Here is a 69,520-nt window from a genome sequence, read left to right on the forward strand (position 1 = left end):
TGCTCTCTGAGGCCGGGGGTGGGGGGAGTGAGGGGTGGGGGGGAGCGGCAGGTCGGTCTGGGGGCCATTTCACTTCTCAGGAGTGGAGGCCCCCCTGGGAGCCCCAAAGGCCTGCACCACCTCTCCCAGTCTGTCTCCAGCCAGTCACGGGCTGTAGGGGTGTGTGGGGGGGCTGTGGGGGGTCAGGGGGCTGTGGAAGCTGTGGGGGTTATGGGGGCTATGGGACTGTGGGGGTGTGGGGTGAGGGGCTGTGGGGGCTCAGGGGGCTGTGGAAGCTGTTGGGGTTATGGGGGCTATGGGACTGTGGGGGTGTGGGGTGAGGGGCTGTGGGGGCTCAGGGGGCTGTGGGGGTTATGGGGGTTGTAGAAACTTCAGACACTGCCCAAATCGAAGTGACTCCCAGAGCTTCTGGAATGCAGCTGGGCCCAAGGGCCCCTGGACACTGGAACAAGGTGGCCCCCTCACCTGGCCGGGCTGCTTCATGCCTAAGCTCCCACTGGTGGCTCCGGGAGGCTGGGGCTGCTGGGCCAGGGATGTCACCCTTCCCTTCGTGCAGAGTAAACCCCTGCCCTGAAGCAGAACCTGGAGGGAGCATGGGGCCGGCTGGCAATTCTGTTACATCCCTGGCACACAGTAGGTGCTCATGTAAGATCTGAATGAAAAAAGAGGCTCAGAGAGGGACAGGGCTCCCTCCACCCCACACACACACAGCTAAAGGAGGAGAGAAAACCCTCCTTCCACATTAAGACCTTTCCCCAGCCCTTCCAGGGGCTGGGAAGTTCTAACATCTCAGCTGAATTCTGGCTGCTATGGAGGCAGCCCCTTCTCACCCTTGTCTGGAGGGGAATCCACTCCTCCACCTGCTGCCACCTGCAGGCTGCTGTGGTTACTGCAGTGCTTCCCCCAGAGCCCTCAAACTGTGTGACCTTGGGGGGGGGGGGGCGGGGGGGGTAAGTCCCAGCCTTCTCTGGGCCAGTTTCCCCAGGGAGCTGGGTGGGCTGGTCTGCGCCTGGTGGGGTGAAGGGGATGGAGCTTTGCATCGGGGGCTCTGGAGAACACAGCTCCCCTCCCATCAGCTGCGGCAAGCGTGGCTGGGGGGAGGGGCTTGAACTGTGGTCCCCTCATCATCCCCATCATCCCTACAATGTGCCCTCAGATAAACTCACAGAGGAAGCAGAGTGTCAGCCTGCAGACGGCTCCGGCTCCGGGACCAGCCCTCGCGCCCAGCCCCTCACTCAGAGCACATCCCAGAGCGGAATTCTGCAGCCATGGCTGGTCCCTCGGGCAGAGGGGTGCTGGGGGGTGGGGTGGGGTTCAGCTGGGGAAAGGCAACTTCCTGGTGGGTGCTGGGTTTCAGGCAGACCGACCTAACTGCACAGGGCTAAATCTTGGGACTCGCTTTTGAAGTGGGTACTTTCACTTGAAAATAAGGTCTGTTTTATGAAAATTCCCCTCCACAAGTCCTGACGAGCCAGGCAGGGTGGGCCAGGCCTCCTGGCTGGCAGGGTTGGGGGTTGGGGGGCTGCCAAGGCAGGTCCCCCCACACCCGCCCACAGCCCCCACCAGCAGGCTGCGGTCCTCGCCCAGGGAGATGTGAAGCCAGATGACACCCTCTCTTTGCACCTCAGTCTCTTCATCTGCAAAATGGGGGAGCTGACCCAGCTGCTTGCACGGCAGTTGATTGCTGCTAAGTCGCTGCTCTTCCAGCCAGCTCGGGCCCTGAGCGGCTCCCACCCAGCCTGCTTTAGGCTCCACCTCTCTGCCCTCTCCCCAGCCCTGCGAGGGGTGGTTTCTTCCATTCCCTCGTGAAAAATCTGGGGCCACTTGAGAGGGAGAAGGGGTGGTGGTACCTGAAGACCGGACATTCCCCTGGCACCCCAGCCGCACCAGGAGGCCTCAGTGGCTGTAGCTGCCCGGGGTGGGCTCAGTGGCCATTCCCGATGGAGCGGACGCAGGGGGACCAAGGCGCTGGGGGTCTCCTCAGCAGGGTAAGGCTTAGTCCTATTCCTGCCCAGGCCGAGGCCCTGCCCCATTCCTCCTTGGCCACAGTGGGGGGGGGGGGGGGGAGGGGGCGGGTCTCCATCCTCCCTCACCCCCTGCACACAGCCCTAGGAGCCTGGCATCGGATCCTTCAACACGCCTCCGAATTATAACAAATCAGTCACAATTCCATTTTACAGTTAAATAATACAGAAGACAGTTTACTGTACAAGCAACTTGTGCATTAAAAACACACACACCAAGCAAATTATAGTGCAAAGCAGTTTCCACCCCTCCCCGGCTCTGGGCGGTTTGATGGGAGATGTGAGGGTAGCAGGTGCCAACGCCTCAGCATGACAATATGTCACACGTATCCACACCCACCACCAGGCTGCAGCGAGATGGCGTCCGACCTCCGTCTCCTGCGCTTCCTAAGTCAGTGTCTGCGGAGCATCACTTTAAAGCAGCCTCGTCCATAAGGACCCACGTCTACACGCCCAGGCTGTCTGCGCCCGCTGTGGGCCTTAGGACTCAGCATAGCTGCTGTCATGTCACTAAGTCAGGGGGTGGAGGGTGGGCCCATTTATTTCCTGTCCCTGCCTTTACCAGGGCTTGGATGTCAGGGAGGGGGTGTAGGACTACAAAGTGCTGGGCACTGGGAACCCGGGGGCCAGACAGCAACCACAGAGCACGGGAGTGAAGATACGAAGACAATGGATTTGTAGCTGCTTCCTGAGAAGGGGTGGGAGCGCCCCTGGGTGGAGGGAGTCAGCAGGACACCCCCAGCAGTGAATCTGAAGAGATGGAGACTGCTCTTTCCAGTGAGGGCAGGACAGGGGAGCCAGCAGGAGGGGTTTGAGCAATGAGTGAGCTCACCAGGACTTCCTAACCTGCCGGGGGGGTGGGGTGGGGGGTGGGGGCGTGGATGGTGGACAGGCAGGCCTGGTGCTATGACAGACACTTAAGGAGCCTTTCGTAAGGGAGACTTCCCATCCACAGAGGATGTGGCTGAAACAATGGTGGAAAACCACATGCTGCCGACTCCTGAGTTTTCGTGGCCTTTCTAGAACCAAAGAACTCAGGAGCGGGAATCCTTGCAGCCGCACCTGGGGCAAGGCTCGCCTTCCCACCTGCAAACTGAAGGGGCAGCTCCTGGAAGGCGTGGGAGAGGAGGCTGGGGAGCCCTTTCCCCCCTTCTGTCCTGCCTTCACCTGGCCACGGCTCGCCCCCTCACAGCCCCCCTACCAGGATGCAACACCCAGAGCATCCTCTCGGACAACCGCCCGAGAGCCACCGATGTGAGGCCCCAGCATTGCACCGGCCTTTCCCGTGGTCCCCACCAGGGCCCGCCTTTGGGGGTGTTGGTGGGGTGCTGCCAAAGGAATGCGGTGGCCTCCTCAGGAGGTGCTGAGGTTGGCGACCATGGCTTCACCTGTAAGAGGCCATGTTTGAAAAAGTTGGAAGCTCTTCTAAAATCACTTTAAAAACTAGTCTTTGTAAGACGGCTGTGGACCATGGTTGGTTACGTGGAGAGCTGTGTGGCAGAGGCTGGGAGGTGTGGCTGGGCCTTCCCAGGAGGCGGGGTGGGGTGTGCACAGCTGGGCTGGCTGGGCTGAGTGCGACAGGGACGTTGCTCTCTGAACTCACCCCAGTGCTTTCTGTTAGAACTGCTCTGGCCTCTGTGCTCTCTCCAAAATTGCAACTCTGAGACCGGCGTGGGGTGAAGGACCCAGGCCCCCCCCCAGAGAGTGGTGGGTGGGTGCCTTGGGCTGGGAAAGTGCACAGAGGACCTGTCTGCAGGTGCTGCCAGAGGCTGTCTACATTGGGCCTGGGGCTCACAGGCAGCTGGACGGGGACAGGGCTCCTTAGCTGTTAGCTGTGGGGGGACTGGCTAGGGGGTGCTCTCATCCCATTTGTGCCAGTGATTTTTTGGAACTCTGGACGGGCCTTTCCCTAGAACTAGAGAACTCAGACACGGGAGTCCATGCAGCCTGTACCCTCGGGCGAGGGTACAACGAGGGGTACCCCTCTGAGGGTGGGGACCTTCCAGTTCTGCCTCAATTTGTATAAATGCGGAGGAAGGGCTGGGCCCATGAGGTGCAGGATCTTTGAGGAAGGTGGGGGTGGGGAGGCCTGTCCAGGGCCCAGCGGACAAGAGGCCAGACTGTGTGGGCAAACGCTGCCTCCCTCTGGAGCAGAGATGGTCTCTGTCCTCGGAGACCCGGGTCCTGTGACAACACTGGGCACAGCCAGGTCACCAGGGCAGGAGACAGCAGGAGGATGCTTTTCCCACAGGACAGTGGGATGAGATGACTAGGATCTGGGCTCGGGGTCGGGGGCTGGTCCTTACCCCTCTGTACAAAGACACGGCTGGACTGGATGCTCTCGGAGCCACCCACCAGCTCTGGGCCCGGGTCTCATTCCTGCCCGAGCCTCAGAGCTGGGCCAGCCCCTGGCCGGGAAGGTTCCGGGGTCCCTGCCTCCATCGGGAGCGTCCACGTTGCCCCGGGAGGTCAGTAGGGCCTCCACACAGCCTCGTCCATGCGGCCTGGCGTGCTCAAGGCAGTGGGCGAGTTGCTGTGGCTGCCGTCGGCCTCCACGCCGTCGCTCTGGCCGCCCAGGCTGGGGTTCATGAGGTTGCCCGCGGTCACGGAGGCGGCGCTACTGGTGCAGGAGGCCAGCATGCGGGTGGGCGAGCGGTCGCCCCCGCCGCTGCTGCCGGCCACCATGGAGAACTGGTAGGAGCCAGAGGACGCACCGTAGTAGAGGTGGTAAGGGGACGGGTTGGTCTGGAAGGGCCCGCTCTGGTTCTGCGGGGCCCCAGGGTATGGCGGCGGGAGGTAGGTGGGGTGGAAGCGGCTGGTGGCGGGCATGCTGGCCACGCTGAGGCTGCTGATGCTTGTGCCCGAGGGCGTGGCACTGTAGGGGAAGGCCGCCGACATGGTCCCCGGGTAATGCATCCTGGGGTCCGGGAAGCGGCTGTCCGTGAGGGTCTGTAGCGCCGGGAAGGAGCGGTCGAACTGGCGGGGGTCGGAGAAAGGGTTCAGGTCCGAGGTGCCTGGGGGACAGCAAAGAGGACCATCAGTCGCAGCTGGACACCACCCAGCACACTACTTTTTTTTTTTTTTTTAAAAAGATATTTTTAATTGATTTCAGAGAGGAAGGGAGAGGGAGGGAGGGAGGGAGGGAGGGAGGGAGGGAGAGAGAGAGAGAGAGAGAGAGAGAGAGAGAGAGAGAGAGAAACATCAATGATGAGAGAGAACCATGGATCGGCTGCCTCCTGCACATCCCACACTGGGGATGGAGCCTGCAACCCGGGCATGTGCCCCGACCAGGAATCGAACCGTGACCTCCTGGTTCATAGGTTGATGCTCAACCACTGAGCCAGGCAGGTGGGCCCTGGCGGAATTCTTTAAGAATGTCCTTGGTTAAGGGGGTCAAATACAGGCTGACAGAAGGAGACTGGGTTTCAGGTGGTGAGCACACCAGAGTATATGGATGTATGACAAAGCTGTATGCCTGGAATGTATCGATCTTATTAATGAATGTTACCCCAATAAATTTAATTCAAAAAGAAGCTCTGGCTCTGCTCTTACCGCCTTGGCTGCTGGGGGGCGGGGGGAGCCCTCCTGACCTGGTAACGGTCCTGCCTGGGAAGGAGGTGGGCAGGTGGGCAGGTACCCGGGCTGAAGGCGGCCACGGGCGCCTCCTGGGCTGATAGGGAAGGGGGAGGCTCCTCTCTGTCTTCTGGAGTCCTCTTCACAGCCTGGCAGTGCAGAGGCCTGTTGGGGGTGGTGAAGGTGGGCCCCCACCAGGGACAGTACCGGTCTGACCTGGCAGCTTCTGTCTCCCTCTCTCCTGTTAAGAGCTGGCAAGACTGTGGGTGTGGAGAGGGTCTGCAATGGCCCTGTGAGAGGGATTTGGAGCCTGCTTCTTCAGATAGGGAGACTGAGGCGCAGAGGAAGATTAATTTCCTGGATGTTGCAGAAAGGACTCAAACTCCTCAGGGGACCTCTGCTTTCTGCTTTGCTGGGCTGCTGTGCTGCCCGCACCTCTCCTGCCCGGTGGCTTGGTGAGGTTATGTGAGCTTATCCCTGTGTGGTGGGGGTCAGGCCCAGAGGAGATGTGTGCCCTCCCAACCCCCCACCTCACCCTGGGCCTGTGTCTCCAGGGTTGCCTGCATCTCCCTGGCAGCAAAGTGAGATGGCAGCCAGAGGGCCTTGGTGGCCTAGACCCTGCCCTTGCCAAAGAGGCACCAGCATCCAGCCCAGTCCTGCCCCTGCCCCTCCAGTTTGGCCCCGCACTGGACTCCAAGACAAGGGCATCTGAGCCTCTGCCCCCTACATTTGCATTCAAGACCCCCAAACCTCAGCATCCCAAGGGGCTCTGGGATGGAGGCTAACTCCCTTGGCAGGAAAACCGAGACCCAGAGAAGGTGAGGCACTAGCCTAAGGGCCACACAGAGCACCGGACCTGGCACAAAACCCCAGGGTTCCAGTCCTGAGCCCCAATATGGGTCTGAGAGGCAGCTGTCCCGTCTCTGAGGCAGCACAGCACAGCACAAAGGCTAACTGTGTGGCCTCTGCAGCTGGGTATCTAATCGGCTTCTGACACTTACTTGCTGTGTGTCCTTGGGCAAGTCACTTAACCTCTCTGTGTGTCAACCTTCCCACATAAAAAATGGAGACAGTGACAGACCCTAGGAATTAAATTAGTTAATGCATGCACAGTGCTCAGACTGGGCGCAGAGGGGAGGCCTGATGAGGGCTGGCGCCGCTGCAGCGGCTGTGACAGTCTTGTGCTGGGCTTCCGGGACACCCATTCAGGGCTCTGCAGAGGGAGCCCGACCCTGAGCCTTCCGGACATCCTGGCCAAGGGGTGACTCTGGCAGCAGTGGGGAGTGGGTGAGCCCCCAGCAGTGGGGGGTGGGTGAGCCCCCAGCAGTGGGGGGTGGGTGAGTCCCCAGCAGTGGGGAGGGGGGTGGGTGAGTCCCCAGGAGTGGGGAGGGGGGTGGGTGAGTCCCCAGCAGTGGGGAGGGGGGTGGGTGAGCCCCCCGCAGTGGGGAGGCAGGCGAGCCCCCAGCAGTGGGGAGGGGAGGTGGGAGAGCCCCCAGCAGTGGGAGGGGGTGGGTGAGCCCCCAGTAGTGGGGAGGGGGTGGGGGAGCCCCCAGCAGTGGGGAGGTGAGTCCCCAGCAGTGGGGAGGGGGGGAGTCCCCAGCAGCGGTCTTGAGGAAAAGTCTGTCTGGCCCCAACCCCTCTATGCCACCCCACCAAAGAGGATTCAGGGAGACCAGCCTCTGCCCCTGGGCAGCTCCAGGTTGGCACTGCCCCTGTGACTGAGGCGTGACTGAGCACTGACAGCTGCAGGTGCCCTCAGCTCTCCTGCTTCTCAGATCTGCCTGAGGTGCTGTGACCTCAGGTGAGACCTGTAGGTTCTCTGGGCTCTGGGCTCGCGCTGGTCCTCGCTGTGGGTCAGAATGGAATGGTGCTCCCTGCTGAAGGTGGGGGGCTTGGGGGGCAGGGGTCCTCCTGGAATATCTGGCACCCTCCCTACTGGGCTCCTTGGCTGGTTAGTGCTGCCTTGAAACCTAAGGGGCCAGAGGTGCCTGGCTCCCCACTCTAAGGACCCCAGAGGTCTCGTTGGCATTGCCTGGCACCCCAAACACAGCCAAGCACGAGGCTGACCCTTCTGCTCTGAGCCCAGGAAGTGAGTGCTGTCCACTGACAGGAACCCCACTCTCAAAGTGAAAGACCCCAAACAGGAACCCCAGGGTGAGACAGCAGGGCTGCGGCCAGGAAACAGGCTGGGCAAGGTGGACCTGGTCTGGTGTGTGTGGCCCTTGGCGTTCACATGGGCTCCGGGCTCTGAGCAGGGCCTGCCCAGACGGCTCCTGTCCCCTCCTGCCCACGCCCCCCCAGGGTGGTGGGGAAGTGTCTGCCCTTGGGACCCCTGAGGCTCCTGCCCCCCCAGCCCCTCCCAGCCCAGTAGCCCCAGGAAACCGGAGCTGGCTGGCTGTCGAGCAGCCAATCCCAACACTGGAAGGAAATGTTTATTTTCTTCTCCAAATTGCCCCAGCTGCTGTGTGGTGGCTGAATGAGCCCTTTGAGCTGTTAGAAGCCCCCATTGTGGGCGGCCACAGCTGGGGGGGCCTGGGGCTGGGGTATGGAGGGGATGGGGCCTCGGCACTGCTTGCCAGTGACCAAAGCCGGGGGTCAAAGCTATTAACGGCACCAAGAAAAGTGGTGGTGGGGTGTCCTGAGGGGATCCCCAGGATGGAGTGTGAAGGCAGAGGCTGGCCCCACCAGAAGGGGAGGGCCGGTGAGAGGGCCCGAAACCCAGCCCTGCCAACACGCCTCTGAGGCAGGTACCTCCTTCTTCCCATTTTGCAGGTGAGAAAACTGAGCTCAGAGAGGTGAAGTGACTAGCCTAGGAACACACAGCCAGTGCCTGGCAGAGGCAGAGTCCCAAGCCCGGCCCATCTGATTGCAAAGTTCACACTCCTTCCCTGTCCTGGTTGTCAAGAGCCCTTCCGCTCACGCCAAAGGGGCCAGGCCTGGGAGGGGGCGGCCTGGCTGGGTTGAAGGGCCACGTCGGCGGCCTGAGCCCAGTGCTGTGGGTGGTCAGGGAGGGGCGGGGGAGCCCTGCAGCAGAAGGGGAAGGACTGGGTCAGCTGCATCCACACAGGCCCCACCTCTCCTCCCAGCCTCAGTGTGGAGGCAGGAGCTCTACCTGCTGCCTGGCTAGACCCGGCCCTTTGGGGCTGGACAGAGGGTGGGGAGCCTAAGGCACTGATTCCCCAGCCATGTCCACATAGCTGTGGGAGCTGCTGGACAGGAAGGCTCTATTCACCCCCACCTGCTGGATTCCGGGGCCCCCTGGCTGGGCCCTAACACCCCACTGGGCCCCAGCTCTGCCCCTGGCAGGGTAAGGCCTGGAGTGTTAGGCTACTGCACCCCGACAGACGCTGAGGGAGACAGGAGCACAGCCAGCTTCCGGGCAGGGGTGGGCATGAGCCCGAGTGCAGAGCACCTCCCACTGCCTCTTGAGGTCAGGCCTCCGCCCTGCAGCGCCACACCCCACCCTTCCTTCCCGGCCCCAGAGCTGCCGAGTATCTCAAACTCGCTAGCCCAGAGGCTCAGAGCGGCTGGACCTGGGGCCCCTCCCCACCTCACCAAGGCCCAGCTTCTCAGGCCAGACGGGAGGGCCTTCTCTTTATGCTACGGGGCTACGTCAAGTCTGCCACCATCACCGATCTGCCAAGTGGGTTCTAACCAGGCCCCGGAGGACCGAGAAAGAACGACAGCCTCGGTGCACGGCAACGGCCAGCCCTCCTGCCTTCGTTCAGTACCGCTGCTGCGTGCCGCTGTGCACACGGCCTCCCGTGCCCAGCCCACCGCCGACAGGGCCTGGAGAAGAGTGACTGTGCACCATCCAGGCGTTTACTGAGCACCTACTACGTGCCAGGCACTGTCTGCTCGGAAGTCCTGCCTGAGATCTAGCTCTGAGGGTGCCTGCTGCATCCACCAGGCAGTGGGGACAGAGACCCCTTTAGGGGCCTCGGCCCAGAGGCCTGTCTCCTCCTTTCTGTTTGGTGGGGTCCCTGGGCCACGGGACCCTTCCCAGGAGATGCTGTGTATCTCTCCAGGGCTGCAATGTCCCTTACCGTTCACAAACTTTGAGGGCAGTAACAGCGCTTGAACGTCACCCCAGCCTTGGGCAGAGGCACCCCACTCTCCAATGAGAAAGCTGAGCTTGGAGGGAGGTGTCTCCAGCAGGGACACGTGTGCCACAGGCTCCTTGGACAAGTCATACCCCAATTTTAAAGGGTGCACTAGGAGCGTAACCCCACTGCCCCAGAGATTCTGAGCTGATCCTGGGGCCAGGCACCGGCATGGCAGGTGGTGGGAGTCGATAAATGTGGGCTGTGCGAATGCACGCAGGGCCTGGCCAGGCCCGGGCCGGAGCACCACACGGGCAGTGAACGGCCTCCGGACGGGCTTTTGGCCTGGAGCCCCAGGACCACGTCCAGGTCCTGGCCCCCTCCCCCCGCCCGTGCCGTACCTTGGATGGGGGTCTGGGCCTGGCTGTTGAAGTGGCTTGTGGTGCTGAGCGAGCCGCGGGGGCTGGGCATGCTCGGGGTCACCCGCATGCGCACCCGGTCCAGGTCGCCGAAGCGGTCGGGGAACGCCTTGGTCTGGTCCTCCAGCTTCTGCCGGTGCCCTGCAGAGCAAGGGGAGCCCGTCAGCAGCTGGTCCCCGAGAGTCTCGGGGAGACAGAAATGCCTCCTCCGCCGGGATGTTCTCCCCGAGGTCTAAGCTCGGGCTTCTGCACGAGACCCTCAGTCGAGCAACCTCCTCCTCGTGTTCTTCGTGGACTTTCTGCAGAAAACGGCCCTGGGTGCTGCCCCGGGGCGGCCACAAGGGCCTACCTGCCTTCTTGAGCAGGGCTACCCATTGTCATACCTCACCCTCCACAGCACACTGTCTGGCAGGAGGGGAAACTGAGGCCACAGGCATGGGCAAGGGACTCCAGCAGGCTCCCGTGGGGATCAGCAAGAGAACCAGGAGAGCTGCCATCTTCTGCCTCCCAGCGCCCCAGGCCCCACCCCACCCCTGGGATGACTGTCACTCCATCCCGCCCTGAGTCACTCGGGACCCACGGGCCTTCTCCTGTCAGGCCTCAGACAGAAGGAAATGATCGCCAGGACACGGAGCAAAGGCCGTGGGTGCTTCTGACGGGAAGGTGGGGACAGGGGCCAGAGCGCCTGGCCTGGGGCACGGCACCTGGAGGAAGTGCCAGCATTTCCCGTCACCTTCTTCCATGGCCCACACAGGAGGAGCCCAGCCTCTGCTCCCAGGCCCGAGGGTGCCGCAGGCTCAAGGTGGCCATGCCCCTGCCTCGTGCAGCCAGCAGAGCCTCCCTCAGGGTCCTCGGAAGACATGGAGCCAAGCCCCTCCCCAGAAGTCCCCGTGTGGGGTCTTTCCTTCCAGCCTCCGTTTCACACGCCTGGCAACACAGAGCAAGTTTCTTGTGGAACTTTCCTGAACGGGCTCAGCCTGGCCGTGCCACTCTGTAATTTGCCTTTCTAGGAGCGCACCCTGGAGCTCCGCCTCAGTTTTCTGACCTGTGAAATGGGGAGGATAAGCCAGCCCCAAGACAACAGCAGAGCTCCCACAAGGAGCCGAGGAGGACTGCCCCTACGCCAGTGGGTGTCCCTCGCGCCGCTGCTCACATTCACTGGGCACTGAGTTTACTCAGCCCATCTTCTCAGGTGGACGGACACTCAGGTAGTTTCCAAACTTCCTGCATGATCCCCGCACGTGCGATACTCCCAGGCACGACCCTGTTCACACCGTGTCGGGGGTTTGTCCAGGCAGAGGGCTGAGCGTTCCCGGGCTCTGCTGCTCAGCCCGCCAGGAGGCTGGCCATCTGCTCCAGCGACGCCGCGGGAGGGGGGCAGGCAGGCCGGGGCCCTTTCTCCTTCCACAGGCAAGAGCAACTGTGGCTCACGGAGGTCACAGAGGGAGGGAGGGGGACGGAGCCCCCGGATCCCCTGGAAAAGAATGAGGGGAGGAGCCCAGGGAGAGGGCAAGGCCTGCCTGAGTGCTTAGGGCTGCAGTGATGCGCGGAACTTTCTAGACTGACAGGGAGAGAAGAAGAGAGTAGGTGGGAGTTAAAACAGAATCCTCACCGTCCTTCCTGAGGCCTGGAAAATGGCATCTTTGGGGGAAAGTGCCGACCACCGTTGAGAATGAGGGGCGAGAGTCAGAGGCTAGCAAGGGGCCCCACTGCTGGTTTCCAAAACGGGGGTGCAATGGGTTCCGGGACCCCAGGCCCTGAGCTCTCTACACAGCCCTGCCGCACGCTCACAGGGCCTCTGGGAGCCCGCAGAAACGGAGCAGGAGTCCTGGGAGCCACGCTGGGCTCAGCAAGACGCCAAGAGCCAGGGAACCCACTTCCTCCTCCTCCGAGGACCCAGGCCTGGAGCCCAAGGGACACTCGGCAGCTGGAATGAAACCGCTCGGCCCCCAGGCAGGGCCCCGCTGCTGCCTCCTAGGACCCTTGGTAACAACGGGACAGTATGGGTTGGGGGTGAGCTCAGTGGGAGCCAGGGCCCAGAATGCAGATGTCTAGGGGCCTGGCAAGTCAGGTAACCGAGGCACATGGGATGGGTGGGGACGGGGGCAGACCAGAGAGGATGTGCCTTGTAAGGGGGGTAGTCACCATCGAGTACAGCTGGCTGGTGCTCTGATGGTGTGTGTGGGGAGGGGGGGAAGGGGGATATGGGCTCAGTGTTGCCAGAGCTTCTGAAACCGTAAACCTGTTTTTATAGGAGATCTCCCATATTTTATATGTTGGCAATTAATTCAAATACTGAACCAAAAAAGCGCCAAACTGATCACTTTGTAGGATGTGTCCTGCCCAAGGGCTGCCAGCTTGTGCCCTCCAAGTTCAAAACTTCATTATCTGGTTAATAGAGTAGACTCAGACACCAAGAACTGGTTAACGTGGTTTCCAGGCGAGTGCCGAAGGGCCCGGCCTCAGCCCTGGGGGAAAGAGACGCCGAAGATGGCAGCCTCGAAGTGGACAACTGGGGGACGAATGGATTCAGAACCATCTCAAGGCAGGAAGCGGCGGGCGGACCTGGAGGCCGCAGGCTGACCTGACAGCAGTTGGGTGCACAGGATCCGGGTGTCTCAGCCACACGCTTGACGTGAGCCAATGGGGCTACACAGAAGCTGGTGCAAAACATCAGGCCTTGTTATGATCCTCATGGGCGAATGAAGCCCCGCTTCTGAGTCACACTGTGTCCCAGGTGTTTACAGTTACGCTGTGTCCCAGCAGGAGGAGGGCGGGGTTCACAGCAGGCCGGGGTTCGAGGCTGGGCCCTGCTGCTTGCAGCCTGGTGGCCTCACTGAAGTCACACTCCCTTCCCCCACCCAGAGCCGCAGCGTCCCCATCATGACACCCTCCCGAGCTGTGGCGCTGGCCAAACAAGTTCTGTGAACGCTCCCCACCCACACGGGCCCCCGCCATCGCGCCGGAACTTCTACCCCCGCTCGTTCCAAGGGAGGCAGGGCGATCGCCCCCACGTTAGAACAGGACACCAAGGCCGGGTAAGTCGCGTCTCTGTGTCTGGGACACAACGCCAGGACAGCAGAGCCAGCCCTGTCGTCCAGAACCCAAGAACTCCAAGTGCTCTTTCCCTTGACACTTTCCTTTCTGCTCCCATTGTACAGATGGGGTCACTGAGACCTCACGGCGAGACCGGTGCTCAGTGCTTGGTCTGGGATAGAAACCAGGTACTCTGAGTGCATGTTCCCACCATGCGTGTTCTGCCCTCATATCGGGCAGACTTGCTGGAGGAGGGGATGTTAGCAGCACGTTGGGAATGGCTTCCTTGCTGCTGTGGACGGCTGCAGGGAGGGGCCGAGGGAAGCCGCGGCTCCGCATGGCCAGGGTGCCGGAGAGTCTCAGCGCCGCGGGGCCGGGCCTTCATGTTGGGAGCAGAAGGAACGTCCTGTGCCCCAGGGAAGGAGATGGGGCTGCGGAACAGACCTCTTTCATGTGGCTGCCCACAGTGGGAGCGGGTGAGGCTCTCTCGCGGTGCCTCTGTCTCCCCCTGCACAGGCTGCTCATGGAGCCCCTCTGGCTCGGGAAGTCTCTGACTTAAGATTGCAGGGATCAGCCGCTGGCCAGACTGGGACCCCAGAATGGAGAAGGCAGGGTTGCTTGCTCCAGGGCCCACCTACCACCACCTCCTGCTGCTGCCACCGTGCAGGGGTTTCTCGAGTTTTCTCTGCCTCCACAGCTCAGGACAGGCCCGGCCAGGAATGCGTTGGGGCCAGGAGTCCTTTGGGGCTCAGCCCAGGAGCTGCTCCTCCAGGAAGGCCTCCTCCCGGCAGGAGCCCCAGCCCCTCTGCAGGCCGGGAGCAGTGGCCAGCGGTGGACGGGAAGAGCAGTGTGCTTCCTCCATGCCCGTGTCTGAGCAGGTGACACTGCATCGTCCCACCCGGAGGTCTACCACTGCCCCTATTCAAGGTGAGAAACAGCCTGGAGAAGGCCAGTGACGCTTCAGGGCCCATGGACACACCTCCCACCTTCTCTTCCTGAGCCCATCCTGCAGGAAAGGAGCCTGGGCTGTGAAACCAGGGGCTCCAGACACGTTGTTAGGGCGCAGCCCAGGCTCAGGCCAGAGGGGTTCCCGCAGGCCCGGGAGGTTGGGCCTGGGGAGAAGATGACAGTATCAGTGGACTTTCTCAGGAGCTGACAGGCCGGCTCCAGTCCTGGGACTCAGTTTCCACATCTATAAAATGGCCATCTCCTGAGAGTGAGGAGGAGCTGAGGACAGAGCCCAGGACTGAAAAGTAGAGCACTCTGTGGGGAGGACAGGGAGCACTCGGCACCCAGGACTGGCTCAGGCTGCCTGTCGGCCTCCAGAAGCTGGGCTCAAACCCGACAGGCCCTCCAGCGTCACCAAGTCTGTGTGCTGCTATGCGAGACTGCCACAGTCACCCCATTTTGCAGATGGGAAAGTAGAGGCACGTGGTCAAGGTCAAACCTAGAAAGGTCAGCACATTGCATGTAACTTGGCTGCTAAGGTCGTGGCCTCCCGAGACCTCCAAGAGAAGGAGAGGGGGGTTGCCTGGCATTGGGGTGTGACTGGCAAGAGGCCAGCTCAGTGTCCTGTCTCGGTGGCATGGAGGGGGCCAGGAGGCCAACAAAGGCAGAGGGCAGGGAGCAGAGGAGCTGGGCAGGGCCACAGGAACAGGGTCATCTGTGGGGAACAATGTGGGCACCCGGATGAAGCCACTCGGCTGCCTGGCCAGGCTCTGGTGCAGCCACAACCCAGACACAGCAGCCACTGTCTGCCCAGCCGAGGGGTGGGGCACCCAGGCCCTAGGCCCGCTCTGCGGCCTGTCAGGAGATTTACACCCGACTCTTAACAACCGCATGGAATCGCAGGCGGGTGCTGGGCCCCGGGTGGTCTGCCGTGAATCGGCCCCCTGTGAGCAGATGAAAGCCGGTCGGTGGCTGGCGGGGGGCCAGCGGGCAGGGAGGCAAGCTGCTCCTTCCCAGGCCTGCAACTGGGGCTTCCAGCGGCCTGGGCTTGATTAGGGAGCCAGGGAGGTCTAAGGTTAACCCCTTCCCTCCTGCTGGCACACTCCCCTGGGGATCGGGGGGTCTGGGGGCTGGGGCCAGGAGCCGTTGGCTCTCCTCACCTGGGGCATCCCTCCGCCTCCCCACACCTGGAGCTGAGGACAAACCGGCAGCTTTAGCTCTTCCCGCCCATGTCCCCCGGAGCCTCCGGCAGCCACAGTGACTGCTCACCTCCTCCGGGCCCTGCTCAAATATCGCCTCTTCAGGAGGTCGCCCCGTCCCCCACCCTGCCATGTCTCATCCCCACACGCTGCCCGCTCACGCCCGACTTTCTTTTCTTCACAGGACTTCACGTTACCTGAAATTAAATCAGCTAATCATTCGTTTACTTCACTTATTCCATAAGTGTTTATCGAGCACCTACGAAGTGTTCATTTCTGTATTCCAGGGTCTATACCAAGTGCCTGACAAAGCAGAGGAAACACCTCACCCTGTGGAACGTATGCACGAGTGGGGGAGACGAGAAAGCAAGAAAAGAAATGAGTGGACTATACAGCTTCTTAGAAGGTGCTCGAGCTCAAATGGAAGCTGGAGGTATAAGGGGGTTTGGGGGGCTTGCTGCGCCTGTGATTTGAAACAGGGCGATCAGCAAAGGGCTCTCTGCAAAGTTTGCGGAAAGACTTCTGGGAGGGAAGGAGTGAGCCATGAATCTGGGGGTACCCGGGGGGTGTTCCAGGTAGAGGGAATAGCAGTGCAAAGCCCCGAGGCAGGAGACCCACTTCGAAGACCAGCCAGGAGGCCAGCGTGGGGAGAGTGAGGAGGAAGGCGTCTGAGAGGAAGACAGAGGAGTAATGGGCACAGATCAGGTGGGGCCTTGTTGCCATGGTGATAACGGAGCTGTTTACCATCTCTCCCCACCCCTGTGTGTGAGACCCATCTGCTGGGTTCACTGAGGTGTCCTAGCTTCTAGAACAGTGCCTCCTCATGGGAGGTGCCTAGGAAAATATTGGTTGAAATCCTTCCATGTACATTTTTGGGAAGGGCCCACAGGCAAGATGCCAGGGCTGCCCTCTCTTAGCCACGGGCGGGATTAAGAACCTGGGTCCTACCCTTTCAGGTATCAGCACCTGCTAAGCCTGGAAGACGTGGAGCGCGCAGTCCCCAAACTGTGGTCCACGAGAGTCGCCAGGCGCCGTCCTGCCTCCTGCCCAGATCCTGGATCCTGCTCAGCCACCTTCCTTGTAACAAGCCCCCAGCGACTGTGAGGGACACCAGTATCGAGAACCTCAGAAACCAAGGCCACACAGGCAGGAAGCCACCAAGCCAGCCTTCCAGCCCAGCCGGCCACCTGGCTGCAGCTGGGGCACGCTCTGCAGGGCACTGGAGGGGAACGACCTGGCCACAGAACCCACAGCGGCCTCAGAGATCTGCAGGCTCCACTCCTTGGCTCCCTGGACCAGCTCCTACTCCCGTCCCACTCCACCACGGGGGGGGGGGGGGGGGGGGCACAAAGCAGGAGAAAGGCCCAGAAAGAAAATCCCGACATAAACCATGAGGGCTCCTGAACACTTCCTGCAGGAGGGCAGCTGTAAGCTGGATTAATGCCCACAAGAACTCCCCAGAGGAGATGCTAATATCGCCCCCATTTTATAGATGCGCACATGAAGGTGGGAAGGCCCTTCTAAGTGACTTGCTGGCCTGAGCCCCGGGCTGGAGCCCTGGGTGCACCTTGAGCAAGTGGCTTTGCCTCCTGGCCTGTCTCTTCCTGGGGCCATTAAGGCTCCGTTAACCGAGGCTTTGTCCAGGGCCTGGCACTCGGGGGGGGGGGGGGGAGGGCTGGATGACCAGCCGTGGGGAAACTGAGGCCCAGAAGGTCACAGGCAGAAGGCCAAGCTGCAACTGGAACCCAGGGTGCTGGGGAGACCTGACCTGAGGGCTGGGCCAGGGGCAGGGGCAGGGGAGGAGGGCAGCAGGTCCTCGGGATGGAAGACCTGGAGAATGGCCTGCCTGCCCCCATGCCCATGGCTGCTCTTTCCTATAAATGAGCTTTTGCTAAGGTTTTATTTGAACAAGTCACTTTAAAACCACTGATCTGGCCTGTGCCACGGCCCAGAGAGGGGCGCCATCTGCCTCAGGTCACGCAGCAAGCCTGGCCTCTGACTCCAGCTTATCTCCAGGCCTGGCTTTCCCTTCTCTCTGCCTCTTCCTGTGCCACCCACTCCCCCACCAGCTCACTCCAAGAAGGGGCTGTCTCAGGTGTGGGGGACCCCAGGAGAGACGAGCAGGGAGGGGGAGGCCAAGTCTTCACCCTCATCCAGGGGCCTCAGTGGGGGCCGGTGGGCAGCTCTGGGCTGGGCGGGCTGAACATGGAGGGCTCTGAGGGATTCCAGGTGCTGCCCGGCCCCTGGGAACCTTCCCACCAGGCTCCACGCCCTGGCTAACATGCCTCGCCACACTGGGTGCTCAACTGCTTTGTGCCGCATCAGTCACACTGAGCCCAACTGTGGCTCCCGTCCATCCTGATTCTGCCCCTGGAGACTCAGAGTAGAATATCACCTCCTTCGACCGAAACTTAGACCTCTATTACCATGGCCTGGGGTTCCAGCAGCCACCCTAATGGTGGTGGTGATGGGGGCCCAGGGAGACGGCCCAGAGCCAGAGATAACAGAACAGAATCCAGTGACTCACAAGGAGCCTCCCTCTGCTGCTGCCTGTGGGCACGGACCTCCAGGCCTGCAGGGTTGGGGGTATTCTCCCGCTTCCCGGAGGAGGCAGCGGATGCCCAGAGAGGTCTGCAACTTGCCCAAGGTCCCCTAGCCAGGGAAACTGGCTTAGACTCTGCTGTCTGCACAAAGGCCTGTGACACACAGGGCTTGCCCGCCTTTATCACCTGGAGATGCTGGGGAGTCACTGACCCGGCTCACCGCTGACAAAACTGATGCCAAAAAGGAGACATGACTTGCTGGAGCTATGAAGCCCAAGGCCAGGGCACGGACACACCCATGTCCAATCCTAGCAGGACTCTGACCAGACCCAGTGCCTGCTGGGAGCTGCCTGCCTGTGGGCCTGATGACCACGTCTGACAGCTCAGGGGAGGCCGCAGGAGGGAGTCCTGAGAGGCGGGAGAGAACTCTTCCAGGGCCAGCTCTGAGCCTTCCCCGGATGGGCCATGCCCAATTCCCAGGAACGGAGGCGCGGGGCCAGGCCTGGGCGCCCTCCCTGACCACGCCCTGGTAGTCACACTCCCGTTGTGAGCCTTGGGCACGGGGAGACCAGAAGCTTGTCCTCCTGCCAGGATTACTCCCTCCTGAGCTGGGATCAAAGGCTGTCTCTAGGATCCTGGACGCCTCCCCGCCTCCCCGCCTCCCGGAAGCTAAGACAGTGTGAGGCCCCAGCCAGGACCTCCATGTCCCCAGGCCTGAATTCTCTCCTCACTGGGACTGGGTGACCCTTGGCTCTGGTAGCACGAGGATCTCACATGAGACAATAAATGCGAGAGGGTTGTCTAAACTGCAAGGGGCCACAATTACAAAGAAAGACAAGGACAGGGTAGCTCTCAATGCACCAGCGAGCGTGTGCGAGTGAGGGGCAGTCCAGACAAGAGCTCTGCTCAGAGCTCAGGAGCAGCCAGTCCAGAGATGGCCAGCTGGTTCTCTGCTTCATTCGTTCATTCATCCACTCACTCACTCATTCACTCCTTCACCCAGTGAACACGGGCCTCTGGCCCACTCCGTGGCCGCTGCCCCTCCAGTTCCCTAATCTGAATCTGCAAACCCCAGGCCCTTCAGCAGAAGCAATGAAACACAAACTCTCTTTGATGCTAAAATGCATGGACAAGGGCCCCCTACACACAGCAGGTGCTCGTTAAATATCTGCAGAATCAAATTTGCATTCCTGACCTTGACACTGGGCCCAGGGGTCAGCATGCCCGGCCTCTGGGGGACCTGAGTAAGTCACAGACTCAGATTCAAAGAAAGAGTTTCCAAGGAGGGGACCCGGCCTCCTTCAGCCACTGGCGGAGGAAGGTGGGTGGAGCAGAGCACACCGGCCCGGCCTCCAGCCCCATGCAAGTCCATACTCCCCAGAGGCTCCCAACGGCGGTCACCCCATGGGAGAGGGTCCGCTGATCCTGTTATCTCCCTGTCCCAGCCTCCTCACTGGCCTCCCGAAGTCCAGGCCAAGCACAGAGGGTTTGGGGGTGCAGAGCAGAGACCACATCCCCACCCCCTGGAGCGCTCCCAGAACCCAGTGCCATCTGTCTGACCTCGGCTGCTGCCCTTCTCCCTTTGGACCCTCCTTCCCCCACCCAGGGGACTCAGTGGCTCGGACACTTACGTCTGGGCTCCCGGGGTCCATCCACAGTCACCTTGATGGCTCGGTGGTAGGTGGCCACTTGGGTGGGGTTGGTGAACACGGTGATGGTCAGTGTGAAACTCTTCCCTGGGGGGAGTGGGGAAAAGGCAGGAGGTTGGTACCTGGAGCCACTCACAACACGCTGGTCTCCCCAAGAAGCCCCCTAACCTTCCAGAAGGGGCAGGTCACTCTCCTTTGAACCTGGGCAGAAGTCGGGGCTCTGGGTGAAGTTCACTGCTGGGGTTGGCATTCAAGGCTCCAGGAGGTCTGGCACCAACTTTATTTTTCCTCCACCTCCCTGCTCTGCTCAGGCTGCCTGGCTTATCCCTCTGTTTCTTATCCTGTTTGTGTTCCTTCTATGCAGAGACCCCTGTGATTTGGGGGTGGGGAGCAGGATGGAGAGATTATATGTGTGTGTGTGTGTATGTATGAATGTGTGTGTGTATGTATGAATGTGTGTGTACGTATGTATGAATGTGTGTGTGTATGTATGAATGTGTGTGTGTACGTATGTATGAATGTGTGTGTGTGTATGTATGAATGTGTGTGTGTATGTATGTATGAATGTGTGTGTGTATGTATGAATGTGTGTGTACGTATGTATGAATGTGTGTGTGTATGTATGAATGTGTGTGTGTGTATGTATGAATGTGTGTGTGTATGTATGAATGTGTGTGTGTATGTATGTATGAATGTGTGTGTGTGCATGTATGTATGAATGTGTGTGTGTGTGTGTGTGTGTATATTTCCCCCCGAAAGTAATTAATGATTTTTATAGAGAATTATGAGAACATAAAAGATATAGAAAGGAGAAAATGCCCATAAGCCCACTAGCCAGAGATAAACACTGTCACAGGTTGGGTGTCTTCTCCTCCGGTCCCTTTGTGTGGGTTAGCATATTTAAAAAGTTGCAGTGATTCCAGTACATATACATCTATTTTGTCCCCTGCTGTGTTTTCCATCTAACAGCACATCATCAGCACTTTCCCGTGTCATTACAAATTCTTCGGAAACTTCATTTTTAATGGCTGCAAAATATTTCAACTCATAGGAGCCCCATCTTTTATTCATTCATCTCCTCACTCCTCGGCATTACCCTGCTGCCGATTTCTTACGGTGTGCGCGGCTGGGGCTGGACAAGGGCTGATTTGGGAGCTGCAGACATTTCATTTGGAGACACAACTGTTATTTCCAGGGCTCTGTTCTATTTTTAAATAGGCATTTGGCTCCAAAGTCTCCATTCAAAATTCCTGAGAGGGGGAAAAAACTTTTAAAATAATTTATTTTTTTTACCATTTGAAATAAAACGAAAATGACCTTCTGCTTATAAGAGTCTTTGTCTGCATCTCTGCTGACTTCCTCAGCATAGATTCCGATAAGCGGTGCGTGAGGCCATCGGAGCAGGGGGCTGGGACGTACGTAGGGGCCGCGGTCACTCCAGAGATGGGACGGCTCTCCCGAGAGCCGCTGTGACGGGTGTGAGGCCGCGAGTCACCCCGGCGCCATCGGCACCGTCTATTGAGGTGGAAGATCTTTTAAATGCTCCTGACTGAACAAGTCTTTTTTCTAATACTAGCGAGAATGAAGCTTTTTATATGTTTATTATCCGTCCTAACCCAACACAAATGATGGCTTTGTGTTCTTTTATGATTTCGTATTGAGGTTTTAGTGCCTTTAAAACATCAGTCTGTAGTCCTAGCCGGTTTGGCTCAGTGGATAGAGCGGTTGTCTTGGGGACTGAAGGGTCCCGGGTTCGATTCCGGCCAAGGGCACGCACCTTGTTTGCGGGCCCCGGCCCTGGTTGGGGCTCGTGCAGGAGGCAACCACTTGATGAGTTTCTCTCACACAGATGTTTCTCTCTGTCTCTCCCTCTCTCTTCCACTCTCTCCAAAAATCAACGGAAAAATATCCCCGGGTGAGGACGTAACAAACAAAAAGCCATCCCTCCGTAATGAGCTCGTTAACACCCCCCTGTCCTATCTGTGGTGATCAGCTGCCCTGTTCGCTGGCTTGTCCGTTTCCCTCTCTGGTTCTGAGCTGGTCTGCGTTTTCATTTCTTTCTCTGGTCTGTGATGGCTCCTATGCGTTTTATGTTTAGGCAGGTTGCCCTGGGTAACGGGACCGATAAAGGCTTGCCTCTGATGAACTGTGTTCTCTTTACTTCCTACATCTAATTCTTTGATTCTTCGGGGGATGACTGCTCCATAAGGTATAAGGGAAGGATTTTTCCTCAAAGGGCAACCCCCGTTTTCCCAGCACCTCCCTGGAATGCGAGCACCCCCTGCCTGCCTGCTCTCCGTTAACCATCAAAACCTCCACACACATGAGACTGGGAGGATGTGGGGGAGCTTCGCCTCTGTCTGAGCACCCCTATCTCTGGATCCCAGTTACAGGCTTGGAGATGCCCCGGGGGCAGGGTCATTGGCCCGGGGTACCTGTGTCCCCCAGGGCTGCCTGAACGGACCCCTCTGCTGTCCCTGTGCCCCCAACGGCTCTCCAAGGCTGGCGGGCGGGTGGGTTTGATAGCCCACCTCACAGGTGGGGGATGAAAACTCGGAGAGACTGACAGCCTACAGTCCTCTTTGCATGGCCCTGTCTCAGTGCTTCTGAGTGCTTCTAGGCCGATACAGGAGACTCCAGACCAAGGTCACCTGCCAGGCTGCTGGGGCCACACCCAGGGGCCCACGGGCTCTCAGACATCAGGGCTGGGAGGATGGGGCTCAAGTACAAGTGACTGGACCTGGAAAGCACGGGCCCCTCTGGGAGAATGTTCCTGAGCCAGCCGGCTAAAGGCAGCGATGCAAATGCCCCAGTGGTCCCTGCCCCTGGAGTCCCGGGTCAGAGGGACACACACGGCCCCTCACTCTCAGACCACAAGGGCACTTTCCGTGATTCCTGAAAACAGGACGTGCAGGAGGGCTAGGGAAATGGCAGGCAGGTGGGCTCAGGCTCCCTGCCCACTCTTTCCAGGGGACCCCCCTACTGCTCTCCCTCACTCTGAAGTCATTTCCCTCCTGGGCACCCCTGCCCCAACCAGCCAGGCACTCTCTGGGGGCCCCTGGGCCTCTCTGTCTATCACTTCCTTGGTGCACAGGGCACCAAGTGATGAGGATTTTAGGTGGACAGCGGCCAGGGGGCTGCCAGGCAGGTGGGGCCCAAGCCCCTGAAAACCCCCCTTTTATCACCTCACCTCCCTCAGGTCTCCACTGAGAAGTCACATGCTCAGTGAGGCCTGCCCTGCTCATTTTCTCTAAAGCAGGAGTCTTTAACTTGACTTGTGCAGCCTCCTCTAGAACTGAGTGTGCCCGAGAACTGGGAGAGGAAAGAAAAAGACAGGCCACTGTATTGTCCCTAACCTCGAAATGAAATTTAGCATCTCTCTCGAGGCTCAACATAGGCAACAAGCCACAAAGCATCACAGAAGTCCCCGTGACCTTGTCACACAGACGTCACAGGTATTTACATATCACATTACAGACGCTGCAGATTCCTCTAAATAGCTCCTACACTCGTCACAACTTCAAAATCATGGTCGTCATTGCTAGATCTTATTACTTAATATGCTAACAAAGAGGGCACATCTATCACAATTTTAAAAGACAGCTCGCTAACTATGTTTTAACGTAATTGGTTCCCAATGTCATCTTTTATATTTTATTTTGTTCCTTGAAAAACATTAGCCTGAGACTGTCAAAGGGGTCCACAGGGTAAAAAAAGACGAAGAAGCTCAACCAGGAGCATTATAAACCTTCCCTTGCTCCCTGACTGAATTTCCCCCAAATGCTTATTACTTCTCACAATTCATCTACTTAGTTATCTCGTCTCCCAGTATTAGACTGTAAGCTCCCTGGAGACCAGAATTTTTGTGCTTTTCATGGCTGTTTCCCAAGCCCCTAGGACAGCATCTGGCATGTAGGAGGTGCTCAATAAATGTTTGTTAAAGGAATTAAGGGTAGAGATTACTGCTCCCATTTTATAGATGAGAAAACTGAGGCAGAAAGGCAATGAGGAGACCAGGTCACACAGTCTCCAGGCAGAGCCCAGGACGGTTAGAATATGATGGAGCCAGCCCCTCTACACAGACACTAAGGGCCTGCTGTGAGAAGCCCCTCTCCCCATCAGGCAGCAAACCACAGGACACCTGAGGTCACCAGCCCTCCTGGACAGCTTCCTCTCAGTTTCCAGGCCTGGCACTAACCCTCCCAGGCACTCCCAGAGAGGCGGGAGGGGGCAGGGAGAAAGGGAGAGGCTGGGACCTGGGAGCAGGAGTGGGAGGGCGGAGCAGGTAGCAGGTAACAAGAGACAGGGACCCCTTGAACCAGGGGGTGAGGAAAAGCTGACTCCCTGAGTGGCCCTCACCCCTCTCTGTGCCTAGCAGCAAACCCACCCATCATCTCTCTTCTCCTCTTGGAGGAGGAAGCTGAGAAAACCAAGGAAGTGGACAACGTTGTGATGGAACCCCGGGCAAACTTGCAACCAGCCAGGAGTCTAGGAATTGTAAATCGAGGCACTCCAAGGGCTGGCGATTGGAAGGGGAGCAGTCCTCGTCTGGAAATAGCCGTGCCTAGGGGCTCGGAGTGGCCCCAGACATCCCAGAAGCACCTGTGGCCCTGAACCAATCAGCACACACTGCTGGGTCTGGCAGTGTGACCTTGGGCAAGTCCCCGTCCCCGTCCCTCTCAGCCAGGGTCCCTGTGGGAGATGTCCCTACCACAGGGCTCATGGGTAGCGGAAGGGGACCCGTCTCGGGAACCTCTGGGTTTCTCAGAGGCCAAGAAGCCATCTATCTCCTCCCCACCAGTGGTCCCCCTATGCCTGCAGCTCACACCTTTCACCCAAATCTCTCTCCACACACCACGGCCGGGTCTTTTTAACCAGTTAACGACAGTTTGGGAACTAAAGCTCTTTTCACTTCCCGTGGTTGGCAAACTGCGGCTCGCGAGCCACATGTGGCTCTTTGGCTCCTTCAGTGTGGCTCTTCCACAAAATACCATGTGCGGGTGCACACATACAGTGCGACTGAAACTTCATGGCCCATGTGCAGAAGTCGGTATTTTGTGGAAGAGCTAGTATTTCGTGGAAGAGCCACACTGAAGGGGCCATAGAGCCACATGTGGCTCATGAGCCAAGGTTTGCCGAGCCACAGTTTGCCGACCACTGACCTAGGCCCATGGCCGCCTCCTAGAGGGCTTTTTGGGGTTGTGGTGTGTGATTCTCAAGAGGTGGGATTGCTTTGGGGGGAGGGGGGAGATGTCCAGCACTGCACAGGGCTGTGAAATAGTCATACTTTCTGTGCATGAAAAACTTGCTGATAAAGATGACCTGAGCCATGAACTGAACTGAATTTTGCATAAAACAAGGTAAGTTTTTTTGTACACGTTTAACGTCTACTGACTTTCCCAGGAGGAAAGACAGTCTTAAAAAAAAATGTGTTCAGAACTTTACCAAGAATTGTTCACAAGTTCAGAAAACCATGTCAGTGACGGCAGAGGGGGTTCAGACTTTGAGTCATGTACACCTCGCCGCCAGTCACAGGCCACCTACCAGAGGCGGAAGCACCCATCCATCAGACGCTGTGGTCTCGCCCAACATTTACATATTCAAATAGATATTTTATTATAAATCACTTTCCCCATTTTTTATTAGGGCTGCGGGATTCTATAGGCTTTGGAACTGCGTAGGTAGGTGGGCGACATTATCTACACTTCACTGTGAGATGGTAAAGGGCGTTACCCATTATTGAAGGGGGCGCTGCGTCTGGGAGGGTGTGGACCTGGGCCTTAATCACAGCAAGAGACACCGATGGCTCGGTTTCCTTCCCTTCCTGCTCCTGCTTCACACCTTCAGTCTAAGCACGAGAGCTCTATGCTGCCGGTGTGTGCATGTCTTTCCTGGAAAGGTATCTATCTTCCTGGAATTAAGACAGAGTCAAGGAATGAAAGGCAAGGAAACAAGCAGAAGTTTCCATCTGGCTCCTTGGCCCTGGCAGAGGCCGGAGAGCCAGGGAAAGGCTCCGGGTCCCCAAACCTGGACCCACTCCTGAAATGGCCCAAACTGTCCGTGTCAATCACTGACTTGTTCTCTCCGAGGGAATTTCCCACTGGGCAGGATGGGCAGAGCCGACGCGAGAGGCTGCTCGCCACAGGAGCCCTTCGCCCTCCTTCCTCAGCCACCCGCCTCCACTTCTCCCACTCAACAATTCACACCTTCTGGGTTTCCCCCACCCCCGCCCAAACCGCACCAGAATCAGAGAATCAGTGACTGTCACCACTCAAAGGGACTTCAAAGATCTCTTCTAGTCCCAGGCATTTGAAGTAACAAAATCTCTATCATGTATCCAGCTCGCAACAGTTGCCAACGGGGACACTTGTACCAAGTTCCTTAGCCCTGACAAAATCCCATGGGGTAGGTACCAGTATGATGCCCATTTTACAGATGCGGAAACTGAGGCACAGAGAGATTAAGCCATTTGCTCAATGTCATCCAGCAAGTCACCGGTGGAGCTGGGGCTTAATGTTTTAGAGCCCAGGCGGTTGAATACCATGAGCCTCGCAGGCCTAGAAGTCCTGTGGACTTCTACAGGCATCAGAACCTCAACTGAGGCCTTTTCCTGCTTCCCAGGACCACCGAGACTGGGGAGAGGAGCGCAGCCTCCTGCACCTATTTTCGGGAGCCACAATCCAGCCTCCGCTGTGCCTGCTCTAAGAGTGGGCTGCCCAGCAGGCCCTGTGGGTGGGCACAGGTCTGTGGGCATAAATGCCACAAGGAAATCATTTTCTTTTCTTTTTTAATATATTTTTTTATTGATTTCAGAGAGGAAGGGAGAGGGAGAGAGAGACAGAAACATCAATGATGAGAGAGAACCATTGATCGGCTGCCTCCTGCACGCCCCACACTGGGGATCGAGCCTGCAACCTGGGCATGTGCCCCTGGCCGGAATCGAACCTGGGACCCTTCAGTCCACAGGCAGATGCTCTATCCACTGAGCCAAACCAGCGAGGGCAGTGGTCGGCAAACTGCGGCTTGCGAGCCACATGCGGCTCTTTGGCCCCTTGAGTGTGGCTCTTCCTAAGCCTTAGGAGTACCCTAATTAAGTTAATAACAATGTACCTACCTATATAGTTTAAGTTTAAAAAATATGGCTCTCAAAAGAAATTTCAATCATTGTACTGTTGATATTTGGCTCTGTTGACTAATGAGTTTGCCGACCACTGAGCTAGGGCAAGGAAATAATTTTCAGCAGCAGAGTGGCCAGGCAAGGTCTCGGGTAACTCAGAGAATCATCATCTCTTCTCTTTCTATATTGCACCTCCTAGAAGAGGGGGTGCGATGCCATGTTCCTGGTGCCGTGCTGGGCCCCAGGGACTAAGCTTCCCTTCTGCCTGCCCCCTCGGGGATGCAGCTCTAGCGGGCTCCCTCTCTATCACCGCCACCTGGGCTGACAGACGGGGCCACCGCCCCACAGCCGAGCTGCATGTGAGCAAGCCTCCGCCAGGCAGTGGCAGCTAGCGACTCTCCACTCTGGGCGGGGGCTGGGATTAAGTTGCAAAGGGCTTGAGATATTGGGGATGACAAAAGGGGCTTGGAGACTAATTAGGAGCAGCAATGAAAGCTTAATTCATAAAAGCAAACATTTTCCATCCATCAACCTGCAACCAGTTAAGGGCAACGTTTGAAAGAAATCTGTGCATGGGGAAGGGAGCCAACAGGAACAGGAAATGTTTGAAAGAATGTAAACTATTTCGGTTTCATGAAAAGTAACAAGTAAACAGTTATTACATGCAAATAATGCCCTGGTTTTAATTAATGCTGAAAAGTCAAAATATGTTTGACATTTGTATGTATACACTGAACGGCTGAAGAGGAAAAAATGGTGCCCAGATGCCCACTTCCGAGCAGGGCTGGCGGCTCAGAGGGAGCTAAAACCTTGCAAAGGTCTTGCTTATTGGTGATGAAAAGTACAATTCTGCCTCGGCCTCTGTGGAGGCTGGGGCCAGGGGGAACCTAGCTTACTTTCTTAACGAAGCTGGAGGGGCAGGCCAGGTGCTCAGGGAAGGGCACTCCCCAATTTTCAGCAGGCTGGTCTTAAAGGGCCAGCGAGCCCTCAAGTCTCCATTCCTCCCCCCCCCCCCCCCCGCCCCACCCCCTCCCCGGCAGGGTTTCTAGGACTTCTGCATCCAGAAGTGGTGATGGGTTTCAGGTCCTCCTACTCAACAGCCCCTGGTGGCAGCCGCAGCTGTGCCTGATCCTGCCTTCCTTCATACTGCCCCGGGGTAGGTCAGGCAGGTAGGCTGGCACATCGGCCTTGACTCTGGGGCGGGAGATGGCAGCCTTTGAGCTGCGCTTTCCAGTATTCAGCATCCTGTACTGCATTTGTTTCTTTTCTAAACCACGTTAAGGCTCAAAGGGCTGGGGAAATTGTGGCTTTGGGAGACCACAGCTGCGGAGAGGCAGCCCCAAAGTGTGGGGGAGATTCTGCCCCAGTGGGGAGAGTGGCTGGGGTGCCGGGTCCCCGAAGACCAAGGATCTGTCCTCTAAACCGCCTGCCGAAAAGACTTAGAAGGCCCTTTTTTGAGCCTGTTCCTCTTCCCCCAGCAGCTTTTGTGAGATCAGTGCACTTAATCAGGAAAGGGGAGGCATGGCGGGCTCCAGGAGTTAGGAAGCCCCAGAGACTGGGGGGGAAATGGCAGCTTTTCCCCCTCACATCTTCAGGGGGGTCTGTAACACCCTAAGGGGTTGCAAACTGCTGTTTTAGACCGAACTGGGCATGGACCTGTTTCTGGGGCTCCCACAGGAACCCCTCATTCTCAGCTTCCTTCCCCCCAATCTTTGCTATGGCCAGTGCTGGGCTGGCGCAGTCTCCCTCCCACTCACCTCGCCCACTGCGGCCCACGAAGCGAAGGTCGTTGAACCTGGCCACCTGGTTCTTCATGACGGCAGAGGCATTGCGCAGTTCGGCAGAGTAGTTCTCATCGTTGCCCGCCATCACCGTCACCACCGTGCCATCTGGCACATCCCCCAGTGCCACCACCTGAGGGCATGGGGCAGGGGGACAGCTTAGAAAGGTAGCGGGAGGCCAGGGAAAGGGGGGGAGGGGCTGGGGCAGGCAGCTCCCCTAGGTCCCAGGCGCACTGCGGATTTCTCAAATGCGGAGTGGAGAGGAGGCTTACGAACAATAGAGACCTCTCCCTCCCCCTCCCCCCAAAACAAAAAGATCTCCACCTTCCGAACCAAAATCCTAGATAAACTGGTGAAGCCATGCCCGGGAAAGCATCCCTTCCATCCACTAAACCTAGGGGAGAGCTGGGCACCAGCTCAGTCACTGCGACGTAGGACGCAGCTTCCTTCTTCCTTTTGCTTGTGAGCAAAAGAGGAATCAACACTGCCTCTAGCAACCCAGTCTCTAACGCTAAAAAAACAGTATCAACAACAATAATTAGGAGACTCAAATAATGCAAGAGCCGTTTGGGGGTATGATGCTTGGCCTGAAATGTGGCCTCAGCCCAGTGTGTCGGCCTCTGCGTAGCCTGAATTCGTTATGCAGGGAAAATGCAAAACAAGCTGTCCTTTTGAGAGGGTCTGTCCAGAAAACCCCTTTAAAGCGCCAGAGGGGCTTTTGATAGCAGGAGGATGCACCTGCTGGGAATTGCGGGGTGGGGGTGGAGGCGCCCCCTAAAATGTCTCCCCCAAGCCTCACCCCTCGGAGCTCGGAGAGGCAGATGCCTTTTGAAAAGGAATCAGGCTGCAGACACAGTCACAGCCATATATTTGAACGTGGCCACCGCGTGCAGGGACGAGGGATCCAGATGGTAAAAATTTCAAGGAGAAAATGTTTGGGGTCTGATTAAAAAGGCCAGATTTCCTGTCAACATCCTGTCTTCTTTTAATTTCAAAGATTCCTTTTAAGCTCCAAGTGACAGTAAAACCTCCGATCTGAGGATTAAAGTCACAGGGGCCTCCGCCTGCCGGTCCCCAGGAGATTCTCCCCACTGGTGTTTTAAGATGTCACCCGGGAGACCTCAAAGGGCCACTCATTCCTTTTTTTTTCCCCCTTCCAATTTGGAGTCGTCTTAATGGGAGCAAGGCCGGCCTCCGCTGCCAGAAGCCGCCGCCAGCAGCCACCTCGGGCACCGCCACCCCCAGCCGCCGGCCCTCCCTGCCCTGCCCGTTCTCACGGCAGCTGCGAGAGGTTTAGGGGAAAACCAAGTCGTTTTCGTTTCATCTCGCTGCCCCCTTAAAAAAAATGAAAATGAAACAGTCGCCTACTCCCTGGCAAAGAGAAGCTCCTCTGCATGACTGGGGGCTGCCAGGGGCGGGAGCACCCCCAATCTCTGCCTAACATTTGGGATCCCCGCAGCAACCGGTTAGGGACAGTGTCTCTGGTCCCGGCCCAGAGCCGCGCGGTGTAAGGTTTCTGAAGCGGGAGGTTGAGGGTGTGAGCAGGAAGTGTTGCTGAAGCTGTGCAGGAGGAGGGGTGCCGGCAGGGCAGGGCAGGCCTATCCACCCTCCGCACCCCACCTCCGTGTCCTCGCCCGGGGCCCCGGGATCCGCTTCTCCCCTCCCCGCAGGGCTGTGTCCGAAGGATCCGGGTTGGAGGGGAGCCCCTCCGGCCCGCTTCCATATCAACGTTTCTCCCCAGGGCTCCCCGAAGATGGAGGGGGCATGCCTCCCTACAAGTCACCAGTGCGGGGTGCACCCCAAAGGAAACGCCTGCGTCTCCGGGTGGAGCGCGCCCTGAGACCGACCGGGGCTGGTGGCCCAGGTGCCTGGCTCTGGCTTCGGGGTGGCGGGCACGTCCCCTTCCCTCCGTTCCCCGGCCCTGGCTCCGGCAGCGCGGACGCCCGGCGCCCCAGGGACCATGTCCTCCCTCCCCGGGCCCCGAGCTCACCTTAAAGGCGACCGGCAGCGTCTTGTTGCAGCGCCAGTGCGATGGCAGCACCGAGCAGAGGAAGTTGGGGCTGTCGGTGCGCACGAGCTCGCCCGCGTGGTCCGCCAGCACGTCCACCATCGAGCGCACCTCGGGCCGGGCGCGCCCGCCGGGCCCCACGGCCGCCTGCACGCTCAGCGCGCCGCTGTTCTCGCCCATCTTGCCGCCGCCGCCGCCGCCGCAGGGGAAGGCCGTGGAGGGAGGTGTGAAGCGGCGGCTGGTGCTCGGGTCTACAGGAATACGCATAACAGCGGCCGTCAGGGCGCCGGCCGGGCGGCGGCGGCGGCGCGGCTCCCCCGGGGCAGCCGGCGCGGGCGCCTCCTCCGCCGCCGCTGCCGCTAGAAGCGGGAAAGCAGAAGCGCCCGACCCGGGCCTCGGGGCCCAGGGGGCGGCGCCCGGGGACGCCCCGCCGGGCCCGCCCGCAGCGAAGCCTCGCAGCCCCGACGGCCGTGCAGCCAGCCCGCTAGTCCCGCATCCTGGGCGCGCGGCCCCGGTGCGGCCGCCCCGCGCGCCGGTCCCGGCAGCTTCGGCCGCGGTGGGGCCCGCGCGCCCGGTGCCGCCGCCGCCGCCTTCCGCCCCCGCAGCCCGCTCGCGGCCGCAGCCCCACAACAAATCCTCGAGAATCAAGTGGCGGTGCCGCGGCCGCCCGCGCGCGGGGTTAGTACCCGGGGCCCGTGGGGCGGGGCCGGCCGGAGCGACGCGTCGCGCAGCCAATCGCAGCCCCCATCGCGGGCACCTCGGCGCTGGCGGGGGGAGGACGGACCGCCGAAGGCCGCCCCACCCGGAGGGGCGGAAGGCCCCGCCCCGAGGAGGACGCGCGGGGCCGGCTGCCCCCACGCGATAGCCCGCGGCTCCTCGAGGGTTCCGGGGAACTGGGCCGCGGCTAGAAATGAGTTTAAAACACCCGATTCCTACCGAAGGCTCATTTGCCACTGTCTCCAGGGCGCGCCTCCCTTTCTCTCCCCCTGCCCCGCTGCTTGCCTGCGGCCGGGCCTCCCCCACTCCAGCTGCTTTTGGCCTGTGCAGCCTGCACCCCAGTGGGGAGCCGCGGGGGCCCCAAGGCGGGTGACATCGCTCGGGGAGCTGCCCCCCCAAAAGGCTTCTCACCGCCCCGCCCCGCCTGCAAATTATTTTGACCCAAGAGCTTCCACAGCACAAGAGAGTAAGTGCGCACCAGCGGCCTCTGCAGCTCCCAGCCCCGTGCGGCTGTGATCCGGGCCGTGGAGGCCCCGGTGTCAACCCGGGGACAGAGGGAAGGGTGCCCCCACGGGCCCGCATCCGGCTCGGGGGCGACTAACCCTGTTCCTCAACGCTCTCCTGCCACAAAACTGCGAAGACCGCGCAGGCCTCGCTGAGTCCTTCGTTGTGGAGGTCAGCGGCTTGTTGAGAAACAGGATGAGCCTGGAAAATGCGAGTGCTTTTCCCTGATCTCCCTCCCCTACCACCTCACCCCCCCCCCCCCTAACATCAGCCCCCATGTTTGTAACCACGGTCCTGCATCGTGGGAAAGGACGCTAGTTTGTAGTCAGAAGAAAACGAGTGCGGAGAACGGGAATGGCTGCAAAGTTAAGGGCCCAGGCTTCCAACGGAGGGAGTTTCCTTCCTCCACGTGGATGCAAACTGGCTCCCGCGGGTCCAAGCCCACGTCTCCCCGGGCGGTGCGCTCCGGCCGCCGCGCCGCAGGAGCGCAGGCGGCTCTGGCGAGGCGCGGTCTGCGAGCCGGCCCTGGCGAGTCGCTCCCACTCCCCGGCGCGGCCCAACCATTCCCGGGGCTTCACGTCAAACAATCCCTTCCTCTCCTGCCCCCCGAGCCAGGCCAGCGGGCCTGGGGACCGGCTACAGAGGAGAGGGGAGCAGGAAAAGATCAAGACCCATTCACTCTGGGTGATGGCCCAGAGGCGCTCCCTGGAGTGCGGGGAACGCACTGGTGCCGGCTGACCCCTCCGTTTTGGAGGCTGGGACGAGTATTCGTTGCTCCCAGCCCTCGACAGGCGCAAAACGACGAATTTCCAAGCCCCAGGCGCAAAGCAGCGTCGACTCCGATGGTGACCGCAAGATCCCGCCCTGGGTCTGACCCTGGCCCAGCGGTGGCCATTGCGTCGTAGACAAACGAAATCAAGCCCAGTGTGCACGGCTGAGCAAACGGAATCCGGGCCGGCCTCGACCCCCCGGAGCGCTGGTCCCCGCCCCGCTCGGAGCCTCCGGTCAGGTCCTCCGGCCGTTTGGAAAGCGGGGACTAGAGGGCCCTTGTCTGGACTTTCCAAAGAGCCTTCGCCGAGGCCCGCGCGCTCTCGGGAGCGCTGGCACTAGCAGCGGGACCAGAAGAAAGCGGGGGACCTGGGCCTGGGTGCGTCCGACCTCTCCTCTCGGTGCCGCCCAACGAAAGGCCCACTGCGCCGTAGCCAGGTAGGGCCCGGGCCAGGTGGGCGGCCGGCGCGGGCTGCCCTGGAGCGGCCATGGGGCCAGGACCCCTTCACGCGAAGTCTGTAAGTTCAATTTGTCTAATGGTTTCGGTGTGCGCCCGTGCCCTCAGTCGCCCCTCCGCCTGATTTCTCCCTCTCATCCGACGGGTGGTTTACAAATGGGTTTCCTGAGAATGGGGCTCCTGTAGGCCTCGGCACCTGGCACAGGACCCGCATCAGCACCAGCCCCCGGGACGGCGCTCGCTGAAGGTGCGCGCGGGAACCGGGGGACCCCAGTTGTTGGCGCTCGGGTCCCCAGCCGGAGGTCGCCGGAGCCCGCCGGAGCCGGCGGAGCTGGAGCAGTTCCGGGAGCCACCGCTAGTTGGCGCCTGCACTCTGCCAGCCGCGGCGCTGCCCCGCAGGCCTGCGCACACATGTGCGCCAGCTGCGGTCCCGGTGTCCAGGCGCCGGGGGTCTTCTCCTAAGAGCTGCCCTTTCTGGACAGACGTCTCGTCCGACTCCTCACCGTCTGTGCGGCCACGTCTCGAACAAACCAAAGGCTTTGAGCCTTACCGAAGGCTGCCCTCCCCGCCCCCATGGACATAACACTTTGGCACTCGCGCATCCTGCGTTCGCATCTCAGAATCCGAGGGTCCCTGCACCCTCGATCAGCAGAACATTCTTCCCTTTCCTGTCCTGTTCCGGGGGAGGGCGAGGGTGAGTAGGGCGCACAGAACAGACCAATTTCGACCTACTTCTTTCCCATCCTGGACCAACACACCTAGCGTTCTCTCTCTCCTCATGACTTCCTCTCCCCTCTCCCGCCTCCTTCCCTCTCTCCCGTCTCCTTCCCTTTCTCCCTCCTCTCTTCCTCTCTCTTTCCCTTGGGAAGGTAGTTGGACAGTTCCCACTCCCCTACCTGGGACACGTGGATACTCTCTCCCTTTTCCATCTTGTAGGGACAGCCTTCTCTTCTCTCCCTTCTCCTCTAGACTGATGGGCAAACACCCTGCTTTCTCCCAAATGGCTCTCACCTAAGAAGGCCCTAAGTTGTCCGCAGCAGGGCGAGGAAGACAGGAAGTCTGGTCCTACCTTGGTCGAGAGCTGGGTAAACAGGGACCCAGCCAGGGGCCTGCAGAGCCCTGGTTCTGGGGGCCCCTCCTTCCCCCAGTATCCTTCTCCCCTGGGAGAGGCTGCGTGGGTGAGAAGGACCCTGTGTCAGGAAGCCCTCCTCCTGCCCCCAGAGACGCGGGGTCTCGGGGTCTCGGGGTGCGCTCTGCATGCTGTCCGGGTGCTTCCTAGTTCCTGGGGAGTCCTGGTGCTTGGAGAGGGTGAAGGAACCCCCATATGTGCCAGACAATGAACATATTTGGAAACCCTTCTAAGAGGTCCCATGGTTGTGGAGGGAGCTGGGGTCTGCAGTTTCACTGCCTGAGTTTGACTTCTACCACCACCTACTCTGGTCTAGAAAATTGCTGAAACCCCCCTGAGCCTCATCCGTGTTCTCTGAAAATGGGGATAATAATACTGGCCTCCTCGTGTGTCAGGTGCTTAGCACAGACCTGGGACATAGGGGGTGCTCCATCCATGCGAACCGTCTGTCGTTGTTATACTGTTAAAATAAGACCGAATCACTCCTTGTCAGGGGCCTTGGGCAAGTCCCCTCCCCGCTCTGGGCCTCACTCTTCCCAGTGTGAAATATCCAGTTCTCATGTTCAAAGCCTGCCAGGTCCTGGAGCCTAGTCCCTGGCCATCCTGCCCCCTGGGTTCGCCTAGGGGCTGCCTGGGGAGGTGAAGACTGTGGCCTGGCTCCAGACAGGGGCAGCAGCAGGAGGGCTTCCAGCACCCATCACAGGAATGCCTGTGGCTATTGACAATCCACCTTCCCTGGGCTCAGACCCTCACTCTAGAAACCCACTGGTCCCCACCCATCCCCCCTCCCCCCACAGGCAGACATTTTTCTAAGTAGGAACTGGCCTCAGCTGACACTGTCAGCCTCCTCCCCCTCCAACCCTTCCCAGGAGGCATCTATTCCCTTTATCCGGAGTCTCACAGGAGCCCCAGTCCAGTGACCAGTGCAGACTGTCTCCTCGAAGCTAGCGATTTCTCCCACTCTGGCCTCCACACCTCAGCTCCGGAGAAATACGTATCACCGAGCCACCCACCTGCCTGGTGCCCTAGAACTCCAGGTGCGGCGTTGCTGTCCCTCACGGAGCCTGTGTCCTCTCTGCGAATGGAGGCTGCTCTACTAGCTCCATGTTACAAATCCGAGGGATTCAAGGCCCCATCTAGGAGGGGAGAGGCATGGAGTTTCACTGGATCTAAAATTCCATCAATTGTTCCATGTGAAAGATAAAGAAAGGCAACGCTGCTAATTAAACCAGCCACTCGCCGGCTCCTGGTTTCAGAGATATATTCATACATATATGAGTATACATGTATGTTACATATAATAGGGATTATATGTAACATGATACATAAAATGTATATCAAGTTAGAAAGGGTCATAAAAACCCGTATTATGTTTGAAGGGTGTTGCCTCCGGGTTGGGGGCCCTCACCCCAGAGAATCCAGCTCCGAGCCATCCCTCCCGGCAGCCTCTGGAAGGCCCAGAATCTTCAGGCAGACAAGTGCGCTTCTCAAATTACAGAGTGTTTTTTTTTTTTTGGTTTGTTTTTTTGGAAAGGGCCAGACTCTGAGGGGAGGAGGGGGAGCTGGGGAGAGCACTGTGGTTAGGATACAGCTACTGGCTCCGCCATTGATGGGCTGTGCAACTTTCGCATCGCCCTGGCTGGTATAATGGGAAGAACAGTGACAACCAGGTTCGCTGAGGTGTCACCGTGTCCAGGCACTGCCTGGGCTTTAAGTCCCATCCTCACAGCAACTGGATGTGGGAGGTGTCAGACCCATTTCAATGAAGAGGAGCATGGCTCAGGGTTTTCTGGGCTGAGAACCCGACAGGCTAAAAGCCCCATCTGGCTCACAGTTTGGGCAGCTGCGGCACCACCTGGCTATGCACATCCTCCTCCTTGATCAAGGAAGTAGTGGGAAGAGCCAGGTATACAGATGTTGAAAGTGCTCAGTACATGGGGTGGGGGGACTAGAGGCAATGCAATAGGCTGGGCAGCTGCAGATTTGGAAATGAGCTGACCCTTCACACCGGGGTGGGAGGCAGGGAGGGTGCTGCGGGGGTCCTCGCGGGGCCCTCCCACCGGCTGCTCTCCTTCAGCCTGGGGACCGCCTGCAGAGGGAGACCCAGTCACAGGCCCACTTTACAGATGGGAACATGGGAAGAAGCGAGATGGAGACTGAGGTTGGGCAAGGCCAGGGGGCCGCATGGCGTGGCCCAAAGAGGGCTTTCCGACCTTTGCCGGCCCGGACTCCTGCCCACCAGCGAGAGAAAGGGCTCCTCACATCCCCTCTAGTGGAGGAAAGACAGAAGGACTTCCAGGTTCAAAATGCCTCCAAACCTTAACCAGGTGGCAAGAATAGGAGCCAGTCAGAAGCCAATTTTTGGAAGAGGACTGGAACCACAGGAGTAGGATCCTGAACTCTCTCAGTGTTTTTCTAACAACAGTTAAGCTCTGACGGCAGGCCAGGCCTCACCCCACACTTTCTACTTATTTATGCCTCAGAGTAATCTTAGCATAAGATTAAAAAAAACCCTGAAGACAGAGAGGTTGAGTCATTTGGTCAAGGACACACAGCTGGGAAAGTGCGGAGCTGGGATTCCAACCGGGCAGCCTGGCCCCAGAGCCCACGTGCCTGACCACCACGTTCTGTTCTCATGGACGAGAATCAGATGCTTGGAGTTGCAGTCATGGAACAGAATTGGAATCCTGGCAGGAGAACTGTGGGCAAGATGCAGAATTGTATAATGTCAGACTCAACAGGGCTCTGAGATATCACTTCCCAATCTCCTGCTTATCCACTGGCGGAGCGGAGGCCCAGGGAGGGGAAGGGTCGCACTCCAGGTCGCAGCCTAGGCCAGGGGCAGCGTCTGGAACCCCCTCCTGCCACCTCCTGCCACCTCCCTGATGCCTCCATCTCCAGGGAAGGCCCTCCTCACCCCCCTGCCCACCCAGCGGCTACGGGGCTCAGCCAGTCCCATTAGGGGTTTTCCACCTCCCCAAAAGGCCCTAATGACTGTCAGTCCTTGTGAAGCCTTAATTAATCTCAGAGGCCGGTGGCTCGGAGGAGACCGGGGGCTCGGGCCTTGCGCAGATGAAGATTACGGCCCCATTTCATGTGGTGGCGGAGGAACGCCTCAGACATTCCTGCCAGCAATAAAAGCCACATGGCTTTCCAGCGTCGCCCTTGGAAAAGAAAAAAAGTGCAGCCCGCTGCGGAAAGAAATCAACTCTGTGCTGTATGCATGGCAGGAGATAAAAACGGGCATAACGAGGCGGGGAACAGTTGGGCTTTTATGCTGCCTCCCATGGCCAGGGCGAGTGGCAGGGCCCGGCAGCCGCGGCCCAGCTGCGGCCCTGGGGAGGGGGCCCTCGGCGCAGGGATGGAAGTCACAGTGCGAGGGCCTCAGCCCCTTCCCGGGAGCTGGGCTGGAGCCGCCCCAGATGTCCCACCGGCAGGACCAGCTCCTGGTCACACAGGGCCCTGCTCTCAGAAGGGTGCCATGCTTGGCCGAATGCTCTGCTATCACTGCCTTGAATTTCTTAAGACTTTTTGAACAAGGGGCCTGCGGTTTCATTTTGCACTGGGTCCCTCAAATGATGTAACCGGTTACCCCATCAACCAATTGCCACATGTCTCCCGGCCCCTGCCACCTGCCCAGGCCTGGGGGGCAGTGTTTCTGAGCACCTGCTTTGCTTACGTGGTCTGAGATGACCTTCAAACAACCTTGTGAACTGAGCAGCTGTGGAAACTGAGGCTCAGAGAGGCCTCCAGGTGGCAAGAAAGCCCAGATTTGGAGCCAGGAGTAAGTGTCTTACCCACGCCACATTCTGCAATATCCCATCTTTGCCGTTTCCCGGGGGAGGGGGTGATGTATGTGTCAGGCTTTTTTTTTATTCCCAAACTAGAGGCCCAGTGCACAAAATTTGTGCATGGGTAGGGTCCCTAGGCCTGGCCAGAGATCAGGGCCAATCTGTCAGGTGACCAACAGGGTGATTGGGGGCCCCCATTCACAACTGCCTTGGACTGGTGCCACCTGCTCACCAGCCCCGCCCCACCACCAGTTGCCATCTGTGGGGGACCGGTGGGGCGATTGGGGCCCCCGCTCACACCCACCTTGGCCTGGTGTTGCCCGCTCACCTGCTCCACCATCCCACCATGGTCCAGTTCTCATCCGGGCCCATCGGGGCCGGCAGCACCTCCACTGCTGCTTGCTGCCAGCACCACATCACTGACGCCCACCATGTTCCACACCACCCCCTGGTGGTCAGCAACATCTAACTCCCGGTCAGTGGAACTCCCACCCGTGGGGACAATTTGCCTTTTATTATATAGGATGACAGAAGGGATAGCTGAGGCCAAGGAAGCAAAGGTGCTCACGGTCACACACGGTCAATGCCGAATGGGGCACCCGGCACCAGGATGTGCGGCAGTGAACCTGGGCCTGGGCCTGGGCCTGGGCCAGGCTCCATAGGGCCGGGGAGGCGTGTCCCAGTTTTACAGTTGTTTGTTCCACTTATGCATCTATTAGCTCTCCCTATGTGGCCCAGTGCTTCCGTCAGGCCTGGGACGTAGCAGGAGCCCTGGCCCCGGCAGCTCTCCGCTCTACACATCTGCAAGTCCTTCTCTGTGACTTCCCCTGCTCTCTCATGCTCAGTTTCCCCTCCCACTCTCCTTGGTTGTGGAAGCAGTTGATTGGGGCTGAATGGAGCCTAAGGACCGTCATGACCTGTAAGCTGTGCTGGGCTCATGGGCCTAGCTGCTGGGTGACCCTGGGAAAATCCCCTCCCTCTCTGGGCCTCAGACAGCCCAGCAGGGAGATAAGTGCATTGGACACACTTGCTCCCCCGGGTCTAGAATTCCATGCTCATCCAGGACAGGTCTGGGAGAACGGAGGCCCAGGAAAGGTTAGGGACTTGCTCAGGGTCGCACAAGATGCTCACTGGCGGTTGGACCAACTCTGAGGGACTGCCTGCAGGCCCAGCTCTTCTCTGCAAAAGCCTTGGTCTAGTCCCCCTCCCTCATGCCCAGCCCACCCTAAGCGCCCAAGCCTGGAATCCATGGCTAAGGGTCCTTGGTAGGAACTAAAGGCTCACTTTAGAAAGAATGTGCCTGAGGATAGCAATGTCTTTTTCCCCTCATTCGCATTCAGGCCTCTCCAAGCCTCAGCTTCCTGTGTCACTGTTTCCATAATAAAGGGCCCTTTCCCACTGGTTATAATTCGGCTAGAAAATGGGGAGGAAGGATCAGACGCTAAGCTCTGGGGAGCAGGTGAGGGAGGGAGTGCCGGGAAGCCAGGGTGGGAAGGCTCCACGGGAGCCCTGGCACGCAGGGTGTGCACACGCTCACACACACACACACACACACACACACACACACACCTCTTCTCCTGGGCACACCCACAGCACACATGATCATGGGCATACCCTCTCACACACACTCACCGGCGACTCACACTTCTATGTGGACAAGCCCTCATGGAGGCCAGCACTGTTACGATGCAGCCACACCTGTAAACACATGTAAGTGTACATGTGGACAAAGACACTCGTAAGGAGACATGCACAGGCCCAGTAGGGTAGACGCAGACGCAGGCACAGGTAGGCCTTCATTTAAGGCTGCATCGACGCACACACGGCAGACACACACACACACACACACACACACACACACACACAGGCAGAGACACACACACAGGCAGAGGCACACGTCAAGGTCGTGTAGACAGACCAGCCTGTGGATGGATCCACACGCAGACTCCGAGGCAGGTGCGGAATCAGGGCTGAGAGCGTGGCTCTGTGATCGGGTCAGCCCTGGGCGGAGTGGAACCCTGGCCATGCAAGTTTCTGCGTCTCCTTAATTCAGGGGCATCGACTTTCAGGCAGTTTGTCGGCCTCAGGTTTGCAGACACTCCCCCAGCACCTGCCTTTTAACCTTTCCCTCCCCTCCTCCTCCCCAGATGTCTAGGAGGCTAGGAGAGCCTGCCCGCCTGGTCCAGAGAATGGTGGCTGTTACGAGAGGGTTGCACGTAGGGTTCCCTGAGAAGCGGGTGTGAAGGGGCTGCTGCCACGCAGTGGGCGCTTTGAAACAATAGTCGTCACAGTTCAACAACCCCTCTGTTAGGGCCCAGGTGACACCTCCAGGGACCTCAGCATGGGGAATAGTATTGAAACCATGTCACATGATGAACTGGTAAAGCAACTGGGGACTTGGTCCTGGAGAAGAGCAGGCCTGGAGGCTGAGAGCTCCGCTTTCAGGTCCATGAAGAGCTCCTGGGTGGCAGGGGACCACATGGGTGCTGGGATGGAACCAGGGCCTGTGGGTATTGGGCAACATACGAGGAAAAGAAGCATTGACAGCCAACCAGAGAGAGGATGAGACACACCCCTCCAGAGGCAGAGAGCTTCCCGTCATGGGAGATATTCAAGTTGAGGCCAGGATATTGTAGGGGGAGTTCAAAGTGTTGGAGGGGGCAGGAGGCTGGACCAGACACTGGCGTCCAGCGCAGGGTTGGCTCATAGCAAACATTTATTGATCAAATGAGACCGTGAAACCAAAGCTCCATTTCTAACCTGATAATCTGCAACTCAGTGCATAGCAGCTCTGAGTTCCCACCCTGGAGTCTTTACCTTCTGGCTGTGTGACCTTGAGCCTCCTCAAGCCTCAGTTTGTTTGTTTTTTCATCTGTAAAATGGGGAGAATTAACCATCTTTCATGCTCTTCTACCCCCGCCCGCCCCATAAAGCTTCTTCAGTCGCTTAACAGCTCACATCCCCATTGCTGCCTTTTGGTGCAGCCACCATGTCCGCTCTTATAAGTAGCAAATGACACTGAAAGCAAAAAGCACCCACACATGCAAGAGAATGGTAACACCAAGGCCAGGGGAGTGGCTCCCCTCTCCCACCATCGCAGGGGGAAGGCGAAGAGGGAATGTGACTTGGGAGGGGAGACTGGTGGGAGTCCTAAGGTCCTATCAGAGGGGCTTTTAAAAAATACATTTTTTATTGACGTCAGAGAGGAAGGTCGAGGGAAAGAGAGATATAGAAACATCAGTGATAAGAGAGAATCATTGATCGGCTGCCTCCTGCACGCCCCACACTGGGAATCGAATCATGACCTCCTGGTTCATAGGTTGACGCTCAACCACTGAGCCATGCCAGCCGGGCTGGATGGGTTTGGTAAAGCTAAGTGGTGGGTAGGTGAATATGTTTTATCATTTTTCTATGAACAATCTTTATATTTATGGTGACCATATTTTACAATAAAATATCTAAAAAGGAAAGCAAAAGATAAAACATAGAGAAAGCTCCCTTCCCCCAAACCTCTGAAAAAAGAATGGACAAAAACGCTGACATTTGCATAGTCACAGCAGTGCCCGAGGTGCAGCCACGCTGTGAGTGTTTATTCTTGGCCAAGTCACTGTTTCAACCAGGTGGTCCTGTCCACCAGGCCACTCTCCCCCGAATCATCTGGTGGCCCTTGAAGCCATCCTCATTATGGCAACCGCCCCCCGTGGGGCGTTTCTGGGTACCCAGCCCCTGCTGAGCACACTCCCTACGACAAGGGTGGGCAACCCCTGGCACGTGTGCCAAACATGGCACGCCAGTAACTTTTGCTGGCACGCGAAACCCTCTCTTATAATTTTCCATTTACAATGTTTTTCTTAATATCGACTTTTTTATTTTTCAGAGAAATTCAGTGTAGGTGCATCTTAGATAAATAAATAATTTTACATAACATGTATACATTAAAAAATAAATGTATTTTTCATCATCATATACTGTGTTTTTGTCGCTTGAATGAATTTTATTATTTCTTCAAGGTTCTTCACATACGTACACCTTAAGAGATATCAAGTAGGCGTAACATGTTCTCAAAAAATTAGGGTTGGCACGCAGAAGAATTTTGACTCAGAGATTTTGCTGGTTTTGGCACGCACTCACAAAAAGGTTGCCCACCCCTGCCCTATGACCTCTTAAATCTTACCAAAGCCTTTCAGGTATATCACTGGACTAATTTATAGGTGAGGAACTGAAGTTCATCCAGTAAGTCTCCTGAACCCAGCCAGGAAGGAGCAGAGCTGGGATTTGAACCAAGATCTATTGATGCTGAAATTGTGCCCTGCTGTCCGCGTAGCAGGGCCAGCCCCTCAATGATAATAGCTAATGCTATATCTACACTTCACATGTATTAATTCATTTAATCCTCGCAGCCGCCTTATGTGTAAGGCACTCTTATTATCGCTCCCATTATAACACTAGGAAAACTGAGGCACAGAGAGGTTAGTACAGGGGTGGGCAAACTTTTTGACTCGAGGGCCACAATGGGTTCTTAAACTGGACCGGAGGGCCGGAACAAAAGCATGGATGGAGTGTTTGTGTGAACTAATATAAATTCAAAGTAAACATCATTACATAAAAGGGTATGGTCTTTTTTTTTTTTTTTTTTAGTTTTATTCATTTCAAACGGGCCGTAGTTTGCCCACGGCTGGGTTAGTATCTTGTCCCAGTTTACACAGCAGGTGAATGTCAGAGCTGAGCTTTGAACCTAGGCAGCCTGTGCTGCCTGGCCTGGCCCATGGGGAGCACAGACACCCTGGAAACAAGACACAGCTGTTACCCAGAGTCCACAGATGACCCCCAGCAAGGGTGGGTGGCGGGGGTGGAGGCATGCAGCTGGGGAGATCTGCTCCCAGAGTGACGCCAGCCCTATGCCATGAGCTGTGTCCCCTCCGTGCTGACTAGGCCTGTGGCCCATGGGGAGGTGCTGAGGATGTGGGCAGAGCCGAATAGACACTAGAGCAGGCTCATAAATCGCGCCTGGCATGTCTAGGCCACAGGCGCAGACACTGGGCTCTCTTTGTCATTTGCTGTTGGCATGACTCTGTCACTGGCAGGAATGTGACGTTCCTCGTGTGTGCATCTCTGGCTGAGCTGGCTTCTGGGAGGGGGTCATAGGATGTGCTCAGACCTGGGGTAGGGGGCGCTGGGCCCTCTGACTGCCCCTTTTCTGATCCTCAGTCAAATCAGGGGACCTTGAGAGTCTCAGGGTCTTTAGCTCACAGGGGCCTGGCCCCCCTCAGGGGCACAGGGGGAAATGTTCCAGTCCTGTCCCCTGGGAACCCTGCACTTGATGGGGGAGGAGCTGGGACGGGCCGGAAAAGGAGAAATGAGACACACATGGAGCAGGAGGCACCAGACTCATTCAGTCAGCAAGCACTCATTGCGCACCTACTGTGCGCCAGGGGTTCTTTCAGGTGCTGGAGTGACAGCAGTGGACAAGGCAGCCAGGGCGCCCCCTGGAGCCTGGATTCCAGCAGAGAAGGCAGGAGATAGAGAAGGAGGCAGATAAGTAAGCACACCAAAACTCGACAGCGTCTCCTGATGGCGAAGAAAACAGACTGAGCACAGGGATAGTGAGGGGCTGGGTGGGCGGCTGTGGCGAGCGGGTGGTCACTAATACTTTAGACAAGGTGGCCAGTGAAGGTCTCTCAGAGGAGCTGACATCGAAGCTGAGACCTGAAGGTTGAGGAGGACGTGGGTAGAGGAAGGGAGAGGCATCTGCCGGGGGGTGGGATAGTCCACTGCTTGGCTTCTCCCATAGGCTTTCTGCCCCCTCCTCTCCACCGGGCACACCCACCATGTCTAAAGCTTTCTTCTCCCTTTTATCTCTTTTGCTTCTCCCACAATAGCCCCAGATGGGGTGAATTTTTAAAAAATCCTCAGCCGAGCCCTGGCTGGTTTGGCTCAGTGAATAGAGCGTCGGCCTGCGGACTGAAAGGTCCCAGATCGGTTCCAGTCAAGGGCATGTACCTTGGTTTTGGGCACATCCCCAGTGGGGGATGTGCAGGAGGCAGCTGATTGATGTTTCTCTCTCATCAATGTTTCTGGCTCTCTATCCCTCTCCCTTCCTCTCTGTAAAAAATCAATAAAATATATTTAAAAAAAAATCCTCAGCCGAGGATATGTTATATTGATTTTTAGAGAGGGGTGGGGGAGAGAAACATTGATGTGAGAGAGAAATATCGATCAGTTGCCTCCTGTATATGCCCTGACTGGGGATTGAACCTGCCACCTAGGTAAGTGCTCTGATGGGGAATCTGACGGCCACCTTTCAGTGCGCGGGCAATGCTCCAACCAACCGAGCCACCGGCCAGGGCCAAATGGGGTGCATTTAAGTAGCCCGCTGGCTGCTGAGGAAACTGAGGCAGAGACGGGTGGGGCTCACAGAGCATCACTCAGTGTCTGGATGCCCGGTCCCCACCATGGCCTGTAGCTGCTCTGGTCACCCCCTCATCTAGCATGTTCTTTACCCACAAGCCCAGGCAAGCTGCGGCCAGAACGGAGTCAGGCTGTGGGCACCGCTCCCCAAGGGTCACGGGGCTGGCACGGTGGGCTGCTGGGCAGGGCCGGGACGGGCTGGGCGGGGGTCCGGAGCGGAAGGCGCCCGCGCTGATTGGAACAAGGTGGCGGCCCTGGGAGCCCAGCCGGGCTTCATTGATCTTGCCCGGTGTTCCAGCCACCAGGCGGGGCCAGTGCCGGGCAGGCTGCCGGCTTTCCCAGGTGTGGGGACACCCCGGGGGAACGGCTTTTCATGTGGTTCTGGGGTAGGTCTGCCACCCAGCACGTGGGGGAGGCCAGGGCGTTGGGGGGCATGCTGCAGGAGGGGGGTCTGGAGACCCGGAATCCCACAGCCAGCCAGCGTCAGGCTCCTGGAGACACGGTCATGGACTCTGGGCTCCGAGAATGTTCGGCTCTTGGTCGTCAGAGCTCACGTTTATCCGAGTGCCCACTGTGTGCCAGGCACAGCTCTGAGCGCTTTCTGGGGCTTAACTCCTCATCCTCACTCCACCCTAGGAGGTGGTTCCTATGATCATCCCCGCTTACAGGCGGGGAAACTGAGGCTCAGCCGGGTAAGCAACCTGCCTAGGGTCACCCAGATAGGAGGTTTTGTCTGGAATGTGAGATCCCTAGCTCAGAGGGTCTGAGAGTGTGGGAAGTGCAGTGGCCAGGGCTGGGAGGACCGTGAAGATCCTTGAGTCCAACTCGCTCATGCTGGAGAAACAGGTTGCGGGGTGGTGGGGGGCATGGCTTCTCAGGTCACAGGTGACCAGTAGCCAAGGGAAGTCCAATGTCAGGACCCAGGACTCCTCCGTGTCATCTCGGGAGCTTGGCTGGTCCCTGAAGGCACTGGCCCCCCTGACCCTCAGCCAAGACCTAGTCTCCTATGGTTACCAGCCTTCCTGGTTGGTAGCCAGCAGTTTCCTGCTAGCACACCAACGTTCTCTTAAACCCCCAACCCTAATCCCTCATGCCGCAGGGAAACCCTCTCCCTTCTCCTCTCGGACTCAGAGGAATTTGGCCTTTGAGATGAACACTCTTGGAGTGGGTGTCGGCTTAGCAGAACGGGATGGTGCTGAGGGCAGGGGTTGAGGCCGTTGAAGGCCAGGAGTGGGGAGGGGCACCCCCGATTCTTCTGTCCAATCAGCCCTGAGGGGCTCTGCATGACCAGCCCCTTCCATCTCTCCGTCCTCATCTCCTTCCATTCTCCCCTTCCCTCATCCTGCTCTGGCCACACTGGCCTCCTCTCTGGTTCTCGACACACCAGTCCCACCCCCACCGCAGGGCCTTTGCACATCCTGCCCTTCTTCTTTTAATATTTTTATTGATTTCAGAGAGGGAAGGAGAGGGAGAGAGAGATAGAAACATCAATGATGGAAAGGAATCCTCGATCAGCTGCCTCCTGCACGCCCCACACTGGGATCAAGCCCCAACCTGGGCATGTGCCCTGACCGGGAATGGAACCGTGACCTCCTGGTTCATAGGTTGACACTCAACCACTGAGCCACGTTGGCCGGGCTGCCCTTGTTATTCTGTCTGCATGGCTCCGCTGTCCACCTCATTCAGGTCCCTGTACCCCCGTGCGATGCCTTCTGGGAGCTTCTGCGGTAGGCAGAATAAGGGCCCCAAAGATATCCACAACCCAACCCCTGAAACCTGTGAATAGGCCACCTGACAAAGCAAGGGGACTTTGCAGGTGTGATGAAGGCTCAGGACTTTGAGATGGGAGGGTGGCTCTGGGTTATCTGGGTGGTCCTAGCATATTGTGAGGGCTCTTACAAGTGGGAGAGGAGGCAGACAGAGGGAGACGTGATCGGAAAACTGATCGGAGAAGCAGAGAGATGAGGACTTGACCCAGTGTTGCTGGCTGTGAAGGCAGAGGAAAGTGGGCAGCCTTCCGAAGCTGGACAAGGTGAGGAAACGGATTCTCCCAGAACCTCCAGAACACAGACAGCCCTGCCAACACCTTCATCTTAGCCCAGAGAGATTCACTCGGAGCTTCTGGACCCCCCAAGCTGTGAGATAATAACTGAGTTGTATTAAGCATGGCGACTTGTGATAGCAGCAATCGGAAACAAATGCCCTCTCCCTTGGTTTCCGTTTCTTCAGCACATTTGTGACCGCCTGATAGTCATACCTTTACTTAGGAATTGTCGTCTCTTTCCCCCGTAAGAGGGCAGGGTTTTTGTTTTGTCATTTGGTATTTCATCCCCAGTTAGAGTTGCCAGATTTATTAAATCAAAATACAGAACACCCAGTTAAATTTGAATTTCAGATAGCCAGCAAACGCTTTTTCGTTTTTTGTATCACATTGTCCCAAATGCTGCAATTATTCATCATTTGTCTGAAATTCAAGCATTTTGAGTGTCTTGTATTTTGTCTGGAAACTCTATCCCCGGTGCCTAAAAAAGTGCTTGGGTTCACTCTAGGATCTCAATAAATATATCTGTTGAAATAAATAAATGAACGAATGAACACTAATTTCTAGTTTAAAAATACGTTTGGCTTTCAGGATGCCTGCAGGTATACGTGTAGATGATAGCAAATAACAAAAGCAAACACCTTCATAGCCCTTAGTACACACTAGACACTGTTCTGTGTGCGTTACAATTATTTACTCGCTCAGGTCTTGCAGGAACCCAGTGAGGTCATTAGCCCATTTTCCAGAAGAGGAAACTGAGGCCCAGGAGGTTGGGTGACTTGCTCAGTCACACAGCCAGTAAGTGACAGAGCCAGGCAGTTCAAGACCCTTGAAGAACCTGACTCACAGGACATTCTAGCTTTGTCTCTGGACACACTCCCCTCCACACGGCAGATTCTTCCAAGGCCCATGGCGCCTCTGCACGGGGTGCCCTCCCTGTCCTCTGGCTGCAGAACTCTCGCTCGCACACCAAGCCCTGTCCTTGTGTCCCTTTGGTGTGAGACCATCTCTGACCCTCCCAGGAGGATTTGGCCCCCCTCTCCTACCACCCCCACGGCTCCTGGTTGGAATGCATTTTAAGGACTTGCTGTTGCGTCCTTTTCTCCCCCAGACGGTGACCGCACTCTGGACAGACATGGGTCACTTTCAGGTCTTTGGTCATAGACCAGGGGTGGGCAAACTTTTTGACTCGAGGGCCACAATGGGTTCTTAAACTGGACCGGAGGGCCGGAACAAAAGCATGGATGGAGTGTTTGTGTGAATTAATATAAATTCAAAGTAAACATCATTACATAAAAGGGTACGGTCTTTTTTTTTTTTTTAGTTTTATTCATTTCAAACGGGCCGGATCCGGCCCGCGGGCCATAGTTTGCCCATGGCTGCCATAGAACGTAGGACCGAGCCTGGCTCTAGGGGGGTTTCCAGGAACCTTCGAGGATGAACAAATGAGTGAGTGAGTGAGTGAGTGAATGGACATCTTTCCCACTCTGGGCCTCAGTTTTAGCGTCTATGAAAGGGGAAGAACAATCTCTAACAAACCCCCCTCGCCCCCCATCTCTTAAAACAAAACACATTGTTTTCTGATTATAAGAATAATACACATTCATTAAAGAAAACATTGGAAAATAATAAAATTATGAAGAAGAAAATTAAAACCACCCCTCGTCCTGCCACCCAGAACAGTTGTTAACATTTTGGTTTTGAGACCTCTGGTATCCGTACTCTACGTATAGATTTAATTTCTTCTCTCCCTTCCTCCCTCCCTCCCTCCCTTCCTTCTTCCCTCCCTTCCTTCCTCCCTTCCTTCTTTTATGATGTTGGGATCATATGGGATATGCTGTTTTGAACCTGCTTTTGAAATGCAACATATACTGTGCATCTCCCCATGTCGCGAATCCCATTCCTGATGGCAGGGGACGTGCCTGAGCTGATGGGGCGCGATGGGGATAGAAGTGGGGAGACCCCCCCACCACACCGGCGGGACCATTGTGGGGTCCCCTCGTGGTGGGGTCTCTAGAGTGTTTCTGGACTTCAGTCATGGAGACACTGCCGGGAGCACCCTGGCGCGGATGTCTCAGCCACGTCCCTGGTTCCTCCCGTGGGACAAGTTCCAGGGGAGCCCAGTGTGGGCCTCGTCGGGCTCCGCAGCCCCACTCCCACCAGCAGCCTTCGGCCTCCTGGGCTTGGCAGGAAACCGCGGAAATTATTTGGCCTCCTTTGAAGAAAAGCCCCATTTACACCCAAGGCCTCCCTGGGTCCATCTTGGCTGAAAATATCCATTTATTCAGCCATTTGTTCACATTATGGGCTCAGGCTCATGGTTTCCGTCTCAGACACTCGGTTCCAGCCTCAGAGAGGACCACAGACTGAGGGCGCTCGCGACCTCAGGCCTGTGTAGTCATCACACTTGTTCATAATTCATTGAAGGCTCCTCGTCCCCGGCCCTGTGCCTCCCGGTGTGTCCCCGCAGTCACCCTCAGAAGTAGGCTGCCTCATCCTACGGGTGGGGGCGCCGAGGGTCTGAGAACTAAGTGGCTTAGCTGGGGTCCCGGAGCAGGGAAGCAGGGCCCGGGGCCCACCCCAGGCTGGGCTGACTGCGAGTGCGGCTGCCTCTCCCGCCTCCCAGGGCTGCACCTGCTCAGACCACTGACTCTGCTCATGTAGGTTACTGAGCTGCGGGCCTTGTAATCTGGGGGGGCAGCGACCCTGCCCCATTACACCTGCTGCCTGCTACCCACGGGGGACACAGCTCCAGCCTCACCGGGAAGCAAGGACCGAGCTTTGTCCCAAAAGCTGTCCCCTGTCCTAACTCCACAGGTGTCCTGGGAGGTCACTGTGCCTCATCTTCTCCATCTGTAAAGTGGGAGCTCAGGGACTCAGGTGGCCGCCTCTTGGGCTTGCGGCGGCTTGAGCAGAGCCGTGGTGATACTGAGTCAAAGGGAGAAGAACTCTGTCAGACGGGCCACCTCCCCACGGGCAGCCAAGCCTGAACTTTGGGGGGCTGGAGTGGGCAAGTGTCAGTCCCAGGCTAGGCTGGGAGGACCAGATGGAGCCTGCCCCCCTCCCTCCAGCCTCCCCAGATGGGCAGCTATTTTTTAACCGGCCCCACAGGAAGAAGAGGCCAGAAATGAGTTCAAGGGGTTAACCCAGGCCCCTGGGGAGCCTTCCTATTTGCATCCTCTTTCCCCGACCAGCCAGGGCGCCGTGTGGCCTTCGCCTGGAGCCCCTCGGAGCCTTCCAGAGCTCCCAGAACATCCGCCTGTTGGAGCTGGAAGGTCCTGTTGGCCCAAGTGTGATGGGTGAGGACACAGAAGCCCAGAGAGGGCTGGCCAGGCCGCCTTCCCCACTGCCGTCTCTGCTGTGCACTCCCACAGGGCCAGGTCACATCCTTCCCCACCTTCCTGGGGTGACCCTGCCCCTCCCAGCCTCAGTTTCCCCACCTGAGGCCTCTCCCAGACAGGAAACCTCCACTGTCCCGTCAGTCCCGGGTCTCCTCCAGCAGCGTCAGCCCAGTGGACAGGGGCCCGTGGACAGTGTCTGGGGGTCCCCAGAAGAGGAGGGACTTCATAAGCAGAGAAGCGGGGACCAGCCTGGGCAGGGAAAGCAGCTTCAGCCTGGGCCTCCCTCAGGCCACACCACCAGGTGTCCCTTGGTCCCCACAGGCAGGGGTTCCTGAAAACTGGGTTGTCTGTCACCCTGGGTGCGGCCTCTGATGTGTGTTATCCTGTGTGTGTGGGGGTGTGCTCCCATGCGGGGTGGGGTGGGTGAGCATGGGGGGGTGGCGGGCACAAGGTGAGGGTGGGACCAGACTTTGGTTGCTAAGCTGGTGACAGATGCCCCACCACGCCCATGGTTCCTACCCAGAACCTCTCTGCTGGTGCTGGTCGTGCCTGGAGGTGGGATGCATAGCGGGGAGGGGCATATGCAAGTGACAGGCTTGTGTGCGAGAGGGGTGCGTGCAGGGGAGGGGTGCATGTTGGGAGGGCACAGAGCCCACATGCTGTGAGGGCCTCTAGGAAGCTGGAACCCCAGTGAATGCTTGAGGGGAACTGACTGCTTCCTTCTATTTATTGTCTATGTAAAACAATGCTGTCATAAATAACATTATTGAAACACACACATACGCATGCCCGTGCGATACAAGTAATATGAGCACAGTGAAAAAAAACTTGGAAAATACAGAAAAACACTTAAAAAATGTCGAAGCCTGAAATCTTAGAGCCAGAGTGAGTATCTTTGAAGGGGTTGGGGGTGTTCAGGGTCTTAGTAGAATCATACTTATTCTCACATACTAAGCATTTCACATGGGCTGCCGGCGGAGCTGAGCACTTTAAATATTGCCCTACCTACTTCTCCCCATTGTACAGATGAATAAACTGAGTGAAAGGGAGGGGAAAGATATCCCTCGGGCAGTAAGTGGCAGAGCCAAGATTTGAAATCAGGTCTGGCTAATTGGAAGGTAAGCTAGCTGTTCTCAGGGCCCAGGCCTTGGATCTCTGGGCAAACGGTGTCCACTTATTCTTCCTCCTGCAGTATTTACCAAGCCCTCCTGTGAGTCAGATCTGGCTCAGCCCTGGGTACTCAGCCGTGAACAAGACAGACACAGCCCCACTCAGCCCCCAAATGGCCCAGACCTAGCCCCACCCTTGACCACAGCTTGATTCCAAATTCAGGTTGTGGCTGATTGAGCTATGATCCTACCTCCCCCCTTGAGCAGAGACCTCTATGAGCTTTTCATGGGCCACGATGGGTCTAAAAGCCAAGGTCAGGTGATCCACCTCACCAGGTCCATGGTACACCCGGACAGGGAGACCATCCACCACCCCCTCAGGCCCATTACTCTGGGCCAAGACTCCTGGGCCCGACCAGGGCGGGCGTGGACGCTCAGCTCCCCTCTCACATTTGGCCAAATGCACCTCTGCCTGGGCTGCCCGGGGGAGCGTGAGCTGGTGCACACCCTGAGCAGCCCCAGGCAGCATTGCTGCGCTCAGGGCAGCCACTGGGGGGCTTCCCTGGCCCCAAGTCCTCAAACTGGGCCTCCTCTTCCTGACAAAGGCCCAGAGGCCCCAGGACACCGGGGAACAGAGACTCCTTCACTCGCTTGGCACAAAGCAGCACGGAGGGTCTGGTCTGGACTCCCCACCCGCACCACGTCTTTGGGGACGTGCATGTTCTCCCCAAACCTCAGTCAAGACCAGCCACCTAGCTGGCGGCACCCAGTGCAAAATGGAAATACGGGGCCTCTGATCGGAAAGGAGGAAAAAAGCCTTTTGCGCCCCCCGCTGTCCCCAGGCCTGCCTTGTGTTCTGTACGCCGCTCTTCCTTGGACCTGGGATCTTGTGGGGTGAGTGCAGACCCTCACAGACACCGGGTCCCCGCCCCAAAATATGGCAGGTGGGGCACAAGCCCCTGTCTTCCCCAACCCGCATTCACGCCCAGGCCCTGCCCATGGGGAGGGGGGGTCACTCCTGCATCAGACATCACTTCCAAAACACCAATCCAGCGATAAAATGATTAAGAATTTCAAGATGGCAACTGAAGAGCTTTGAGCCCAAGTGTGGGGCCCCCTTCTGAGCGTGGAGCCATGTGACACCCCCTGGGTTGCAGCCTGTGGACCTGGTCCTCCTGGGGGAGGGACCCGGCTCAGACAGGAGGGCCGGCCACCGGCTCGCAGCCTGCAGGGTGTGTGGTGTGTGCTCAGGCACGTGTTCAGGGCTGTGCCCATGGGGTCCCTGCGGCAGGGTGAGCAGAGCCTGGGTTTGAACCCCAGCTCCTCCGCTTACGAGCCCTGTGAACTCCGGCTCCTGGCTTTGCTTCTCTGGGCGTCCCTTTCCTCTCCTGCACCATGGGGACAAAAATACTGACCACCCGTTGTGAGAAGCAGCAGTGATGCGCATAAAGTGGCCGCCTTGATGCTGGCCCTCGGTCAGGTGACTCCAGGCAGAGGAATGCCCTCCCCCAGGCAAGCATGGGGGCCGGCGAACAGGGGCAGAGGCCTGTCTGTGTGCACGTCCCTGGTCACATGCGGGGGACCTGAGAGGGGACTTCCAAGGGACTTCAGCAGAACGCCCATGGCAGTAGGCCCTGGGCATGATACTGAACCAGACAGAACCTGCACTAGGTGGGAGGGACCCCCGGGAGACCTGGGGGAACCAGGGAGAGGGGCCCAGGGGGTAGGGCCCCCACCAAGGTGCTGCTGTGAGAAGGACAATGAGAAAGAAGCCCTTTGCTGTGGGCCTGGGCAGCCACGGGAGTTTTGCCTGACTCCTTGGGGTGCCCTCCAAGCTCAGCCCTGACCATGTCCCCTCTTAGTGCCTCAGTTTCCCAAACTATGCTCTGGTGAAGGAGAGGACCGCCAGATATCAAGGGCCTGCTGAGGGACCATGCATGCGGTGTGCAGATCTCCCCTCTCCTGCTCCTCACATGATTACTGGCCCTCCTTCCCCATGAGAAACCTGATTCTGATTGGCCATGCTCCTGGAAGCGCCACCTTCTTCCCAGGAAGGAGGCCAGTGGGAGCCAAGGGGTGGCTCCTTGATCCAGGAACACCTGGATGAACTCATGAACGCGATCAGCTACTGTGCTGGGAGAGGCACACAGGCCCCGGATGCAGGCCACACAGGTTGTTTAGCTTCTCTGGACTTCAGTTTCCTCACCTATAAAAGGGGCTTAATCGTAGCAATCGGTCTTACAGGGCTGCGAAGAGGAAACGATCAAAGAGGCGTGAAGCGCTTAGCCTGAGCCTGCCATTGGTAAGAGCTATGCAAGTGTTGACTGCTGATATGACTATTTAAGAGTTGAGTTGTCACAATTTCTACTTCCTGGACAATTATGCATTTACTAATTCCAATTTTGTGCTTTCCCTTTTGGTATGGAGGACCAGAATATTTCCCTTTCAAGTCTCAGACGGCTTCTTAGGTCCTTGGAAAGGTAATTCTCTGCCGCCACAGAGCCTGTAGCCACGCTGGATTTCATAGCTTGCCTTTGAGCAGCTTTTCCCAAAGTGGGCTCCCCGAGGCACCCCAGCGCAGGGGGAGAAGCCTACGTTCATTAGCATATCAGAGGCTCTGAAAAGTTCTGCAGCAAAACACCCTGTTGAACACTGCTCGATACAGCCATTCCCAAGCTTGTTGGCCACTGAGCTTCTGCTTAACACCTGATAACATCTGCTGAACACACGGTGGGAGATGCCCCCCTCACTTCCTTGTTTCTAGGAAATGGCAGAGAGGAGCGAGAGCTGCGAGTCCCTCCCTTCGCAGAGATAAGAGGTTCCCTTCCACAGAAACCGTCTCCAGTAACACCGCGCTCCCAGGGCTCAGCCGGGCCCGCACTCCCACCGTCACGGTCTGATCCGGTCCCCACAGCAGCCTGGGGCGGTCACCGGCGTCGACAGCCCCATCTTACAGATGAGGAAACTGAGGTTCACGGAGGTTAAGTGGCCGCACAGCCAGTAAGTGGCAGATCCGGGAGACAAACCCACAGCTTCTGACTCTAAACGCCACCTTCCTTCTGCTGTGCATTAATAGGAAAAATAAAAATAGACCCCGTTCTGCCAGGGTCAGCCCTCCCTGGCGATATGCTTTAAAAAGACTAAAGCTATTTTCTCCCCCATAACATCGACTGTGTTCAATGTTCAGTAGCTTTCTTCTGGTTGCTAAAAGCATCCATTCTTGTTGTGTGTGAGACTTTGCAAGCACTTCGAATTGGCAAATGAGAAACTCCATCATCTCACCCCAAGAGGTCACCTGGGTTAACAGCTGGACAAGGGACTCTTTCCAGCTCCAACACGGTAGCTGCTAGCCACCCGTGGCTATTTCGATTAAACGAATTAAAATGAAACGACTGAGAATGCAGTCCTGGGCTGGCACATTCCAAGGACTGGGTATTCACATACTGCAAGGGGCTACGGCAGCGGTTCTCAACCTGTGGGCCGCGACCCCTTTGGGGGTCAAACGACCCTTTCACAGGGGTCGCCTAAGACCATCGGAAAACACATATTGAATATATAATTACCTATTGTTTTTGTGATTAATCACTATGCTTTAATTATGTTCAATTTGTAACAATGAAAATACATCCTGCACATCAGATATTTACATGGCGATTCATAACAGTAGCAACATGACAGTTATGAAGTAGCCACGAAAATAATTTTATGGTTGGGGGTCACCACAACATGAGGAACTGTATGAAAGGGTCGCGGCATTAGGAAGGTTGAGAACCACTGGGCTACAGTATTGGGCGGTGTGGACATAAAACGTTTCCATCCTCACCGAAGGCGCGATGGCACCGTGCTGCTCTGCTGGCCCACGTGCACAGTGATTATTAATAGTCTTGATGAGGTTAGTGGATGCATCATACGTTTCTGCATGGCCCCACCCACGGAGGGAAGAGAGCCGCCACAGGCGAAGGCCGGGCGCTCGGAAAACTGGTCTGGAAGGAAATATGCCCAATGCTAGCGGTTTTCCCTGGGTGTCGAGATAACAGACTTTCATTTTAAATTGCCCAGGCCCTTCCGGCGAGCTGCAGCCTAGACGCAGGTGTGGGGGATGTTGTGGATTCATGTTTCCCTCAATGTTCTTGCTTTTCTAAAACCTTCAAGGCGTGATTTCGCCCAAGGCTTAAGTCATTATTGTTTAACTGTGGACTCATGAAGAATGGGAGCCTGCCCGAGTCAGATGCATAAAGACCAACGCAGGGAAGGCAGGCAGGGGTTTGCTTCCAGGCCCAGGGCCCCTCCAGCCCACGGCTGGCGGAGGCAGGGCCCTTTGTGGGCATACAGGCCGTGCAATCACACGGGGTCCCTGGCTGAGAAGAGCCCCAGGCTCCATTTAGTGTTCTGCTGAAACCATCCTGAAATTCTCCGTTTTTGAACCAGGGGCCCTGCGTTTGCCTTCTGCACTGTGCCCTGCAGATTGTATTGTGGGCCCCGGTCCTGGGGTTGTCCTCAGGGGAGGTCTCAGTCTGACTGCTCGAACCGCTGCCCTTGTCCGCGTCAGACCACAGACGGTGCTCGTCGGTGCCGCACTCCACACGCCTGAGAACTAGTGTCCTTCGGCTGCTCGGATGTGTGTCTAGACTAGAGGGTGATAAAAATAGGGCTTGCGACCGGTGCAGGAGGGCCCCTGTGGTCTGTGTTCACACACACACACACACACACACACACACGCACACGCATTCGAGGTGCAGGTCTACACTGGCCTATTTCAGAGAGCAGCACGGTGCATTATGGGATTCTCTGCTCCACATCACTGCCCAGCTCAGATCCTGCCTGGACCTCCACTGCTTTGAAGGCCATGCCCAACCTCCAGGCCTGGCCCACCTCCCCTCCTCCCCAACCTCTTCCATACCTCTGCCATGCCATTCACTCTATCTGAGTCACCAATGTTTCTTCCTTCTCAGAGATTCCTATTCTAGACCTATATCAGAGTCCACCCTTTCTGGGAAGCCTTCTGGAGGTATTTGAGAAGGGCCTGATGGTGCTTTGGTGGCACACAGGAGGAGATGAATCACCTTGCCTGGAGGAATCAGGGAGGGCTCCATGGAGGTGGTGAGCCTGGGCCTTAAGAAAGAAGAGATGTCTGCCAGGTAGAAGGGAGAGTTTTGTTGGGTGGCTTGGAAGTCAGACAGACCCTGGTATGAATCTGGGCTTTGCCTGTTATTAGTTGCATGAGTTACTTCCCTTTGCCGAGCCTCAGTTTACCCATCTATGAAATGGGGATATTAACAATAACACCTACGGCATGGATTATTGTAGAGATTTAGTGAAAAGAGATACGCTTGCAGAGGAACCACCAGTGCCTGGTTAAGTCATCAACAAGTGCGGTCCCCTTCTCCCTCCCTCATCGCCTTTTCTCCTCTTAAACGTTAGTTTCTCCGCATTACTCTGAGCCTATTTGCTAATTCATCTCTGCAGGGGAGGCATCTGTAGAAGTCCCGGAAGCTGAGATTCCACATCGATAGAAAGGGCACAAGCCAGAGGTGTGCTGGCCTCTCTCCCTGGGGTACTGTCCTGAGACAAACTCTCCACTGTCACTAGAACGTCAGCTCCCGGAGGAGAGCCCTTGATCGGTTTTGTTTGCTCTCGGATCCCCTGTGGAGAGCTGTGTGGCATGCAGTCGATGCTCAGTAAATGTCTATTGAGAGACCAGCAGCACCAACTGGCCGGTATCACATCCTAAGCCCTGAGTACTGGGAATGTGAGAACCCAGGGAGGCCAGCCCTTTCCAGGGAGTCTGTCTCCAGACTGGGGGCACACTGCAAGCCACGGGCATTTCCTGAGCACCTGCTGTATGCACGGCAGACCCTTGCTCCACAGCCCGATAGGGCAGGGCCGGGAGTGAGAAGCAGACACAGCGACTTGGGAAGAGGAAGGGGGGGGGGGTGGCCAGCTGGGCCCTGGATCGGCAGGAACAGGCCCAGCTGCAGTCCCGAGGGGAGGCCTGGCTCACCTGCTCCTGGGAGGGTGGGGCTGCGTCTTCCTCTTTCTTTCTTTGAAAAATACAACAGTTTCCCCTAAATCTACAAGCCGTACACGTTCAGTGTTTAGAGGTTTGGAAAACACACCATCACCGAAAGAATTAGAAATGAGGCGCAGTGCACCGTGTCGCATTAACTATGATATTTTTGTGTTTTCCTTCCCGCCTGTGTTCTAAGGCGGCCTGTTCTCTTCCCCTTGGGAAGGGGTATGGCTGCTTGTAGAGGAGGACCAGGCTCTCCCCTGGGCCTCCTGCCACCCCTAGGATGGGGCTCCCTACTCCACCCATTCTGGGCTTGACACGTCTTCCTAAGACATGAGGCGCGCAGAGCTGTGGGGGGCGTGTCAGCAGGTCTAGCCTCCGGTCCCACTTCCTCCATCGGGGAGAGCAGGTCTAGCCTCCCCCCCTGCTTTCCCATGGGGCGGCGGCAGAACGTGGGTTCACTGAGGGAGGCTGAGGGCAAACTCTCAGGGAGCGCTGGCCCTCAGCCACCGGGCACCAGGCAAGTTGAGTGTGGGGCATGGCCCTCTTTCACCCTTTTCATCTCACCCTCGTGTCTGTTCGCGCGCCCTTTGATTCCAGCCACCTTTCCTTCCTTAACAAAGGTGAGCAGACCAGGTGGACTCAGAGTCAAGTACGCATGAGAGAGGCCCTGCATGTTGAAAACAAGCCCAGATGGGCAACGCTTCAGTTCAGAGGGGCCGGGTGCTCACGGTGGTGTTTTAGTCCCCATGTCACAGTGGAGGATGTTTGGAGGGGGGGTCGGCTTTGGCCACCTCTGCAAATCCTACGTTATGGCACCCCCCCCTTTCCGCCCACACGTAAGTCTGAACCTTTTGCCAAAAACATTTTTCCCAGACGCAAGAGAAAACCCCAAAGAGGAACCTAAACCTTCGTGCTGCTGCTCCGATTGGACGATTGGACGTGAGAGCTCAGGCTCTCACCAGCAAGCGTTTCAAAGAACCGGCCAGACGGCGAAGGGGGAAGTGAAGGGAGAAGCTGGAAGCCTCTGCGGCTGCTCAGTCGTTGGTTCATTCATTTATTCGTCCATTCATCCTCCCTCCCTCCATCCTGCTACCTGGGGCTGCCCTCCTGACAAGGGGGAGGTGAGGGGTGTCTGAGGGTGGGATGGGTGCTCCGAGGCCTGGAGGGGAGAAGGAGAAGGACCCAGGAAGCTTCCCAGCGGGGCTGGGCCTTGAGAGGAGAGGGCCCGGTTTCTCACCTTCCCCATTCTGCTCAGAGTCCCAGAGCCTCTTTTGCCCAGGAAGAGGCCGAACATTAAATAGTAATTATTAAGTAGTGAATATAGCATTTCTGGAGGGCTTGCCTCTGCCCCAGGCCTGGTAGAAGCACATAATGTACATTATTGCATTAAATCCACCCAACAAGCCTTGAGGAGGATACTGTTTGTTCTCCCCATTGAACAGATGAGAAAACTGAGCCCAGAGAAGGGAAGCACTCCGTCGAAGGCCACACAGTGAGAAAGCAGTGGGGCCTGGGTCTCCTACAGGCATTTCATGTTGCCTCTTCCCCAAAGAGCACCCTCTTCTTCACCCCCATCTCTGGAAGCCATTGACAAGGGGCCTGGCAGTCCCTCTACAGTCTCCCCTGTGCCCACTGGGGGGGGGGGGGTGGTCCGTATTGGAGAGGGAGCAGGGGGGTGAGCCAAGGGCACATCTGCCAAGTGCAAGCGATCAAACTGGAGGCTTGCTGAGGGGCTAGCCGTACTGCCTGAGCGCGCACTGCCTACCAGGTGCCATCGCAGGGCGCCCGGCCGGTCACATTCACCCTGTGCAACCCCCTTGAGGTCAGTGCCCCCGGCCTCATCTCACAGAGGAGGAAACAGACTCAAAGAGGGGAATGAGCAGGTCGGGCCACCCAGGTATGAACAGCTTAAGTCTGGTCCGACTCCACAACCATGTGCCAAGCAGAGGGTGGAGCCCAGGGAGCTGAGAAAAGTCTGCTTTCCTGCTGCTGAACGCGACCCCTGGCTGGAACTCCGAACCTCTCCTGAATTTGCTCACGGTTCTTGATTCCTGTGATTCTCAAGGTCTGACTCCCACTCCCAGTCCCAGTTCCTGAGCCCTGCTCTTCCCCGGCTCCCCCCACCCCCCTTATGCCAGGTGCTTCCTCCAGGAGGTGCTATTTCAATGCCGGTGATGGAGGCCTGGCTTCCAAATCCACGGAGGGCTACAGCCGGCCCTCCCTCCCCTGTGTACTCAGCACTAAGGTGGGAACGGCTGGCGAGTCCCAGGCTTGGAGCCAGGGCTCCCTGTGGCCGCAGGTGGGCCTGGGAAGGCTCCTGCCGAAGGGGGCGGAGCTCAGGCGTGGAGACTGGGTGAGACCCCACCACTCTGAGGGTGGACTTGAGGAAGGGTCTGGAGTGAGAGCTGGTGTTGCAGCTGCCCCACGGAGCCCCAGCCTCAGCTACTCCGTGATGGAGGCGTCTGGTCGGGCTGGAGTCAGGGCCCGGTGCTATCTCCTGCCTCTCAGAGCCTCTGGAAGATCAGGGTTTCAGGCCCAGTTGCTCAGGGGCATCCATCTCGGCCCCCCTCCCCTCTGTCAGCGCCCCACCCGCTCAGGTAACTGAGCAAGCCTCCGCTTTGATGCGGCCACCTCAAGGCCGCACCGTCAATGGGCCCTCTATGTGCCCAGTGGGGCCGCTGGCCGTCGTGGGCGCGGTGAGCCTGGACACACAGTCCCACTGTGTGGGGCCCGCTCCTGCCCGCCCCGACCCTGTGGCTGGTGGGGGGCTCCCAGGAATGCCCTTCCAGCCTGGGGGGCACTTTGGACAGGCAGGGTGGTCCGGGGAGCCGGATGTGTGCAGGGCGGCCTCAGGAGCTGCCATCAAAGGGTCGGGGCAGAGGTGGCGCCAGGCGAGCGCCATGGTGGTCGCGGGATGGCTGGCGGACGGTCCATTCATCTCCCAGGGTTGGTGGGGGATGGGGAGGCCGCCATGGACACGCTCCTCAGGGCGACCCACCATGTTGGGGTGCCCGGGACTCGAGACTTTCCGCGTTAGAACCGGGAGAGTCCCTTGCTGTTGGCCGCTGCCCAGAGTCCAGGAAGGGATGCAGTGACTGATCCCTCTGGTCTGGACAGCTTCCTTCCTGTCCAGTGACCCCTGAGTCAGACCATCCAGCGAGGCCTGCGGGGCCTGCGGGGCCATGCTGTGCACCCCGGCCTCCACGCAGGCCTGCCTCACCCCTCAGAGGCCGTTCTCCATTTCTCCCAGGCGCCTTCCGGGGAGGAGCTGCCGGCCACTACCCACCAGCTGCTCAGAGAGCCTTGGCCCGACAGTAGAGCCATCCCCCAGCCTCTGCCATGCCCTCAGCCAGCCCAGGGGGCACCCAGAGTCTTTACTGCCTCCACGCCTCCGCCCAGGCCATTCCTCTGCCTGGGACAGCCTCCTCCTCCACCACCCTCCCCAACTGTCACCTCCTACCCTGCAAGGCTCAACCGAGTGTCACTACTCCAGGAAAATTATTCTCTGCTCCAAGGTGGGTTCTTACCTCTCTTTGGTCTCCAGCCCCACCCCCCTGTCCCCCAACATGTATTACACCCCAGTACAGTTTCCAGTTTACCCATCTCTTTCCATGAGCCCATGAGCTCTTCGAGGGCAGAGCCTGGCCCAGTCCACCTCCCTAGTACCTGAGCCCCCAGCACAAGGCCAGGCTCGGAGTAACAGAAACATTGACTGAGCGCTTACTCTGTGCCCGGCAGCTTACCCATTTCATTCTCCAGGGCTCCATGAGGTTCGTAGAATCATCACCCCCATTGCACAGATGGACAAACAGAGGCCCACGGAGGTGAAGTGACTTGCCACAGGCTACACAGCGAGTGAAAGGCGGAGTCCAGATTTGAACCAGGAGAGTCTGATTCTAGAGCCCAAGCTTGAATCTCGCCACTGTACTCCTTCATAAGCTTTTGCGGAATTAATGAATAAATGAAAAGCTTGGCCTCTCCAGGGTCTTCTAAATCCCGCCCGTGGCAGTTGAGGGCCATTGTCTCTGGTTCTCTGTCCTGGGGAGAGCACTTTTGCCTCTGGGGGTGCGCTAAGGGGTGCTGTCAGGGGGCCCTGCGGTGAGGGGCCGTCCCAGGGGACGCAGAGCAGAGCCTCATGGGCCTTCAGGATGAAGGTGCTGGCCCTCACCAGCTGTGGACGGGCCCTCAGGCATCCTAAGGCCGTTGCCGACATTTGTCAGATGGGAAACCAGGGCCCGAAGAGAGGAGGGGACTTGCCCATAGGTAGTCACAGTGTGGCCGAGCCACAGCCATTAGGTCTCAGCTCCCCCGTTTGTCAAAGAGAAGAATAGGTCCCCCTTGTCCCGCCTGGGAGAGTCCCGGGAGCAGAGATGGGAGGAGGATGAAGTGTTGAGGCCCAGCGGCTCCCCAGGCACCCTGCTCTCCCAGGCCTTCCATCTCAGGTCTGGAATGCTGCCATCAGTCTGCCCACTCGTGGGGTTCAGCACTGCTCTCTGCCCTCCTCCTCACCCTCTTCTCCACAGAAGCTGAGGGGAGCTCTGGTTCTTGACTCAAAATGAATGCTCCCTGCTCTCCCGAGTTAGACAAACTGGGGAGGGGGGGTGGGGGGTAGGGGCAGTTATTGGCTGTTACTCACAAGGACTCAGACTCGTCAGGGGACCAGGGGTCTGCCTCACTGCTTCCTAGAGACCCCTTGTCACTAGCTGGGTGTGAAGGCGGGGGGAAGGGTAAGACGCTAGAGCATCACCCCGCAGTGCAAACGAAAGAGCAGTCACCTCCCTGTGGTCTGTGGGGACACAGGGAGCAGGAGCTTGGTGATGGTGCTGGCGACCAGGCTGGTGGGGGTTGGGGGGGGGTGGGTTTGAAGACAGTGAAGGCCATACAGGGCTGGGCATTAAATCCAACTCACTGCTCCCTTTTACCTATGAAGGAAAGGCAGCCCAGAGAGGTCAAGTGACTCAGACGGAGTCACACAGCACCTGGGTGGCAGAGGCAGGCAGGTACAGGGCTCCTAGTCAGTGGTACCCAAACCTGCCCAGACTGTGCATCAGACTCAGCTTGGGGGGGTGGGGTGACTTTCAAAACCACCCATGCCCAGGCGCCAACTCAAGAGATTCTGATTTCACAGCCATAGGTGGGAGTTGGGAGTCCAGGAGGCTAAAAGCTCTCTGGGTGACGTCCCAGACCCAGTGGCTGCATCACCGCCCACTGAGGGCCTGGGGTTTCTGCTCCGTCAGAATTCAGGGGGTCTGGGAACTTGGGCAGGAAACACACAGACTTCTTTCCTTTCACTGGCCTCTCACTGACATGTAGCATCTTTTTCCACAGGGTCTTTGTCACCGTGGAAAGCACAGATATTCTCATCTCATTAGGGTTGTCACAGAGGATCTCCAACTACTGTTCACGCTCCTCACTCGTCACCGCCATGTCGCGGCCGTCCCTGGAGCTCCGTGAGCTCTGCTCCCCGTGTTACTAACGGGTCACATGGCCACGATCTCACAAGCTTGCTTTTTTATAGTCTGCTAGCGCCCTTTCCAAAGGGTTGGTTTCCTCTGTAATCCTGCGGATGTTGTTTTATGCATCTAAACATACCATTCTGAGGAGTCCGGAGACTGCCTGAGGCTCCGGAAAGGTCCGTGGGCCAGCACAGGTTAAGGACTCTGCGTGGGGCGGTGTGAAGCCGAGCTCCGTGGGACCCAGAGCTCAGAGCTCCGTGGGAACCGATGGGCAGCTGCAGCCCCGGGAGCCGGGAGCCGGGAGACAGATCCCTGACCTGAGCTGTGAGCGGAACCTGGAGAGCAGACGTGGGCAGGACAGAACCTCTCCGTGAATTGCAGAGAAAGCCTGAGACCCCAGGCCCAGGCCTAGAAAACACATCAGGGTCCCTGTGGCCAGGGACTAGCCTGCTCTGCCAGGGGCCTCCTGCCCCGGCACACACTGGGCCGCCATCCGCCAGCCCCCCCTCCCTCTCCCTGCGAGTCGCCATCTCCCATCGCCTGGGCTACGCGGCGTCAGGACCCATCCTAGGTGGGTCAGCCCTTTCATCCCGTCTCCCAATGTTCCTTTGTTTTAGACTCTACATTTCTTCATCTTGCTCATGGAGGGGGAAATAAACACAGATTATAAAGACCCAGCAAATGGTTTTTATAAACTCTTATTTTCTTGCCACAGAACTGCCTTTAATTAGCTCCGAGGACTACAAAGGGAACAGCGTTATAATAGGAGCAGCTTAAAGGAAAGAGCCCAGGGCTCTTGGCTCCTGGACGGGCTGCTGCTGTCAGCAGCCACCAGCAGGTTTGGTGGGAGGCCCCCGCTGCCGGGACGGCAGGCCCCTCTGCCCCCCACTCAGCCCCCGTCCGCAGCCACACAGCCTGCCTCAGCTTCTCTCCAGGGAGGAGGGACAGGGCCTACCATCAGCCAAGCCCTCTGGACAATAAGCACCCGGATGTGCCTCGGTCCCTGCCCAGAGCCAAGCCACCCAGGTCCGGTTGCTAGCAGCGGGCAGAAGGGCAGACAAACAGTCAGACTGACTTCACCATCTCAGCCGGGTAACAGCAACACAGCCCCCCAAACCCTGGGCTTCTAGAGCCTCCTCAGCCCCTTTGTTTGGGAGGGGAGCTGGTCTCCATGTCCAGCCCAGAGGCACTGCCTTCAGACACAGTCCATTCCTAGCCTCAGACCTTCAGCATGTCACAGCCAGAGGGGCCTCTGTTTTTGGCATAGAGAGGTTAAGTAACTTGACTAAGGACACTCAGCAAGACAGCAACTGAGTGGGGACCCAAGCTCAGGGACTCTTGACCCCCAGTCTCAGGTGCCTCAAGCCCATCTGGGCTCCTGCTCGGGAAGGGGTGGGGGGAAGGCAGTAGGGGGCTATCTGAGGTCACAGCACATCAACCCCACAGACCAGAACGAGTCAGAGAAAGGCTCCCCCTGAGTTCCAGCCTCAACCAGAGGTTCTAATTGGGGGCCCCGGGCCCCTATCCTAGTTGAAGGACTCAACCCAGACATTTGGGTCTCTTTGGGAATGAATGGAGGTATAAGCTGCCCAGAAACACTTTCTCGTCCTCTGTAACCAGGTTTGCACACCTTCCCGAGGCCGGCTCCCCCCTCGCGAGGCCGTCTCAGTGCCATCCAGGGCGACACGGTTCTCAGTGAAAGCCTACAGCCTCCCTCTCCTCCCGCTGCTCCCTCACCCCAGGACCGTCCGGAGGAGGGTCTCAGGAGGGTCTCACGCAGGGGCAGCCTGGCTCCTGCCTGCCCCACGGCTCCTGCCTGCCCCACGGCTCTCAGAAGCTGGCCCGCGTCCGTGGCTGCCTGAGTCCGGGTGGGGGATCCAAGCTCTCCGGAGGGCCAGAGGCTGGGGCTGCAGGACCCGGGAGCCCCGTGAGGGAGGCAGGAAGCCACGGGTCACAGGGACACCCCCCAAATCCTCGACCCCAGAACCCTCCCAGACCTGCCCTTTGAAGTCTTGAGGTCTTGTGGTATCCCTGGCCCCCACCACCAACTGTCCCCACCGGCTGAGGGTAAAAGTCTACTTCGCTCCAGGAGACCACCCACCCCCCTTCCCACCTGGGGTTTAGGTAGCGGATTTAGGAGGGCAGGCTGTGCCCTTGAAGGCAGCCAGGATCGTCGGTGGAGGGAGGTGATCCGGGGCCTGGCCACGGCTCCCCACCCGCAAGGACCGGCCCCGCGCCCGGGGCAATATTACTCACCGCGGATGAAGGTCGGCGTGTAGGTCGGGAAGGAATCGAAGATGCTGTTTGATGCCATGCCCCGCGCTGAGGAAGGCGAGAACTCGGCCCTTCAGGGGGGTGGGTTGGGATTGATTTGGTTGGCTGTTGTTTTATTTTTTCCTAGCTACTTTTGAAAATAAAGGGGGTGGTGGTGGTGTTGCTTTTAGGGTTTTTTTGTTTTGTTTTGTTTTGTCTGTCCCCCCCCACCACCCCCCCCCCTCCTGTTACAAAAAAGAGAAAAGGAAAGGACGCGAGAGCGTGTGTGAGCGAGAGAGGAAAAAAATCCCCAAGGAAAGTAAGTTTCTGTTTGTACCCAAGAATTTGGATTCTCGGTCCCACAGGAATGTCTAGCCACAAATTTTCAACAGAAGCGTACGCAGAGTGTATCATTAGATGGCGGGAAGGGGCCTCGGGCAGCCAGGGCGGAAGAGCTCGCGGGGCAGCGACAGCAAAGCACACCAGCACCAACGCCTCGGGGAATGAATGAATGAGGCTCGGCCCCCTGACAGAGCCCAGGCTCCAGTGGGTGCGAGGGTGGCCCGGGGGTGGGAGGACCGGGAGCCAACCAGCTCCTGCGCAGGGCCCCGCAGGCAGCCGAGGGCCTGGCCTTGTGGTTCTGTGGTTGAGGGACCAGGCCTTCACAGTGTCAACCCAACCTCAGCTCACAGGATGCAAGAAGCCAGCTCGCGGCCTTGGCCCATTGGCTGGGCGGTGGTCACCTGGGCCGTGATGTCACGGCCTCTTAGAGGAGCTTGTGGCTGCCTTTCTCTCCTTTGGAGGGGGGGGGGGGGGGGAAAGAAAGAAAGAAAGGGAAAAAGAGAGAGAAAAGTGATGGCTTTTATTTGTGGGGCTGGCCTCAGCACGCGGCCCAGAAACAGAACTGAGAGCAGTTGGCGCGGGGGCGGCGGGGCGGTGGTTTGGATCCTGTGGGAGACTCCTTTTGAATGAAGGCCAGCGATGGCCTGGGCGGGCGAGGAGCCCCGCAGGGCCCTCACCGGGCACCGGGAGCCTGGACCCATGTGGGGGGGGGTGCAGAGGGCTTCCCTCCCTGCCGCCCCTCCTGGCTGCCGCCGACACCACCACTGACCACCACCGCTATTGCCAGAGAGGCGTCCACATGTGTGGCTGGGTGGCACTTCAGGGGGGTTTACGGGAGTTGGGATTAAGTACAAATGGGAAACACATGAGCGGCATCTCCAGCACTCACGCCTCCCGGGCCTGCCCGCCGAGAGGGCTTCCTTGTGAAAGCCGGCAGCACGGTGCCTCGGCCTTCCGCGAGCTTGGTCCTGAGGCCCGAGCGCGTTCGTGAAGGCCCTTGGCTCATTTTGCTCTCCTGTGCATCCCCTTTGGGTTCCCGGCTCCGATCGAACGTTCCCCGGGCTTTCCTGCCTCGGGGCCTTTGCTCATGCTGTGCCCCCTCAGCGTGCCTTTCGTCAGCTCCCTTTTGAGTCCTTCATGTCCCAGAGGGTTTGAGGCCCAGAGGGACTCAAAAATAGGCAAGACGTGGAAGATGATTCAACCCTACACTTCAATGTTCCCAGAAGTTGGTCAGGCCTGGGGGGAGGGTGGTGGCTTATACTATTTCCCGTGCAGGCTCTAGTCTCCCATTTCACAGGCCAGATCACTGAGGCCCAGGACGTTGAAGTCAGCTTGTCCAAGCCCATAGAACTCTGAGTGGGACCAGAACACTAGTCTCTGACCTGCCAGCCCCGGCCCCCATCATGACCACAGCACCCTTCAATGTCCTCTAAGCTAAGTCCTGAGCCTTCAGAAACCCCCTGCAGCTGGCGCTGCCCCCCGGTCCTCTCTGGGGAGCCCACACTTGGGGCTAGGCCCCAGCACCAGCCTCAGGCTCCTGGTGGTCTCCAGAGGCTCATGGAGCAGGAGGAGCATCCAGGAGGAGGAGGGGCTTGTCCAAGGTCCCACAGAGACCGGGTTCTGCCCACAGCTGCACAGAGCCCCCCGGGAGCAGGGCACCCTGGGACACTCGCTGTCTGGGCCGAATATGGAGCTCCATGAAGGCTCAGTCTTCGGACCCTGAATGGCGAGATGGTGGTGGTGGGGTCCTAACTTGTCCAGGGAGGAAGCAGGTTTATGGCGAAAACCTCGGGGCCCGCGAGCCACATTTCTGGGTTCCAGTCCCAGCTCTGCTGACTCCCAGCTGCAAGACCATGGGCAAGCCACTTCCTTTCTCGGCCTGTTTCCTTCCCTGTAAAATGGGGATAACACATTTCTCGGAGAGACAAGCACCTGGGCGAGGACACCATCCACGTCAGTTTCCTTGCCTGAGCCTCAGTGACGTCGCCCGGGCTCTGTTATGAGTCAGCGCAGGTCCAGGGAACCGTCACAGCCCTAGGAGCACAGGCTGTTCCCATGCAAGCCGCCCGCTGGCCCGGCCCGGGCCGGGGGTGGGCTCAGTCGCACGGACGGGACGGGACCTGCCAGGGGCCTCGCCTCCCGGTTAAATCTGGAGCGTGTGGAGTCCGCCATGTTGTGGACTAGATCAGAGACCACATGGCTGGGAAGACCCCCTTTAACAGAAGCAGAAACCGAGGCCCCGGAGGGGCAGAGACTCGCCCCAGACACAGTGAGTCAGTGGAACCCCCCTCCAACACCCCACTCCCCCGCCCCCCGCCACCCCGGGCCCTGCTTCCCGGCCCAGGAGTTCTTTCCGCTTCACCAACACCACCTCCAGTTTCTAACATACCACCCTACGCACTCTGCTGGTTTTTCCACGCCTAAGAGTGGGCCCCCCATAACACCTATAACTTGGTTACCCCGAGGGACTCCCCCTCCCGGGGAAACTGAGTCCAGGCCTAGGAACAGGAGGGGCCCAGGGGCGCATCTGCTCAGGGGTGGTTGAGTGCGTTCCTGGCGCGAGGTAGCAAACACGTACTGGTTGCCAGGGTCCATCCTTCCCCCAAGAGGCTCATAATCTCCACTCGGCCCCTCGAAAGCATGTGCCAGACTTTGAGCGAACCCCTGCAGCCTGCCTGGGGAGCAGGAAGAACATTCCGGAAGCCTGACTTGGGTGCCTGTGAGTTAGGAAGGACATGGTGAGCAAAGGCTTTATTCTTCTGAACCTGCTTGTGACGGAACCTGTGACGTGGGGCCGGTTGCAGCACCCACCTCCCAAAATGGCCAAGAGGACTCAGTGAGAACATGCCCCGAGTGTGCCTGGCGCCCCGGAGGTGCCCGGTTTCCAGGGTGTCCCTTTCCTTCACCTTCTGACTGTGCATTCTCTTGGCAGGCAGCGGGCAGTTGGGTTCCCCCTTGTTCTCCACTGGAAAAAATTATCTGGCACCACAGAAACATCTGAACCAACTAGATTAGCTTAATCCCAAAATCTGGTTGGATAAGAGAATCATAAAAAAATAGTACTTGTGTTCCTTAAACTTTCAATTTTAACTTTAAACGTATAAACGTGCCTGACACATGGCCTTGCTCTTGTTCATCTGGCTTAAGTCAACCCTGACAGCACCGTCTACAGCAGCGGCTCTCAACCTGTGGGTCGCGACCCCTTTGGCGGTCGCACGACCCTTTCACAGGGGTCGCCTGAGACCATCCTGCATATCAGATATTTACATGATGATTCATAACAGTAGCAACATTACAGTTATGAAGTAGCCACGAAAATAATTTTATGGTTGGGGTCACAACAATGAGGAACTGTATTTAAAGGGCCGGAAGGTTGAGAACCACTGTACAGCTTCCAGTGGCTTCTTTCACGTGGAGCATGAACGTCAGGATGCTTGTGAAGCCATCGGCACCCGGTAGCACCTGGAGTGGCTGTCTACCCCCGTCCTTTACACTGTCCCGCCCAGACTTCATTCAATTATTTTTTTCTTAGTAACTTGCCTTTACTGAGTCTTTCCAAGGCATCCCGCCTAGTTTCCATAGAAACAGACACTCTGGTTTTGTATCGTATCATCGATAATGGGGCCCGTCAGGCAAAGAGAGGCCACTTTGAGTGTTGGAAACCCAGGAAGTTAAATCAGGGGTTATAGGCAACCCAGGTGATGCAAGAGCTCTTCCCCCCAAAAGATGGCGAGGAGCCCCAAGATTAGCCACCGCAGAGTCACTGCCACCCTTTGGCAAGAGGGACACAAGGAGAGGCGGTGCTGCCAGGGACCCCCAGTGGAGGAAGGATGTGGTGGGAGGGTCTAGCATTTGCTGGAGCCACAGGGGAGACCCAGCCACTACAGAGATGCCCCGGAGACCAAGAGTAAAGGGGCATCTCTCTCCCTCCCACCCGTCAGCCCCTCCCAGTGCCTCCCGTTGGTCAAATGGAGCTGGAACCAGCTGACTATGTGAAATCAGACCCCGGAATTATAGAGCTAAATGGGGGGTGGGGTAGAATGGATCTGAGGGCAAGCTGGCCTCGGCCTGGCATAATATCCAAAGAAGTTCTGTAACCATGAAAACCAAACGGGCCTGAACAGGCTTGGAAGCAAACCCAACTGATGTTTGGCAAGTTGACCGCTCAGGGGGCTGGTGGGAGCAGAAGGTACAGGTCCCAGTGAGGGACCTGCCGGGTTCCAGAAGAGACCTGCTCAAGGCCACCCAGTTGGCAGGTGGCGGAGGCAGGACTCAAACCCAGCCTGCCCTCTGCCTGCTTTCTGGCTCCTCGCCCCTCCCCACCCCCAGCCTCTCTCTTTCCTGTTGTTTACTTTGAGAACTGCTCACGGTGCCCCCTTCAGAAGCAAACCCCACCCTTCTCCCACTCCACCTTCCTGCCTCGGCCCCTTCTCCAGGACCCTCCGCTGCTGGCCTCACTGCCAGCCCAGGGTAGCTGCCTCCTCACACACCGCAGTGGCATTGAGGATAATCTGATGGCAGTTTTAACCACTGTACCTGCCTCACCAGGGACCCCAGTGGCTCCATTCATGGCCTCTCCTCCTGCCTGAAATTCCACCATTAGTCACATTAGGGTTTGGATGCATCAATCCAAATATGGGTTTAGCCATAAGTCTTCTGTTAAAGAGACAGGGGAGCAAGGGAGTCTTTGAGGGCGGGTAGCCAACTCGGGAGAACAGCACAGGCTGGGCTACCCCCGGGTCCCCCTCAGTGGGCATGCTGCCTCTCTCTCTCTGTAGACTCTCCCCAATCCTTAAAAGCATGATCCACGGGCCCCTCCATGCCACTACCACTACACACAGAGCAAACCAG

General features: G+C 57.9%; 1 protein-coding gene across 2 annotated transcripts; it reads right to left on the reverse strand.

The window, feature by feature from the left end:
- Nucleotides 1-2,172: 2,172 nt before the first annotated feature.
- Nucleotides 2,173-31,036, reverse strand: RUNX3 (RUNX family transcription factor 3). Of its 2 annotated transcripts, XM_036351193.1 has the most exons (5): nt 30,323-31,031; nt 28,309-28,465; nt 19,417-19,521; nt 10,042-10,200; nt 2,173-5,038 (listed from the first exon to the last, which is right to left on the reverse strand). In XM_036351193.1, the coding sequence occupies exons 1-5, from the start codon at nt 30,605-30,607 to the stop codon at nt 4,494-4,496; spliced, it is 1,251 nt and encodes a 416-aa protein (XP_036207086.1). In that variant the 5' UTR covers nt 30,608-31,031; the 3' UTR covers nt 2,173-4,493. The 2 variants fall into 2 exon arrangements, with proteins under 2 accessions (XP_036207086.1, XP_036207087.1); XM_036351194.1 differs by lacking the exon at nt 19,417-19,521 and having other exon boundaries at nt 30,323-31,036.
- Between the last annotated feature and the right edge of the window lie 38,484 nt (nt 31,037-69,520).

The sequence above is a fragment of the Myotis myotis genome, unplaced genomic scaffold, assembly GCF_014108235.1.
Source record: "Myotis myotis isolate mMyoMyo1 unplaced genomic scaffold, mMyoMyo1.p scaffold_m19_p_2, whole genome shotgun sequence".
Taxonomy (NCBI): domain Eukaryota; kingdom Metazoa; phylum Chordata; class Mammalia; order Chiroptera; family Vespertilionidae; genus Myotis; species Myotis myotis.

Bases quoted from the DNA above. Each gene is read 5' to 3' on its own strand.
- RUNX3 (XM_036351193.1), bottom strand. From the start codon at position 30,607: ATGCGTATTCCTGTAGACCCGAGCACCAGCCGCCGCTTCACACCTCCC. The intron at 28,466-30,322 runs GTGAGCTCGGGG...CCATGCCCTCAG, and splicing joins CGCTGCCGGTCGCCTTTAAG to GTGGTGGCACTGGGGGATGT. The intron at 10,201-19,416 runs GTAAGTGTCCGA...CTTGCTCTGCAG, and splicing joins TGGACCCCGGGAGCCCAGAC to GGCACCGGCAGAAGCTGGAG.